A 70,574-nucleotide genomic window follows, 5' to 3' on the forward strand; every position below is an offset into this window, starting at 1 on the left:
GGCCTTAACTCTTACACACTTCTCGGTGGTGTGACCCAGCCTTGTTGGGCAGCAACTGGGCAAGCAGATCCCACACCCATCATCTGAGTGGAAGTAGTGGGATGAGCTGGAGTTTCAGTGACCCTCCCAGGGGCCAGGGAGAGGCCAAGAGTGCTTATGGTGCTGGGAGAAGAAGTGGTAGGGTTGTAGGCAGAGCTGGTTCACAGCCAATGTTCATCCAAATAACAGACTGCTCAGCTGCTGTACAAAAGAATGGGCAGCTCCATACGAGGTCATTGGGAGCATCTCTAAGACACATTGCCAAGGGGAAGAAAGCAGGCAGAGCAGCTACCCTTGTAAAGCGTAGGTATGCGTATTCACTTGTGCGCAGAAAATACCTCTGAGACCAGGAAACTGGCCTCAGGGGGAAGAGGAGGGGTGGCCGGGGGTCAAGGGTAGGAGAGAGACTTCCCTTTCACTCCATCCCCTTCTGTACCTTTTTATTTTGTACACTGCATGTGATCCTTATGGGAGAATAAATACAGTAATTAAAAAATGGAAACTAAATGTAGTCATGTTAAATATAACACATACAGAGCTGTTCGGTGATTTGAATCTGTTGTTGATCACCAGTTGACATTATGCTACTTTGTAGATACTTCGTTAAACCTTATTGCTTTGAATTTTGGAAAGTTTTAAAAAATATTTTTCCAGTCTTTTCCAAACGTTTTTCGGTTTCGGGACCCTGTGGCTCCTTGCATTGCGCCTGCCAGGTCAAAGGCATAGAGCAGAGCTCTTTATCACCCGTACCCAGAAGCGCACTGATTCCCCAAGGGCTACACTAGGCATATTCTTTTGATTGAAATCATCTGTTGGGTTCCACCCCAGAGTTGCTCTTTATTTCCATGGGGAATTGGCACGACCCTCCCCTTACTCAGGAGCAAAAATACACAAGGGCAGTTTCTGGACCTCAGTCTCCCATTGTGCTGTATAGTATACTTATGTCTCTCTGCCTGAGATACTCTGCTCTCTCCTACCCCTCACCCCCTTGCTCACTCTGGTACAGCCCCACTGGCTTCCTTGTTCCCCAACCCCCACTGTGGTAGGAAGGATTCTAAGATGGCACTCAATCTTCCCAGGCCCCCAAGGTGTGCATATCCAGGATGACGCCCTGGACTGTGACTATGATGGAGTTCACTCCCGAGATTGAGTTAGGTTACATGGCATAGTTGACTGTGCCAGGCTTGTGACTCACAGAACTGTTTTAAGCCTCTAAGTTTGTGGTTATTTGTTACATGGTAACAGAAACCAATACACATGCCAAACTGGCTCCACTCTGTGCCTTTTCTCTGATGGGTTCCTCAGCTTGGAAGGCTGTCCCCCATATCCACAGGGCTCTCTCCCTCCCTTCACTCAAGTCTCTGCTCAGAAGTCCCTTCCTAGAGAGGCCTGACTGACCACGGATCTAGAATAGCACCACCTCTCCATTTGCTATTCCCCTGCCCACTTAATTTTTCTATAGATCACTTATGACTACCTGATATATGGTTTCCACTTCATCTGAATGACTTTTTTTTTTTTTTTTTTTTTTGCGGTACGCGGGCTTCTCACCGTTGTGGCCTCTCCTGTTGCGGAGCACAGGCTCCAGACACGCAGGCTCAGTGGCCATGGCTCACGGGCCCAGCTGCTCCGCGGCATGTGGGATCCTCCCGGACCAGGGCACGAACCCGTGTCCCCTGCATCGGCAGGCGGACTCTCAACCACTGTGCCACCAGGGAAACCCCTGAATGACTTTAAAAAAAAAAAAAAAACCTTTTTATTTTGAAATAATTTTAAACTTACGGAAGAGTTGGAAACATTGTACAAAGAATGTCCATACATCCTTCACCCAGAATCCCCAAATGTTGGCATTTAAACACGTTTGCTTTTGTCATTCTCTCTTTATATAGAGAGATTTTTTTTCTGAACCATTTGACAGTCGGTTGCTGACCCGATTCCCCTTTACCCCCAAATATTTTAGTCTGTATTTCCTACAAACAAGGAAATTCTCCTACATCATCACACTAAAATCATCAAAACCAGGATACTGATACTGATACACTACTACCATCCATCTTCAGACCCAGGTCAAATATTGTCAATTGTCCCAATAATAATCTTTTACAATAAATAAAAAGATCCATCCAGAAATACTTACTGTACTTAGTTGTCTTATCTCTTTCATCTCCTTTCATCTGGAACAGTCCCTCAGTTTTTTCTTGTCTTTCATTATCTTGACATTTACCAAGATTACAGGTCAGTTATTTTGTAGAATGTTCCTCAGTTGGAGTTTATTCAGTGGCTCCTCATGATTAGATTTAGGTTTTGCATCTTTGGCAAGAACATCCCGGAAGTGAGTCTGTGCTCTGTGCATCCTACCAGTGTGTCCCATGACAGGTGATGTTGTAACAGGGCAGGACACTATGGGGCCTTCCCAGGACAGCACCTCCCACCAGTATCCTCTTGTCTGTAGAAAAACTTTAGCCAAAGAATAAATTTAGTCAGAGAAATGAGAAAATGCAGAAGCAAAGGAAATAGTCAAACAAGATAAAATAATGATAGTTTAGCCATTAAACGAAGTCAAGGGCCTTTAGTTCCTCCTCAAGGGCTATAGATAATATTCTGGGCCATATCTATTGAGCTATTTTGCAGATACTGAAACCCCCACCAGGCAGAAGAAGTTAACTACATGATGACCAGACTGCAGCCATAACGTAAGCTGCTCCACCTTGCACAACTCCAAGAACTGGCTTCAAGGAAATGGGAACAACCAACCCTGGAGCTGAAGATTAACTGTACTTAAAACAATCAAGATGACCCTAATCAGACCACTGCGTGACCAATTTCAAGATGACTGTGGCAGCTGACTGTGCTGTTCTGCATGTAGCCACCCCCCCACTTCCTGTGCACCCCTGAAACTCCCCTTTAAAAGCTCTTGATCAGCAACCTGAAGTTGGTTCTTTGGGACATGAGTCCACATTCTCCCCAGAGTTTGCCAGCTTCCTCAGTAAAGCTGTCTTTCCACTTACCCAACACTTGTCTCAGTATTGGATTCTTGAGTGAGGAACAGCAGAACCTGAGTTTGATAAAAAGGTTACCTCTCAATTATTACCGTAATATTTCCATCCTTCCTTCTATATTTACTATTGGATGTTCTACTGTAAGAAAGAGCTTTCTCTTCCTCCATGCATGTGATGTATATGTGTATGTGTGTATATATATATGTATGTATGTATATCAGTGTAGGCTCATAGAGTCGTATTTTTATTCACTGTGTTGTATTCTGTTACTGTCATCATTTATTCTGATGCTCAAATTGTCCCAGATTTGGCCAGTAGCTCCTAGACTCTTTTGACATGTCCCCAGCATTACTTAAACACTTCTACTTATTTTATAGCACAAGTAGATGTTCCAGGCTCACTGTGTACCTTCCCTGGCCCAGCCCTCTAGTCAGTCATTTTCCCAAGGACTCCTGATTCCTTTCGGTGGAGGATGCTACATTTAGAAATCAAGATTTTGTGTTAGGAGTACTCGTTGCTACATGAGTATTAGGGCTCCTAGCCTCTGTCTGTGGACAGAGCTGAGAAACACCTGTATGACGTGCATGTGTGCGCGCGCACACACACACACACACACACACACACACACACACTTACATCTATGCTTATCTGTCTATCCATGTCAAAAGCCATGAGTTCACACTGATCCCTCCAACTCCATCACAGTACCACAGGGTTCACACTAGTCTTTCCCATTTTCATATTTGTAATTCCCTACTCTAACCCATCCTCACTCAGCTGCCCTCCCTGCTTGGTCCCACGCCCTGCCCACCACCTCCAACAAATACTGGAAAAGGAAAGGAGGAAGGAGGAAAGAGAAAGCTGACTGTTTAAAAAATTCTTGAACCAGTACAGAAATTAAAACTATAGAAAAGTACGTAATGAAACATCTCCCTCCCACCCCTCTCATTCCAAACCTGCTCCTGTCCACAGGTAACAAGTATTATTAGTTTGTTATCACAAGCCAGTATTAAAATATTTTTATTTCCCCCTCTTTTACTCAAAGTATTCCTCACATTCCTTTTCTTATTTGTCAATACGTCTTGGAGATCTTTCTGTACATCGGTACATAAACAGCGACCTCACCTTTTTCGTGGCTGTAGAGTCTTCCTCTGGCTATACTATACTTTATTTAATCAGTTCACGTATAATAGACATTTAGATTGCATCTGAGGTTTGGTTAGGCTGAACAAGACTGCAGTAAATAACCTTGAATGTGTTCATTTCACGTGTGTCCAAACACATCCATAGAATAAGTTTTCAGAAGTGGGATCATTGGTATGACCTTATATGTTTATGTGTTTAATGATTAGTGGCATATCTCCCCTCTTAGAATGGCAGCTCCAAGAGGAAACGGACTCTGTTCTATTCACTGCTATTTTCCCAACACTAGGAACCATCAGACTATGTTAGGCACTCAATACATATGTGTTCAATAAATGAATGAATGACCAGTGCCCTCTGGTTGTGGACTTGACTGTCTCAAGCATGTACGGACCACTCACTGCGTGCTAGGTGCTGTGCGTCATCTTGCCAATCCTCCAAACTCCCCTGTGAGGTAGGGACTGTTTGGACGCCCCCACTTTACAGATGAGAGTCTTGAGGCCCAGAGAGGGAACACAACTAGGCTGGTCACACAGCTAGCCAATGACAAAGCCACAGTTCCTACCCAGTGAGTTAGTCAGACTCTGGAGCTACCAACAACCTCACCTGCTGCTCTCAATACATCTCTTCTCTCCCCACACACAACTCAGTCTTCCAGCGCCACATGGCCCCTTCATCTCGACTCATCTACCTTCCTGGTCCTAGCCTCTTCTTCTCAGCCTTGCCCCCAGCCAAAGGCGCTGGCTCTCCACCCTCAGCCAACACAGGACAGGACCAAGGAGAGGCACTGTCATTTCCATACAGCTGTCCCCGGGAGCCAGGCCCTGCCCAAGCCCCCCCATTTTTCCTGAAAAAACTGAATTATCTTGGCCATTTGGGGGGCACCTCTCGGCACAGGCCGGGCTGCCTGGGCAGGGCCTGGCTGAGCTATTATCCTACATTATCTCACTCCCCTGCTCCTGAAAAGAACCAGTGACTGCTCGGCCCCCTCAGCCCTCCCCTGCCCGCTCCTGTCTTTTACACTTAATTACCTCACTCATTACCCCGCAGCCTGCAGAGGCCGGACCACAACTGGGGCATGAGTAATCCCCACATCACACACCCAGCCAGCCGGCCAGCAAGGAGCAAATTGCTCACACAGCCCATAAATAAAGGAACAGGGCCCGCTCAGGCCTTTGCAGCAAAAGGACCTTCGTGGAGGCTGCCGTGAGGGGAAGGCATCGGCCCCAGCTTCCCAGTTGGCCTTTGCCAGCCCTGGTGAGATGGTCCCTACCTCCTCCACCTCCCCCACCCCAGACGGTGACCTTGAACTTCTCCAGGCCACTGAAGTCACAGCTCAGTGCCACTGACAGATGGGGCAGCAGGGGTCCTCACCCCTTCCTCACCACAGCCGGGGAACTGTCCAAGCACGGCTTCCAGGCTTCCTGCATGAACCTTCCAACCATCTCTCACCACTTCCACCTCCACACTGAATGCCTGGCAAGTCCCCTGTGTCCTCTTTCTTCCCCAGCTCCTTTGCATATGCTGCCACCCCCCTTCCTGAGCACCCACAGACCTTGTTAATTCCTACGCATCTGAGAGATCACTTCCTCCGGAGAGACTTCCCTGATCCCTCCGGGCTGGGTGAGGGACATCATGGACTTTCTCCCATCAAAGCATCAAGTCTTTACGTTGTCATTGTCTTTGCTTGTGTCTTGTGAAGGGAGGACTGAGCCTCACACACATCCCTTTGCCTACTGCCCAGCCCAGGTCCTGGCACATTACCAGGCCACTTATTAGGCACTAAGTAAATGTGAGTGAGTGAATGAATGAATAAGTGAATGAATGAGGTGACGACTGGTAAGCTGCCTGTGCTGGATGAAGGGGTTTGGGCCCCCTTTCCCCTGTGCCACAGGCCTCCTACCTCCCAGGCTGTTGGCTCCTGCAGTCCAGGGCCTCTGAGCTCACAAGGGAGGATGATCTGGGACCTCTCTGTGGCTAAAACTTCCCTCCAACCTCTAGGAGGTCAGGCTCAGACCCCTTCCCTCGCATCACCGTGGGAAACACCAACTTCTCCGCTCTGTCACGAGGTAGCCCAGCCGTGGCCCGGAAGTCAGCAGCATCACCTTTTCTCCTTCACTTCCTACATCACCTCCCACCACCTCTACTGGTCCTTCACCTCCTGCAGCACCTGACGGTGGACGACCCAGGAGCTGGCTGTGTGGTCAGCTTCTCCTGGCCTGAAGGACTTCATCTCACCCTCTGCTCCCCTCACAGACCCAGGATAAGGGAGGGAACTTGGAAAGGTGGCAGACAGGCAGCTCATAAAACCTGATGGGCCGGAGTTCCCAGAACTCTTTGATATCTGATGAAGCCTATGGACCCTTTCTCAGAATAATGTTTTTAAATTCATAAAATAAAATATATAGTATTACAAAGGAAACCAATTATATTGAAACAATTATCAAAATATTAAAAACAAATCTGCATTACAGTAATACATGTGCTTCTTTATTATATATTATAACACAAGATTTAGCAAATAACTTGTAATTTTCGAGTCATTATGAGCATATACGGTATTTCAAGATATCTGGAACATCTGTAATGTGACAAGAAAATATCTGTGATTTCTATTAGTGACAATTTACAGGTCCTGCTAATGCCACTATGGTCTGTGGCCTGCATTCATCATTGAAGGAGTGATAAATTTCAGAAAGAGGCTAGTGAAATTAAAGGTGCAATCCTTTTCCTATCCAAGTTAATGGTGGGCCTCCTGAATTCTTTCTATGGTTAGAAGCACCTGTGATGGGGAATGACAAGTACATCTCAAATAAATTAGCACTTCCCTTCCCATATCCTGGCAGACAGCATTAATCAATTACAGCAGTCTTTCACACTGAGCCCAAGCTCAGTTCTAGAATCTATCTCAACACTATGCTTTGGGCTATGGCTACCAACCAAAGTGGGCTCTTGAGCTGTAATCAACTTGCCATTCCTGGGGGCGGGGAAGGGGACAATGCCATCGTCAGCATAAGATTAAAGGAGAAGGGGTAGTAAAATGAGGTTTAGCAACAGTACAGGGAAGGGGCATAAAAACAGAACACTCGATCATAGCTTAATGTATGTCACCAGGGCAAACAGTCACCAAAAAGCTTATGAAATATCTGGACAAGTTATTAGAAGTCCAATATCTAGAGTGAAGAGATGACAGTCCCTTTCTGCTCAGCTCTGCTCATATATTTCTGGAGCTCTGTGTTCCGTTCTGGGCGCTACACTTTCAGAAAAACATCAGAAAACTGGAACAGGGTTCGGGGAAGTAACCACGGATGCGCAGATGTGTGGAAACCATATCCTGTACCACTTATCTGTTCAGACCATGAACATGTAACTGAGACTTTCCTCTGAGTCACGTTGTGCTAGGAGCTGGGAACACCAGTGTGAGCAGCCCCAGGCCCCTGTCCTTGGAGTGAGGACAGTGGAAAGAACTGGGTGTCTGCATACCCGCGAGGGGCCATCCTGCACCAGAAGGTTGGAATCTGTGGTATTCCACTCAGTCTGAGAAAAATATTACTGCTGGAGTTTCCAGACAATGGCATGGGCTGCTGAGTCATCAAGGATCCACGGCAGCAAACGTGCTTGAAGAATCTCCGAGAGGCACAGACATCGGGATGGAGGCTTCATACGCAAAAACAAAACAAAACAAAATTAGGTCAAAGGCCTGGCCAGAGCGAGACATCCCTGCTAATGGGGCCTCAAGGCCAGAGCTCATGCTGCCGACACCAGCCCCGGATGCTGACACCTGGACCTTTGTCCCTGCTGCTTCTGGACACTCAGTGTAGAGGCTGCCACACTCGAGCCAGCACGGCATGGGGTTAGGCTGGGCCACATGACTGCCCCAGCTGCAGAGGAAGCGGGAGATCAGTATGGACTCTCTAGTGGGAGGAGGGGACTCATCAGGCAAGGGTGTTGGAAGGTTCTGGGCAGTTGAAAGGAAGGTCACCTGTCCACTCCAGCCACCAAGGACCGGGTGCTTCTTCTGCGTCTGGCTCTATGCTTGGCACTTTCCTTGGATTGTCTCTGTTAAGCATCTCCTCTCTCCTGAGTGTGTGCTGTGCTTGTCAGTGCCCATTTTACAGATAAGAAAAGCGAGCCTCAGAGAATCCAAGTCATTTGCCCTGTTCTTTTAACTGCTTCACAGAGGTGGGCCAACTGGGGCAGGGGTAATCATTATCACTTCGAAGCCGACCTGGGCAAGTGGGCTCTAAGTTCCACCAGTCCTGGGATCTCTAGGATTCCAGACTGCACCTGCCACAGCAACGCTAGCGTGGATTACCTGTGTCCCAACCAAGCATCTGCTGCATCCTGGACTCTATACAAACGTCATCTCCTCAGAGAGGTCTTCCTTAACCACCCCAACTAAAACAGCCCCACCCCATTCTATCTCTGCCCCATGTCACTTGTCTCCCTGGCATTTTGTAGACAGGAAGCTGGCCTACCTATGTATTTATTATCTGTCGGCACAGTAGGATGGACGTGAGCTGCATGACGGCAGGTCTTTGTCCTGTTCACTGCTGCGTCCCCAGCTCTGAGCACAGTACCTGGCACAGAGTAGGTGCTCAGTAAGTATCTGCAGACTCACTGGTTGTGAGCCTTGGGGCAATTTCTTAACTTCTCTGTACCCATGTGGTCCTTTATAAAATGGGTATCGTCATACTGTCTACCTCCACAAGTGGTCATGAAGATTCCATGAGTTCATGCCGTATCACAGCCAAGCAGACCTTTTAATGAGCCCCTACTGTACGCCAGGCCAGTGGGATTTCCCTGCAGAGCCTTGACTGTTAGAGCAATAGGAATCAGAGAGGAGACGCTCCTTTGGGCTGAAAGGTCCAAGAGGTCAATGGGAAGAGAGTGGACTCCAAGCTCAAAATGGCTGACGTTACTGAGCACCAACTGTGTGTGAACTGGCGTCCTAAACACCTCTCTCAATTCCCACCTGCTCTGTGAGGGACGTACCATTAGTATCGGCATCCCCGTTTGACAACTGAAGAAACTGAGGTACAAAGAAGATAGGTAAGTTGCCCAGGGTAGGTAACTCATCAGTAAGTAGCAGAGGAGGGATCTGAAGCCAGGCCATCCATGCTTTTAACCCCTCTGCTCCCCTACCTCTCTACAGCTGGGGTGAGAAAGAGGGGAGGCTGGGAAGGTGTGCACTGGGGGCATGTGGGGGTTCTGACTCCTCAGGAGTTTGTCCACTCATCTGGGGTCAGGCACAGGTGAATACTGACAACCTCCTGCTTCCATGCACCTGGGCCACCTCTTGGCTTTTTCCTGAATCTGATGGGTCCCAGCTGGTATATGAGCAGAGGCAGGAGCAGGGGGCAGAGCTGGGGGTGCAGAGGGGGGTTGATTCCTCTGCGCCAGGAGCCCTGGGAGCCAGGAAATGCCAACTCTGCAGCTTCCTCAGCCACCTCAGCATCTGTCAGGGATGGTTCTCAGCTTGGCTGGTGGGTAGGAGAGGGAGGCAGGAGAGGCCACGGTGGGGTGAGGGAGCCAGCCTCGATCTGGCAGGCAGGAGCCTGAAAGTTCCAAAGAAGGCACTTGCCTGTTCTGTGCCTCAGTTCCCCCAACTGACAAACAGGGATGGGCAGGGAATGATGCTGATATCCTGAAGGCTGTTCAAGTACAGCGTCTATGTATCGAGGGCTAATTATGCTCCAGGCCTCATAGAGCCCTATTTAGTAGGTGCTATCATTGCCTCAGTTTATAGAGGTGACACAGGCACAGAGAGGTGAAGTGACTTGCCTGAGTTTATACAGCTTGAAGAGGCACAGCTGGGATTAAAACTTGGCTCAGCGTGACCCAGGCCCAAACTCTGAACTACCTCACTTGCTTGAACGTGAAAGGCTGTTTAGCCACTCCATCCCTGAGCCATGCTGGGGGCTTGGCCCAAGTCCCCCTGACTCAGCAGGGAGCCCAGCGATCAGATTCCTGCAACCAGTCCTTTCTAGAGGTTTCAGGGAGCTGCTTAACGGGTGACCTTGTCAGGGTTCAGGAACTTGGAAGGAAAGACACTTTTACGCGGGAAGGTCAAGGACTGTGGTAGTCAGGGAAGGGACTCAGTTATCCCCCGAAGCAGAGGAAAACCTTGAGGGTTGACAAATTAACTTAAGCTCAGGCCAAAGAGAACCAAGGTGAGTGGGGGGGGGGTCACAAGGAGGTTTTACACTCATTAGTTTATTCATTTATTCAAGATATACATTTATTGAGCACTTATTATTTGCCCAGCACTGTGTAGGTGCTAACGTGTGGCAGTGAATGGAGCAGATATGGGCCCCCACCCCCCACATAAGGGGCATTCAGCCCTGGGGGAGCGGGGGAGGGAGACCCCCTTTGGCACCTTTTCCCCTCTTAGAAAGAGGGATTATATGGTTTAAGGTCGTGGTTTGAATCCTGACACCTAGCTGGGTCTCCTTGAGCAAGTCACCTTACCTCTCTGAGCTTTGGTTTCCTCATCTGTAAAATGCGGAGAGCAGCAGGCCCCACCTCGAAGGTTGTTGTGATGGTTAAATGAGGTAATCCACATAAAGGGTTGGATTCGGCTCCTGGCACATAGTAAGTGCTCAATAAATGTCAGCTAGTATTATTATCATCTGGGACTTTAGTTAATTAATTAATTTATTTTTTTTATTTTTGGCTGTGTCGGGTCTTAGTCGCAGCACACGGGATCTTTTCTTTGCGGCGCCTGGGCCTCTCTCTAGTTGTGGCACGGGCTACAGAGCACGTGGGCTCTGTAGTTTGCGGCACACAGGCTCTCTCGTTGAGGCGCGCGAATTCAATAGTTGTGGCGCACAGGCTTAGTTGTCCCGCGGCCTGTGGGATCTTAGTTCCCTGACCAGATATGGAACCCGCATCCCCTGCATTGGAAGGTGGATTCTTTACCATGGGACCACCAGGGAAGTCCCTCATCTGAGACTTCAGAACATGCTCTTTCCCACCACATATCATCTCTGTCCTGGGCTAGATCTTGGAGTCAAGCAGGGGACCGATGGGAGGAGGGGTTAACTAGGCAAAGAGGGAAGGAAAGCGTGCTCTTGGCAGCAGAAACAGTATATGCAAAGGCCTTGAGGTGGGAGGCTTTGAGGGAACAGAGCAGAAGCTCCGGCAGGGTCTGGAACTCTGACACACCCCCAACCGGCCCCTTCCTGAAGTCTGTCGAGGCTCTAAGTTCCTGAGCCAATGAGGAGGGATCATGGAACGGTTGCCAGAAATCGTGGCCAGGACCCTTGCAGCTGGAGAGGAGGCAGGGTGGCAGAGTGGTGAGAGCACAGCCTCTGGCGCAGACTGTCTGGGTTGGACCCATGGCTCAACACCTACTGGCTGTAGAACCTTGAACAGGTTTCTTAACCTCTCTGGGATCGGTTTCCTCTCCTGAAAATGGGGCTGACAGTACTGTCGAGTCAGAAGGCGAGTGTGAGGACTAACTAAGGCGATATTTGTAAGGTGTGTAGATGAGTACCTGGCGTGCAGCCCAGAGCTGTAAGTGTTTATTAAATGAAGAAAGAAAAACATGTGGTGGCTGTGGGGAGGTGCCTGCCACTCTGACTGCAGTCCCCGACAGCCTCCCACTGCAGCACCCTCTCAATGGGCCACAGTGTCTGAGCTGAGGCCACCCCCTTCCAGGACGCCCCGCTGATGACTGGGCACGGTGGGGGACCAGGGCCTGGACGTTCTGCCCAGCATGAGACTCCTTTGCAGGAAATCTTGGGGCTGGAGCTCCCTGTGGGCTTGGCCAATCCTCCTTCAAGCTGCACCACGGCCTGGGGCTCCTCTTCCCCAATCTCCCTGTCTCCCACCTCTCCTTTCACAGGTGTCAGACCTGCACCCTGGTCTGAAGGCACACCTCTTTTTCTTGCCGGTGTTGTCCCCAGTAAATCTCCCGCACTTCCGTCTCTGTTTTCAAATCTGCTTCCGAGGACCAAAATGACCAGAGAGAGAACACAGCAGCTGTCAGGTTCCAGAGGCCCCCCACAGGGCCTCGGGCAAGTGGTCTCTGAGTTGTGGCGTACAGAGCCGTGAAGAGTCAGTTTCAGGCTTTTCCTACCCTCTTTCCTTTGGCTCAGAAGAGGAGGGCCTGGGGAAATACACTGGAGAAACAGGCAGAGTAAGTGAAGCTTACCAGAGAAAGAGCCCCATCAGCGCGGAGTGGATGCATTTGCGGCCACTCTCCTCCTTGGAATTCATACAGAATCCATTATCGGCTCTGGACAGCAGCTCAGGGACCGTCTTGTCCCATGCCCATTCAACAGACCAGAAAGCTGGAGCCCAGAAGAGGGAGCAGAGATAGCAGAGGCGAGCCTAGAATCAGTCTCCTGACTCCCAGAGCAGTGCTTCCTCCTAACACTATGGAGCAAAGCCTGCACATGTGATGTCTGGTCCCCTCTTTACAGATATGCAGAGTGAGGTTCAGGGCGGCTCCGCCAACGACCTGGGGTTACACGGCACTGAGATTCACACCCAGACACTAGTAGCTGCCCTCCTTAGTGATGGGCAGGGCAGGGTTGAAATCTGAGGGATATCAGAGCAGACTAGGGAGGGCCGAGCCTGCAGCTCTCACCAGCTAAACGCATTATGCCAAGACCGGGACTCCCGGGGAAGCAGGCAGCGGGCCACATAGATGTCAGACCCTCCCCAACTCCTCCGCACAGTAACCATATGGCCTTGAGCCAGTCATCACCCCAGTCTGTCGATCGGGCTGATAACAGAGCTTTCTCCCATGAGGTCATGGTGAGGCTTAGGTGAATGACGAAATGTAAACAAAAAATAGTCAACAATGATCAAGTCAGGTTACTCTGTGTCAGGCACTGCTCTAAACACTTTGCAGATACATTATCATTTAATCATCACTGCAACATTGGAGACAGTTCCTATTAAAATCTCCATGTTACGGACGAGGAAAGGGAGGCACAGAGAATCACAGAGCTGGGAAACGGCAGAGCATGGATTTGAACTGAAAACAGGCTGATTCCAAATCCCTCTATCGAAAGCCCCTGGCAAGGCCAGCTTCTGTGAAGGGTAGACGTTTAGAACAGTGCCAGGCATGCGGAGCCACTGTTGATATAATAATAATTATTGTTGTCGTTGGGGAAATTTGCCATCGGCAATGCTATAAAGTCAGAAGAATGAATATCCTGACATGTTTTACGAAACTTTATCATTTCTCCTCTTCAGAAGTAAGGGAGTCATTTAGTAAGTACTCAAGATAAATGTTTCTTGAACTGAAACATTTTATGGTCTTTAGGAAAACACAAAAAGAAGGTGGGGAAACACCCATAGTTCCACCACCGTTCTTTCACTTTTCTGTGCATGTTCATTTTTACTTTGGTCCATAGTTGTAAACAGGCTGTGAGAGATTTCAAGATTCTGCATCTTTCACCGAATATAATTCCATGAGCTCTTCCCCCAGATGATAATTTTTAATGGCTGCAGAATATTCCATCCAGGGGATGTCTTCTTCACACCCCTCCTCACTGTCTCCAACTTGGGGGTTTTATTCCAGTCTATGATGGTACAGCAAGCATCCCTGGGGAAAAAATTCTTTCCTTATTTGATGTGACTTGGAAAAATGAATTCCTAACAGTGGACTTTCTGAAACCAGTGAGCCGGTGTTGGGGGAGGTTTGGGAGATAGAAGGCCCTCCATGGCGTCCTAGTGCTGAAGCCATGTCAGAAGTTGTGTATTTCATCCATGCTTAAGGACATCCGACCCCGTAGGTATTTTTGAACTTCACCTTCTGGGCTGAGGGTTTCTTCTTATCTGCTAAAGGTGCTGATACCGCCTACCAGCTGGAGGTCAGAGACTTGGCATCTGACCTTCAACCTGACACTAGTGAGCTATGGGACCTTGGATACATCACCTCCATCTGTCAGTTCAAGGGGGGATTACCTCTCCACCCTGCCCACCTGGCGAGGGAGAGTCCAGCCCCAGTTCTGTCCCTAGGTCACTGTGGACCCTCAGTGTCCTGTGCAGCTCTCTGGGCTCAGTTTTATCATCTTATGGAAGAGGTAGGAAGGATAGAATCATCGAGCAGGTAGAGGAGTGGAGCTCATGGGCACTGACTTGTCTTATTTACCCCACTGGACTAGGCACCCCTAGGGGACAGAGATCCCAGTACCCAGAACAAACTCAAAAATATGACTACACCACGAATAACTATCAACAACTTCCTCTATGTGAGCAGTGAAAAGTTAATTCTCCAACCAATATGTCCACCTTTTAAGGCTGACTCTCACCCCACAGTCATTCACTCATGATTTATTGAGCACCTTCTGGGTTCTGGCCCTGCCAACTTCCTGACCTCATCTCCTTCCACTCCTTGCTGTTCCCGAACTGGCCCAAGCTCATTTTGCCTCAGAGCCTTTGAACTTGTGAAGCCTCTGCCTGAAGCACTCTTTCCCTGGCTCCTCCCATGGCTGGCTCCATCTCATTACTCACGTCTCTGCTTAGATGTCACCTCTTCCAGGTGACCCTTGCTGGCCACCCTGTCTAGGTACCAGCACTCTCCATCCCCACCCAGTTTTATGTCCCTTGAATGTCACCTCCAAGGAGATGAGGGACTAGGACTGTCTAGGTCACTACTTACTCCACACAACCCCACAAACGTGTTAGATGAACCCTGGGTGCTCCAGGTGCAACTGTACATATAGAATCCACATGGAATGAGCATGTACTGTATGTCAGGCACCATTCCAAGCCCTTTTGCAAACAGCAACTCTTGTAATGCTCTCAGCAACCCCTGAACTAACAACAATTATCATTCCCATTTTATAACATGGGAAACTGAGGCACAGAGAAGTTGAATAACTTGCCCAAGATCTCATGGCTAGTAAGTAGGGGAGCTGGGATACGCTACTGCAGCTGTTAGAGTACGCCGAGCCAAACGCAGGGCAGAGTCACAAAGCTCAGAGGTCAATGGGCAAGCTGGCCCTGCCATGTAGGAAGTCAGGGGCACTTCACAGAGGAAGTGATGCCTCAGCTATGCCCTGAGGACAAGTAGGGGTGCACTAGGGTGAAAGGGAGGGTTCCTCTGAACAGAGGAACCAGTGTGGGGGCCAAGAGAGAGCAGGAAGCCTGCAAGGCTAGAAGTCAGCTTGTGCGGCTGGAGTGGGGAATACTGGGTGTGCCGTGAATCAGAGGGTGTGGGCACCTCAGCCCTCTGTGACTGAGGTTAAAAAAAGTCCCAGAGGGCAAAATATGGGGCAATATGGCTGAGAAGATGGGCAGGGCCCCCCAGATCATTCAGGCCCTTGGCAAGATCAGGGGCCCATATTTCATTCCGAGGTTTCTAAGTGACAACTGAAAGATTGTGTGAGGGCCCAAAAGCCGGGGCGGGGGGTGTCTCTGGGAATTTTTGCTGACTCACTATGGGATCCTGGGCACCTCCATGGCCTCTCTCAGCCTCCATGGGTCTTAGTCTCCCAACTGGTATTGGATGACCCAGTCCCAAAAGCACATACACACTGCATCAGCCTGGCATCCCATAAGCAGAATGCCGTTAACCAATGAGATCTTGGCATTCCTAGAGTCTGATTCCGGGACTGTTGTGCTCTGGACATCCCATACTTGCTGAGGCCGGCCCACCACCATGGCACTTTGCCAAGCAGCCTCTCTGGTCAGGGGGTTGCATTCTACTGCTCCTTGGTCCTGCCCAGATATGGGAGCTCCCCTAGGTTTTGGCTGGATTTGGGTTGGGGGGGGGGTCTGCTCAGATCCTCCTGGAGACAAAGGAGCTGACCTGCGGAGAGTTCCAGCGGGAGCCCCACTCCCCCTCCCTTCCCCCCTCTCCCTTCCCGGTCCACGTGTCTCTATTGTCTGCTCCCCGCTTCAGGGAAAGACACAGCCTCGGATGTGTCAAAACCACCACCACCACCCCCCCCCCCCCCCCCCCCCGGCAGCAGGGAAATTAATTACTGGACGATTTTCACTTCCTCTTGCAGCGCGCGCCTGAGCTAGGCACCGGAACAGGACTGGCTGAGCGGGGCTGGGCGTCGGCGTCGGGCACTTGCTCCCCCCATCAGTTCTGGAAGAAGAAAGTTAAACCCCAAACCCAACAGGGGGCTTCAGTGGGAGGTCAAGCTGGGGTGGGGGGATGACTTCCCCTAGTTAAAGCTGAGTGTCCAAACTAGCCCCTTCAAAATTGGGGGACAGGGAGAGGGCTGGAGGCAGGAGGATCGCCGCTGGCGAGCTCGCACTCTTTTCTTTGCATTCCCTTCCCTGTCCCCATGTGCCTGAACCCCGCCTGCTCAGACCACTCTACCTCCTCTCCCCTCTCTTTCTCTCTCTGTCTTGCACTTTTCTTTCCCTTTCTTTGCATCCCTGGGGTGCTTTGTTTTTGTGTATCTGGAGCTCTCTTTTTCTCCCGTGGGTGTGTGTGTTGCTACTTCTCTCCATCTCTGCCTTTCTTCTCTCTGTTTCTCTCTTGTGTCTTTTTGTCCTTATCTTGGTCTCTCTGCTCCTATTTCTACCTCTTTCAGTGTGTGTGTCTCCGTTTCTCTGTACGTCTCTGTCTTTCTCTATGTATCTCTTCTCTCTCTCTCCCCCTTGTCTCCCTCCCCCCCTTTCTCCGTCTCTCTGTATCTCTGCGCCTTTCTCACCCTCACTTTCTCCCCTCCTGCCTGCCCGCTGCTCCCTGAGCCTGGCCTGCCCCCACCGCCGCCGGTTCAGGGGAACGTGTGCGGAGCGATTGTCCTGGGGGACATTTGATGGATTAGAGCGCTGAACAGTTCCATTGCTAGGGGACCACCTGATCTCCTCCAGCCTGCGTCCCATATAAAGCCGGCAGCCGGAGTGCTGAGCACAGCTCCAGCGATCGCCTGTCTGCGCGCCGCCGCCGCCAAGCCCGAGCGGGAGCCAGAGCCAGAGCCGGGGCCGCCGCCACCGGTGCCGGCTCCGCTCGGCCGCCCGCCCGCCCGCCCGCTGGGAGCTGTCCAGTGCTGAAACCCCGCACAGCCAGCCAATCGCGCCCGGCTGGCCGCCTGCCCCCACCGGGGCCCCTCGCTAGTGCCCCCGCCGAGCCCCCCGCCAGTCGCACCATGCCCCGCTCCTTCCTGGTAAAGAAGATCAAAGGGGACGGCTTCCAGTGCAGCGGGGTGCCGGCCCCCACCTATCACCCCTTGGAGACCGCCTACGTGCTGCCTGGCGCCCGGGGGCCGCCCGAGGACAACGGTGAGTGGGACCCGGCGGGGGGGTGGGGGAGAAGAGGGGAGGGGAGTTCGGGCCCTCCCCAACTCGGGCCACGAGGAGGGGTGCGCGCGGTAGGGAACCCCGGGAGGAGATGACCCTGGCTGTGTGCGCCCCCCGGGCTTCCCAAGGGCTGGGCGGGCGGGGCACGGGCCAGGTCCGTACAAAGGGAAAGTCGCAGGGTCGGCCCATCCCGCCATCAAGCGCCTGCCCGGACTTTGAAAGTTGTGGCCCTAGATTGGTGCCAGAGTGAGGGGTGGTGAGAGAATGGAGAGAGAGAGGTGCCCATGAAGGGCTAGTGCTGGGGGGCTAATGCATAAGGCAATCTGAGGGTCCCCTCTCCGTGGTTGAGGGAAGGAGGCTGGTTGCCCGAGAGTGCTCCCTTGATGGGGAAGGTAAACCGGCCTGGACTACCAATCCCTGGGGAAATAGGGCTGGTTCCCTGGGGGTGGCTGGGGGCACCCTCTCTCCCTTCAAGCCTACTCCCCCTGGCGATGCCAGACAAGTGTTCTCGGGCCCCTCTCTCGGCAACTCTTTTGTTACCCTCAGCCGCATGCCTGCCAAAGGCTGGGCCTGTCCTGGGGACTGAGAGGAAGAGGGAATTTCTAGGAGGGGTTCCCCCAAAGTGGCTCCTGGTCTCCTGAGCTGCACTCCCTCCCCCTCCAGTTTCTCACTCCCCTCCAGAGCCAGCCCTGCTGTTTTTTGTCAGTCCCCTACCCCCAACACACTCTATTTCTTTTCAGAGCAAGTGCCTTGTAGGGACAAGGGTTTGGGGGACGAGAGGTCATTCAGGCCCAGAAGGGGGTGATCTCTGGAGGGTGTGGAGAAAAATCAGAGATTGCTTCTGTGGACCCCATCCCCCATGAATGGGATCACAAAGGGGTTCTCCTCTGATGGTCCCCACCAGGACAGGTGTCTGGAGTGGGGGCATCCCTTTGGCAGTAAGAAATCTGACATCACATGTGGCATCAGCTTTGGGGTGTGTGTGTGAGAGAGAGAGAGAGAAAAGGGGAGAGGAGGGGAGAGAAAAAGGAGAGAAGAAAGGACTGAAGAAGAGGGGGGAAGCTGAGATGGCAAAGGCAGGAGGGTGGGAGCTTCTGCCTCAGGGATTTCCAAGCACTTCACCCACATTCCATCACTCTGCCAAGCCAGGTAGCAAGAGGGCGCTGGGTAAAAGGCTCTGTGACCTCATCAAGGTCAAAGAAATTAGGGAGTGATCAGGGATACAGCTACAGCCCCTCATCTCCTGGCCTCCCCCAGATCCCCAAGAGAATCAACCTCCCTTTTTCTTTGCCAACATGTCTCACATTCTACTGTCCTCTTTTCTTGACCCCAGGACCTCTTGGGGTTGAGGACTGAAGCCCAGGGATATGGCTGGGCTTATCTGAGTGCTGGCAGGACAGAGGGTAGACCTGGGCCATGCCAGGGCTGGGGACCTGGGTAGAAATGGAAATGGCTGCATGCCTGGGATGTGGATCCCTTGGGGAACTGACACAAAGCCCTGGGCTTCTGCCCGCCGAGTCCCCCTTGGTCCTGTCCCAGGCCAGCTGAGAAAACCTAGAGAAGCCCAGAGAATGTCTCATGCACAGCCAAAACTGCAGACTGTTCCTCAGGAGGGAGGCAGGAACGCCTTGCCTTGAATTCAGTCCAAAAAAGCTTTGAAAGGAGCCCCTGAGTGAATGGTGGGAAGCAGGGTAAGGGCAAAGCCATCAGCAGGGATGTTCTACCAGCTTTGATACCCTAGAACCATCCCTGTCCTTGGCCCTTTCCCCAAAGGGCTCCAGACCAGCTCCCTCTGGGGAATCCTGAGGCTGTCCTGATAGTCTGATATGTGGTCTGGAACTCTGGGAGGCCTGGGCTTTAGATCTCTGACTTGCTCTGTGACCTTGGGCAAGTGCCTTCCCTTCTCTGGTCCTCTGCCTCCTCAGCAGTGAAAGAGTTTGGATGGCATGATCTAAGTATCCTTCCAACTTTGACAAGCTCAGCTTCTGTGAAGGTCAAGTTTGGGTTGGGAGGCAGAGGAGATGACTGGATGTGGGTCTAAGAGAATGCAGGGGGCCATTGTCAGGGTTTCTGTAGGGCTCCATTTACCATCTGATGTCTGGCTGAGGGTGGCAGAGTTTCTGAGGCCAGGTGTTTTTCTTGGCTTCAGTCTCTGCAAGCTGCCCCATGCTGAGGACAGGCACCCTGACCTGGGTGCCCTGGCAGCGTCTGCAGTAAATGGTTAGTGTCGGAGACCAGGGGGTGACCCTTCAAGCTCTGGTATGGCCAGGGAACACAGGGTCTGCCTTGTTCTGTTATCGGGGGCCTCTTCCACCCCTGGGGTGTGGCCAGATTGGGAAGTGAAGGCTCCCTCACTGCACGGGTGGGTAGGGGTGCTGGGGGTCCTCAGAGAGCCTGCCGGCTCCTAGCGGTCCGTTGTCTCCGTTCTGCCGGAAATAACCTTGCTGAGCATTTGAGGGAAGTGTGAAAAATTGCTGAGCTGACGTTTTTCTCTCTCAGCGTGTGTAAGTGTGCTGGGTAAACAAGGAGAAAGGGGGGGGAGGTGAGGAGAGTGAGGGAGAGAAGGGGGGAGAGGAGAAAGGAGGGAGGGAAGGGGGAGGGCCTGGGGCTGGAGATAGTTCCAGTTATTAGAAAGATCCTCTTACAAGCCATCCCTGCAGGGTCAGGATGAGACTGGTGGGAGGGGAATCTGGGGAAGGGAGCCTATGAATGTGGAGGTCAGGGGAACCACAGGCTCCTAACTGATGAAGATGCAGGACCCCAAATTAAAGCGTGTACCCCCAGCTCAGGGAAAGGCTGGGAGTGCTGGAGAATTCCTGGAGGACTCCTCCTCCTACACACACTCACACACCCACCCACACACACACACAAACACACACACACACACACACACACACACACACACACACCAGCAACGCTCTTCTTTGCTTCCTTACTCCCTTCCTTCTCAGCCTCCATGGGCTGGCCAGAGGGTGTGGCAGGTGCATCTGGTCTCCAGCCTCCCCCTGAATGCACAGAACCCCTAAATAGGGAAGGAGAAGCCCCACAAATGGGGAAGCTTCCAGGTCTCTCTGCGGAGCTCCCCGAAGAAGGGAGAGCAGATCTAATTCCGCCGTCCTCTCCAGTGCGAGGCCTCCTCCTCTCCTCCTGCGTCCTCCACTGCTTTCTGCCTCCACGGAGCCTTCCCTTCCCCTCCTCTCCCTTGGGTGATTCCGAGAACAGATTCCATCTCTCGGTGAGATGCCAACTCACATCCTCCTAACCCTCTCAGAACCTCACCCTCCACCTCTACGAAGCCCGCCCCTTCCCAGGCCTAGGCCCCCATCCCGGGGAATGCTAGGGATTCGGCCACCTCAGTGTAGGCTGCTGCCCATCCCTCTGCATAGCAGTGGTCTCCATGGACCGGTGGACGTCTACCTCTCCTCACACCCTAACTCTGAAGTCCAGCTGGATGCCAGGTCCTCCTTCCTCTGCACCCCCACCCCATCCTGCCCCCATAACTCCTTCAGAGTGCATCTGACCCAGGCAGATGAGGGATCAATGCCAATCCAATAACGCACTTGTCTGCCCTCTGCAGCTACATTAAGCCTCCCCAGCAGCTGAGGAAGCGCTCCTACTTCTGCCCATAGGCTTATCTAGTGACCACATTATACCAGCACCCGCTTCTGCTTACCCCCTCTGATGGCTCCGGGGAGTCGCTCCAGGCCAGGCCTGGGAACCTGGCTGAAAGTCCCCAACTGCCACACATCTACCCCACACTTCAGAAAGCCCATTTGGGGAGCAGGGATGCAAAAGGGTAGCCCCAATCCCTTGGCAGATGGAGCCCAGAGATGGCTGAGGAGGTACCCAAGGACACACAGCAGGCCCATATGCGTGTTCTACCCCGGGCATCTTGGTCTTGGTCCAGGTCCAATGTCAAGATCAGAGACATGTCAGAGGTCCAGGTTCAAAGTCCATGTCCAACGTCCAGTCCAATGTCCAGGTCCAATGTCCATGTCCAATCTTAGGTCTAGGACAAGGTCTAAAGTCTAGGTCCAAGGTCAATGTCCCAGGTTACAGGTCCACTCCAAAATTCAGAACAAATCCATGTCCAAGTTCAAGTTTCAATCCATGTCCTGGTCAACGTTCAGTCTCCAGGATCAGGATCCAGATCCAATTTCTAGTCCAAGGTCATGTCCAGGTCTATTCTCAAGGCTGGCTGGTTCACGTCTTAGAGCCACCATCAGCTTTCTCTGTGGCTCTGAACTAATCTTCCCTTACCCGAGCCCCAGTTTCTCTCTTATGAAAAGAAGCAGTCAAACTTGATCTCTTTCAGCTCTGACCTTCTAGGGACCCAAAAAATCTGATTTTCCTAAGAATTAGTCACTGGGAATGCGGAACAACAGGGTCCACGTGGGATACTGAATCTGGGGCCCCTGGTCCCCCCTAAAGCCTGGGGTCACAAGGGGGACATGAGGGGCCCAGACGGAGTGTCCACTCTTCAGACAGTCTCAGTTTGTGGCTTCTGAGAGAGGACAGGAGAGTACATCAAGTCCCTGTGGCAGCACAGCAATTTATACATCCCCATCTCTCACTCACACACACACACACACACGCGCACACACACACACACAGTGGGCAAATGGCAGTGAGAGCAGAGTGCTGAGGAAGGTTAGCTTCAACTGCCAGAGGCAAACCTGAGGCCAGAGAGATTACTTGCCCGAGATGACAAGGGCATAAATGGCAGACCGCATCACCCCTCCCTGGGGTCCTTCATCTACATGTTCCAGGGATCCCCACAGCCTGGAGGCCCTCTGGGGGGCATGCAAGACGCTGCTGAGAGAGACGAGCCCCCCAGAACTCTTGGCCTCCTTCCAGCTGTGGGCTCCCCTGGGATGAAGTGTCCACTGCCAGCCTTTGGCTAGGAAGGGAAGTTGGCATGGGCACCTTCTGGGGCACAGAGAGGGTAGGGCAGAAAAGCAGGGGGTCTGGAGAGACAATGTGCATTATGCATGACAGCCAGCCCCGAGGAGGCCCAGAAAGGGCCCCAGAGACACCCTGCAGGGAGCAGGAGGCTGCTCCACCAACCAGTGCTGGGCAACTCCAGACCCGTAGCCACCATGCCTATCTCCACAACCCCTTGAAAAATCTTTCCTATTGATTCCCGCAGAGCTGTGGACCTCCCTGTGGGCCACGGGAATTGGGTCACAGTCAGGAAAAAGCAGAATATGGGGGATTTCAGGAGGGAGGGATGGTGGGGAGGGGCCCTGGAATCCTCTCAACACTCCCTGGGTCTGAGTCAGTGGGCACGAGCCCCGCACCCTACAGCCCTGGTTATGTTGGGCCAGACCTCACTCTGCCCACCACTCATCTGGACTCAGGGACCCCCCCCCTCCCCAGTGGGCAGGTGTACCAGCTGCCAGGCCCTTGGAGGAGGTGGGTGTCATTTCTGGTCCAGTGCCCAGGGAACCGCTAACAAAGATGCTATAATAAGGGGAGGGGGAGGTACCAGCCCCTTTGCCCAGCTCTGTGAGCAGACAGGAGAAACTATTTTTATCCTGCTTTGCTGCTGACAGACCTGGCTTTCTGCTCAGCTGGCTGGAGCTGATTCTCGAGGCCCGAGGCCCTGGCACAGCAAGACACAGCTCTAAATAAACTCGTGCAGCAGCCCCTCCAGCCCCCCACCTAGCAGGGCCTGGCCCTCCTCAGGAAAGTGGGCCACCTGGGAAGCTGGCCCGTTACTAGGCCCCTCTCTTCTTCTGCTCATCTTGAGACAGGGAAGTGGGATTTGGGCTGGAAATTCCCTGGAGGAAGTTTGCAACACTGGGAATCTGAGAGAGACTGGGAGAAAGAACACTGGCCTGGGAGTCAGGAGGCCAGCCTAGCTCTGGTGTGAACTTGCTTTGTGATCTGGTAAAGTCTCCTCTCTGGGCTTCAGCTTCCGTAGAACTAGGGCACCGGGGCAAGTGACCACCACATTCCCTTAGACACAACTAATGTGCATAAAACACCAAGCAGGGTGCCTTGTACACAGTAAGTGCTCAATAAGTGTTTGTTAGTCATTACTTTTATTGATCATTTACAAAGACTTACAAAGGGCTGGTGCATTTTCTAGAAGAATAGCTTCTCCCCACCCCCAATTCCCCATCATCCCATCAGACACAGGCCAGCTGGGTGGTAGTATTTGAAGAAACCCACCACCCTTTCCTCCCACCAATTGAAAATCTTCCCTCCCCTAGCAGGTCTCCATGCCTGCTCAGGGGTTTTGGAAAAAAACACAGACTCTGGAGGGTTTTGAGTCTTACTCCTCCTCCAGTGACCTTGGCAACTCCTCTCCCCTCTCTGGGCCTCTGGGCTTGGCGCACTGCCTGGCACACGGAGAGGGCGCAGGGGTAGCTGGAAGCAGTAGGAGCAGAAGTACTTCTCAGAGATGCCCCCACCCTCATCCCAAGGGGTCAGACAATTGGAAGAGACAATGTCTGCAAAGCACCCAGCACCTGATTTCTCATAAAATTCCCTTGCAGAATTTTTTTTCCCTTGCAGAATTTTTAAAAAATGTATTCTGGACCTTCAGTCTAAAATATCAAGACTTTTGAGTAGGGAAAACCAAAAGTCATTCTCAGGTGACATGTACATGACATCTCTACATCTCCAAAGTGTTTCTAAGCCTTCCCTATAGCCCCACGTCACAGGAGTAGCTCTGTTCCCTATCCCTCAAATGGGCCACTGGAGCCCAGAGAGGCCTTGTGACTTGCCCATGGTCACACAGCTGGAGTATGAGTAAAAGAGCCAGGATGAGAGCCAAGTCTCTTCTCTCTGAGTCCCGGGGCCTCCCTGCCTCTATCTGGACCCAAACAAGAGAGGCCTCTCTCACCCTGTTGGCTGGGGGACCAGCAGCTCAGCCTTCTACAGTCACCTGTAAGGCAGAGGAAGGCACCCAAAACTTGTCTGAGTTCCACGCACAGAGTCAGAAGAGCATTGCCTATAGTGTCCTAAAGGATTCTCCAGGGTTGAGGCCCAGAGAGGTGAGGTTGTTTGCCCAAGGTCACACAGCAGCCTAAGATACCCATGTGTGTCCCCTTCACTCTCTAGCAGATTAGAAGGATATCACTAGGAGATGTAGTGACAATAATAATGACAATAAAATTGAGAGGCTACTGTGTGCTAGGCATTGTACTAAGTATTTTACACCATTAATTCATTCAATCCTATTATGAGTTCCTTTATACAGATGTGGCACAAAAAGGTTAAATAACCTGCCCGAGGTCACATAGGTAGGGAAAGGTCTGTGGATCTGAGAATGAGGTGGAGTTGACGGGGGTTGGGGGATGGGGGACAGGACAATGGGCATCATTGAGGGGTCTATTCAGCCACGACGCAAAGAGTGTTTTTAGAGCATCCCAGTCAACCTTCTTCTGGTAGAGGCAGAGTCCAGAAAGGTTAAGCAACCTGACCAAGGTCACAAAGTAAGTTAGAACCACCTCTGCCAACATGACCACATAAATTCTCATACAACCCTCCACTCCCACCCCACAACCCATGCCAAACTCCGCAGCTGCTGGCCATCATGTCTGGCTCCACAGTTCCCGTCTGGAAGGCAATTTCACATCCGTCCCTAAGCTGAGGAGGAGCCTTTGTTTGAGGCGCCCCTATTTCTACAATATATAGAAATTCCAAGCGACAAGAGAAAGGTGCTGCAGTACTACAGGCCACCACCAGAGGGAACCACGGAAAGAGGGCCCTGCTGCAGCGAGGACTGCCCGGTCCACTGAGCTCCTACCAACGTGGGTCACCAGAATTTTTCTCACCAGACCGTGAACCAGAAATTACACATCTTGGGTGAGGAAACAGTGGCCCAGGTTGGAGCTGCAAAATGTGTCTGTGCAGTTGCCAAGAAAACTGCAGCACAGAAACCCATCCGGGGAGATTTGTTATTATTATTCATAATAACAGCCAACATGTGCCAGGCACTGGGTTGGAATCCTGTCTCTCAGTTACTAGCTGTGCAACCTCGGGCACGTTACCTAACTACCTTATGCCTCAGTTTCCTCATCTGTAAGATGGTACCAACCTCAGAGTCATGAGGGTGGGATGCATTCGTGTGTAGAGCTTTTAAATAGTATCTGATATCTAAGTGCTCCAGGAGTGTTGGTTATTATTTGTTCACTTTTCACTTATTGTTTGCTTATTCACGGACTCTGCACTGCAAACTGTATGAGTTAGGTGCTTTTATTTTCCCCCATTTCACAGCTGGGGAAACAGAGGCACAGAGAGGTCAGTTTGTCCAAGATCACACAACTGGGAATAGTAAAACTGGAACCCAATCCAGGTAGTCTGGTGCCAAAATTGTGCTCTTAACCAATATGCCATCCTTCCTTAATAACAGCACATGCAAGGCACTGGCCACATGATCAGTGACCCCCTCCAAATGCATTCTATACTATCCCCATACCCAGAGAAAGGAGCAGAGATGCAGAGAGATGCACAACTTGCTCCAGGTCACCCAGCTACAATCAGTGTCGGGAATCAAGTTGTCCCAAGACCAAGGAGACAGAATGGTCTATGGCAGACCCTGCTGGGCCGGGGATTGAGGCTGGCCTGGCAAATCTTTATCTCCCATTCACCACCCGTTTCACGAATACTTATCAAGTGTCCACTAGCTGGGGCACTGGGGATAGGAGGTGAACAACCCAGCCATGGCCCCTTCCTCAGGGACCTCCCAGCATGTGGAAAACAAAAGGAGCAGTGCAGTGGGTTCCAACTCTTGTTCCACCACTACCACTTGAGCAAGTACCACCTGAGCAAGCAAGTACCACTACCACTCTGAACCTCAGTTTTCCTTATCTGTAACACAGGTATTTTTGCGATGATTCAGCGAGGTGATGGGAGTGAAGTACTTTGCACAGAGCCTGGCACTTAGGAAGTGCTCTGTAAATATCAGCTAGTATTACCATTATCATCAGTAATTACAACAGGAAGAAATACAGAAGGAGAAAGAGGGAGTCTGGGTATGCCCAACAGGTATTCAACTCAGTCTGAAACAATACTCCCTGAACATTTTGGGGCTTTAGTACCAGGCCTGATTCCTGGAGTGGGAGGTAGGGGTACCTCCAGACCAAAGGAGGGGAAGATGGGGTGCTGAGAGGCTGAGCACCCCCCATTATAAAGCTGCCACCACCAGTGCCCTCTCTGCATCTGACTACAGTGCCCCTCCCTACTGAGTCCTCCACCCCCGCAATCCCCAATCATCTCTGTGTTCAGAGGACCCTGTGTGGGCAGCTGAAGGGACAGAGGGAAAGAAAGGGTACACCATTGCCTTCCAGGTTGGGGGACAGTCTGCACACAGACTTCACCCTGTGACCATCCCAAAGTGCCCTATGAGAGGCAAAAGCGCGAAGGCTGAATCAGGCAGGCTGTTTAAGGGGACGAAAGCTCTGAATCCACTTCCCTGCTTACAACAGAAACTCTCCTGGGAGCCCAGGCCCCAGGGGCTTCAAGGAGGGTGCTGGGACCACACAAGGCCCAGGGAAGCAGAGACAAATCAGGGTGGCCCCTGCCCTTGGAAAGCCCCTGTTGAATGCCCTGGCCCACCCACCACCAGTCACTGGATCCCAAAATGGAAAGGATTTCTGGTCCAACTCTAGAGAGGAGCGAGGGGTGGGGGGTGGGGGGGCGGGAACGAATCTTACGGGGGGACTCCAGAAGGCTTCTAGTGGAGCAGGGAGCAAAGCAGGCTTGGGAGCAAGTACGAGGAAGTTCCCTTCTTGGAGCATCTACATGCCACATACGTGACCTCTTTTAAATCCCCCAGCAACCCTGGGAGGTGGGTCTAACAGGATTGTGATCCTTTCATACAACATATATTCTTTGCACACCTCCTTTGAGCCAGGCACACAGATCCCATCCGGGAAGCTCACAGCCTGGTGGGGGAGGCAGACAATTAAATAATCCTCAGTGAAGTCGCTTTTTCAAGCAAGTAAAAAGCATAATTATAATAGCTAACATTTATATAGCAATTCCTGTGTGTTCTCTCTCTCTCCTTCTCAGTTTCCTTATATGTAAAATGGGGATTATAACAGGATCTACTTCATAGGGTCTGTGATGATTGAATGAGTTAACATGTGTAAAGCATGGCGGCAGAGCTTGGCGCACGGGAAGTGCTTAATTCATCATTCTCATCACTTTACTCAGTCCTTCCAAAGACCCTGGGAAGGAGTGTCCGATCATAAGCTCCATTTTGCAGATGAGGAAACTGAGATTCAGGTAAGTCCTAGGACTGGAACCGGCAGAATGTTGCTGGAATAAAGAAAGCCTGGACTTTAGCGTCAGGCTGCCAAGGTTTGGATCCTGGCTCCATCAATTACTAGTTGTGGGCTTAGACTATACGCCTCAGTTTCTCTATCTGTAAAGTGGGTGCAATAATAATACCTTCCTTGCGTGGCTGTGAGCATTTGACAGTCAACACAAAGCCAGTAGAACTTGACCTCACCGCACTCCACGAGGGTGGGGTGGGGTGATTTTTATTGCGGCCCACGGAGGAAGGATCCGAACTCGGCAGCCTGACCCCCAGAGCACAGGCGCAGGACAGCGACTGCTATCGTACAAGCAGCCGTCACTTCCCTACAGCGGCCACGTGGACGCCTCCCAGGCGCCTCACCTTCCCCGCTTCCGTCTCGCCCCCTCCAGGTTACGCCCCGCACTGCCTGCCCCCCAGCAGCTACGATGCGGACCAGAAGCCGGGCCTGGACCTGGGGCCGGCGGAGCCCGCGTACCCGCCGGCGGCGCCGGAGGAGTACAGCGACCCCGAGAGCCCGCAGTCCAGCCTGTCGGCGCGCTACTTCCGCGGGGAGGCGGCCGTGACCGACAGCTACTCCATGGACGCCTTCTTCATCTCGGACGGGCGCTCGCGCCGGCGGCGCGGCGGGGGCGGCGGGGATGCCGGGGGCGCGGGGGACGCCGGAAGCGCTGGGGGACGCGCGGGACGCGCGGGGACGCCGGCGGGCGGCGGGCACCGGCACGCGTGCGCCGAGTGCGGCAAGACGTACGCTACGTCGTCGAACCTGAGCCGCCACAAGCAGACGCACCGCAGCCTGGACAGCCAGCTGGCGCGCAAGTGCCCGACGTGCGGCAAGGCTTACGTGTCCATGCCTGCGCTGGCCATGCACGTGCTCACGCACAACCTGCGCCACAAGTGCGGCGTGTGCGGCAAGGCCTTCTCGCGGCCCTGGCTTCTGCAGGGCCACATGCGCTCTCACACGGGCGAGAAGCCATTCGGCTGCGCGCACTGCGGCAAGGCCTTCGCCGACCGCTCCAACCTGCGCGCGCACATGCAGACGCACTCGGCCTTCAAGCACTACCGCTGCCGCCAGTGTGACAAGACCTTCGCGCTCAAGTCCTACCTCCACAAGCACTGCGAGGCCGCCTGCGTCAAGGGGGCCGAGCCGCCCCCGCCACCCCCCGCCGGCCTCGCCAGCTGAGCCTCCCGACATTCCCGGGCCCCCCCCCCACCTGCGCCCTCAGCGTCCCCCAGCTGCGTTCCCCTGCCCACGCCCCTCGTGGGGACCCTGCTCCCAGACCGGAACTTTTCTCTCCACCCCTAACCCAGAACTTGCTTCCGGCACTGACTTCCCCAGTACATCCCGACCCACATCGTCCTTACCGGCTACCAAGATTCGGACCTTGACCCCTTGTCCACGCCCTCAAGGCTCCCAACTCAGGCACCAGGTCCGCACCTTTCCCGGGCCCTAGAGCCGGAATTTTCTCCCCCCTTCCCCCCCCCCCCCAGACTCTGCACCTCTCCCCTTCTAACTTGCAGATCTTTCCTCTCATTTCTGAGCTGAGTCTCAGACCGGTTCTGTACTGGAGCCCCCAATGTAAGGCCTAAACCCCCTTTGACTCACGCCTGCAGTGGATGCCCCATCCACACCAGGACACAGGCCTGAGGGATCTAATCTTCACTCCTCTTGGAGTCCCCACTCTGTCCCTGATCCCCTCCTCACCTCAGCTTTAGGTCCAGCCATTCACACACCACCACCCCACCTTCTTCATCCTCGGGGGGCCTTCTCACCCATCCCCACCCCTACTCTCTCCAGATCCCTCATTCCACTAGCAGCTCTCACCCCTCTGAGTTCACCTGACCTGGGGCAGACTTGAGGGGCAGTTCAGGGCCCTGCCCCCTAATGTAGCCCCTCTCTCACCCCAGGACAGCCTCTCCCCAGATTCTCTGAGCACTTTCCCCACCCACAGGACTACAGGTACCCCTCCTTACTCGTTGGGGTGAGGTCTGGGGCACCTCACAAATGCCCTTCTCCCCATCCAGCTGGGCCTCTCCAGTTTATTTGTGTATTTATTGATTTATCTATTTATTATTCTATTTAATCTCTTGGCCTCACCAGGGATGGTCTGGCTTTCCCAGCTGGACTGGGAGGTCAGGGAGCCAAGCAAGGAGAGGGGCAGCAAAGGCCATAGAGGGCTGCCCGCCACCCCAACACACCCCATTTCAGGGAGTGAGGGAGAAGCCCCACCCTCATCAGAGCCTGAACTTGCTGGGGAAGGGGGCGCGAGAATGGGAGGGATAGCCTGATGACCCTCAACTGGGGGATGGGGGACATCAGGAGGCCCAGTCATGGGGCAGGTCCTCATCCTCCTGAGCCTTCTATTCCCACTCCAGGGAGACCGGAGGGAGGAGCCTCCTCGATATGTTTCCTATTTATTCCTCTTCTCGAGGGACCCCAGGTTCCAGGGACCGACTGAGCCCCGGACCCGCTGGGGCCTCCGGCCCGGTCCGCTCCACGGGAGGAGCTCTCCCTCCCGGCCACGTCTATGCAACTCTCCCGGGCAGAGGGGCCGGGGCTGCCAGCTGCCCCCATTGGCCGCCACTACCTCCCCCGCCGCGCTTCTGCATGCCCGGGCGAGGACCGAAGCACACACCTCCACGCTCGCGGACCCTGGCCCCCTCTGCTTTAAGCACACGCCTCTGCCCCATCTCTAGGCGCTCAGCTCGGGGCAGGAGTCCCGGACTCTCGGACCCTCCCCCTCTCCCCTGAGCCGCGAAGGAGGGTAGAGGCTGGAGGGGCCCCTGGAGCAGGGGCACTTCTCTAGGGCTTCTCCGCTCCAGGCCCACCCGGGGAAGCGAGGCGGCAGGGATGCGGAAAGGGAGAGGGGTTTCAGAATCAATTACGAAGGGTGTTGATCCTGTAAATAGGAACTTCCGACAGCAATAATTTTCCATGCATGCTAAGCCTTTTGGCCATATTTTGTATGAGCGCTTGGCGCTCTCCCTCCCTCCTCCTCCCCCGTCTCCTACCCCAGACCCCCATCCCTTCCTCACCTCCAGCAGTATTACCTGTAAGGCAATTCAGGGATATTAAAGGGACTTTGGCCACTCACCAGTGCCTCTAGACCTTGTGATGGGGACGGGTTTGGGCGGGGGGCATCTGAGAGGCAGCCAGATTTTTTTCCACTCAATTTCCCTCCCTGTAGTCTGACCAGCCTGTAGCTGCCACCAGCAGTCACACAGTTCCAGGGGTCCCTTGACATCCACGAGGTCCCAGGCATCCTCAGTCCTAAACAGTCCTCAAATACTGGAGTTGCAAACTGAAAGGGTTCAAGACCCAGGTTAATAACATAAGGGAATGAAGCACGTCGCCCTAAGACATTAGGGGACGGTTGTGCCTGTGACTGACAGGAAACAGCGGGTCTCACCTTAAAGAACTGCAATTCAAATTAACTGCACCTGCCAAACAAATATAACCGTGGGTCAGATTGGTCCCGACAGCCAGTTTACAACCCCTATATCCTTCCCCACTTCACCCTCTGCTGCTCTGGGTGTGGGGGTTCTGGCCAGCCCTAGTGGTCATACAAGCAGCAAGTACATGCATGCAAAAAGGTTGACTGTGGCTCAGCAGGCAACACTGTCCCAAAACAATGAGCTGCCCCTAGAGCCTGTGAGCTACCTGTCACCAAGACTGTTCAGGAAGACAGTGGACAATCAGTCCATCCTCCTTGCCAGTGGGCTTGGTGATCTTTCAAAATACAAATCCTGCCTTTGCCTTACTAAAAACTTCCCTGGGGACTACTAGCACCATGCCACTTAACTCCAACCCCCAGCACAGACCCACGGGGTGGGGGGAGGGGGCTGTGTGCTTTGAGGGCCCGATGCCAGGCTGGGGGCTTGGGAATGGAACTCCATCTCCCTTCGGTTTTCTTCCTTTTGTAGGCAGTGCACTCAGCATTTTTTTTTTTTTTTTTTTTTTTTGGCCACGCAGCACGGCTTGTGGGATCTTAGTTCCAGACCAGGGATCGAACCCAGATCGAACCTCGACAGCGAGAGCACAGAGTCCTAACCACTGGACTGCCAGGGAATTCCTTGCACTTTTAGAACCTGTCCATCTTTCCTTTCACACACCTCTGGACAGGCTGGCTGCATCCTGAGCTATGTGCCAGGTGTCTCCAGCAATGACAGCAGTGTGGAAATCCCCTACAAAGTTTCCAAAGCAGGTTTGAGGGGCCCAGACACCTGATGCCTTCCATAGCCATCCACCCGCAGTTCTCCGTAGCTACACACTGCCCCTGATTGGCTGTTGTATCAATTACATTTGTTTCAGGTCCAGGGAACAGAACCCACTCTAGATCAACATTTTATAAACATCTAATATGTCATCTTGTGACCTTAAAGGGAACCAGCCCTAGCACGAAGCCCACACAGCCTAGACAGCAGAGCAGAGATGCAAAAGCCTGTGTCCCTGTTACCTGCAGCCCAGAGCACCTCAATTAGCATATCGTCCAATCTGCTTTTCACAGCTCTCTCAAAGGAAGCCCTCCAGGATGCAACTCCGGCTCTCCTCTGCCCTGTCTGGCTGCTCTGTCCAGCATCTTTGCAGCCTCACCTTCCTATGCCCAAGGAAGGAACCCACTTCCTGTTCCTTCTTCTGTCGTGGTTTGTGCTCCTCAGGGTTCTCTCCCAGACTCCTCTTCTCACTGTGTATTCTCATGAGGAAATCTCATCACACCCATGGCTTCAGTTTTCACCCACATGCAGATGACTCGCAAATTTACATTTGTGATAAATGTAATGTAATTTACATTTACATTTTCATTTCTGACCTCCTCTCTGAGCCGCAAATCTGCCTGCAAACCACTGCCACATGGATATCCCAAAAGTACCATAGGCCAGCCCAAGTCTGAAGCCATGATTTGGTTCTCTCCTGCATCTGTCTTCCCTACACTTCCATCCAATCCATCAGGTTCTGTTTATTTTTCCTCTTCGTCTTCTCAGTCTCCACCCTAGTCCATAGCTACCATCAATCATCTCTTACCTGAACAACTGGACCAGCCTTCTCACTGGTCTCTCTGGATCCATTCTACCTCCACCACTTCCCTCCCTCTCTCCACAGTGACCACAGGGATCTTTTAAAAAATGCAGATCTGATCATGTAACTCCCATTCCCCTTCCCTGTTTGAATGCTTCAATGACTTCCTACTGTGGGGGGGGGGGGCGCGGGCGGAGAGGAACCAGCTTTCAAAGACCTACCTGATCTCTTTCCATCACTCCAGCTGAACCTTCAGCCATGAGCCCCTTTGCTCTTTGAGTTCCAGCCACCTCTGTTTAGCAATTTTGCTCCCTCCTACCACAGGGGCTTTGCATAAGCTGTTCTCACCACCAGTAACATACTCCATTTGCACTGCCATTACCACCACTGTTGACTAGTTATTGCCTTTTCATCCTTCATCTCTCAGCTGGATGATCACTTCCCCAAGGACCACATGATCTTGGTTCACAGCACTTACCGTCAATGCACACTTTCCCTTTAATCAGTGTGATTATTTGGTTATTCTCTGCCTCCCCCATTAGATTAAAGCTTCATGAGAAAGAGACTGACAGTGTCTTTTGCTTATCATTAAATTTCCTGGGTCTAGTGCAGTACCTAGCCAATAGCTGATAACCAGTAATTATTTTTTTAATGAACTACACACATTTAAGTCATAATAACGGTGGCTTATTCCTAAAAAAAAAGTCTTTGTCCCTCATAGCCATAGATGATTGGTTCAGATGTGAGCATCTGACTAGAACTTGGAAATTTCCTCTCTCCCTCTCTGAGTCATAAGACCTGTAACTTGAGAGCTGTGGCTCAGATTGCTAGCTACTTATCAGCATACATTCTCTCCCTCCTTATAAGAGAACTCCATTGTTAGCTGAGCACATTGCCACATTGAATGAAGACTACATATCCCAGCTGCCCTTGCAGCCAGTGGTGGCCATGTGACCAAATTCTGGTCAATGACATGCAAGGGAAAGTGTTATGTGGAACTTCTGAGACAGCGCCCTAAAAAGGAGGGGGTTATATCTTTGCCTTTCCATTTCTCCACCTTCTTCCAGGCTGGCACTTCAGCAGCAGTCCTGAACCAGGAGGTGATGCTGAGAATAAACACCTTACTCTAAAATGATGGAGTTGACAGAAAGGGCCTGTGCCCCTAGTGACGGTGGAGCAGTCACCCCAGCCCTGGACTTCCTACTTCCAGCTTCTCTTTCATGAGAGGAAACACATTAGGGTGTTTTAAGCCTCTCTTGTCAGGCTTCTCTTACTAAAAGCCAAATATAATCCCTGTTGACAGCCACGTTCCTGTTATGGGGAGGTAGTCCCTTCGCCAAGCAACAGAAAGAAGTCTCTGAACCCACTTTCCCCTGAGGCCCAGCTTCACCCCACAGTCAAGGGCATAACCAAGTGTTCCATTTTCATTAAGCTAATTCACGTTGGCTTTCTTCACCTGCAAGCAAGGGTCTGGGCAAATACACTGAGACTAGTCTAGAAGTGCAAACACAGAGAGACCTTCGAGATCTATTATTAATTTAAAATGTAATCAAACAGCTCATATTTACTGAGCACTTACTGTGTGCTGGGCACTGTTCTAAGGACTTTACCTACATCACCTCTTTTCATTCTCTCAACAACTCTACAAATTAGGTGCCATTATGATGGCCATTTTGAAGGTTAAGAAACCAAGGCACAGACAGGTGCCCGGCCCAAGGTCACATGTCTAATAAGATGTGTGTAATTTTATTTTATTTTATTTTATTTTTTGCGGTACGCAGGCCTCTCACTGTTGTGGCCTCTCCCGTTGCGGAGCACAGCCTCCAGACGCACAGGCTCAGCAGCCATGGCTCACGGGCCTAGCCGCTCGGCGGCATGTAGGATCTTCCTGGACCGGGGCACGAACCCGTGTCCCCTGCATCGGCAGGCGGACTCTCAACCACTGCGCCACCAGGGAAGCCCGTAATTTTAACCCAGGCAAGGTGCAGAACTATTGGGGATGACCCATGAAATTCCCCCTTTGCCTTAGTTTTGGCTCCCCGGTAGCAAAGGCTTGAGTGCAAGTGGTTTATTTCGGAGGTGATTCCAGGAAGCAAGCTTGAGGGGGCAAGAAGAATGAGACAGAGGGTGTGCCAGGGGGGTTGTTGCTGGAGCAATGGGGCTGCATACTGCTATTCTCTGAGGAGGGTCCAGAAAGGTCCAAACGGTCTGGCACGCTTCTCACAATTTTCCACCTATGACAATGGAAGACTGGCTTTTATTCACCAGCTCCTGTCCCCATCAGCCAACACCCCTGGGAGACTCCCACAGGGATGGAAAATATGGAAGACACTGCAAGCTTGAGCTGGGAAGCCAGCGGTGCTAGGTGAGTCTGGGTTTGCATGGACCTTCCCACCACAACTTCAGTTGAAATCAAAGGTGGGCCAAGGGGCTGTGCCACTGACACCCAGGTCTTTGCTCTGCCCTTTCCTCATCGACAAAGCTCACATTTGTTCAGACATCCACCCATCACTTAACCCATTCGGGGCCTCAAAGGAGGCTGACCCCAGGGGTGTGGCTGACCAGTCTCCTCCAAGCCAATCACAGTCATCCCAGGGGAAGACAGGTTCCAGCACCCATACTTAAGCATCTCGGAACATGGTGTGTTCCTGGAGAATATTATTAATCCTGGGTAGTCATGTGATTCGAGCTAGCTCAGTCAGACCAAAGAGAAAAGCTTTAATTCCATCTCGCTATGGGAAAGGTTCTCTCTCTCTTCTCCTGGATGTGAACTGCTATAGACTGAATGTTTATGTCCCCCTAAAATTCATAGGTTGAAGACTAATATCCAACGTGATGGCATTTGGAGGTAGGACTTTGGGGAGGTGATTAGGTCCTAAGGATGGAGCTCTCATGAATAGGATCAGTGCCCTTATAAGAAGAGACCCCAGAGAGCTCTCTCACCCCTTCCACTGTGTGAGAACACAGCAAGAGGATGGCCATCTATGAACCATGAAGTGGGCTCTCTCCAGATACCAAATCCGCCAGCACCTTGATCTCAGACTTCCAGCCTGTAGAACTGTGATAAATAAATGTTTGTTGTTTAAGCCAGCCAGTCTAAGGTATTTTGTTATAGCAGCCTGAGCTGACTGACAGGAACAAAGAAGGAGGCTGCCCCAGTTGGGACTGGCAGTCATCTTGTGATTATGACGAGAAGCAGTTAAAGTGTGAAGCCACCTCAAGACCCCAAGGAGAAACTCAGCAGGTACCAAAGCTGCAGAAGAAAAAGGCAAACTTTCTGCATAAAATAAGAACAGGAACTTAGTGATTGGTAGAGGGGAAAAAGAGGAGATGGAGGAGAAAACAGAAAGTGAGAATGGGACCAAGCAACATGGCAGAATTCTGTAAGCCAAGCTGTAGAAACGGACAAGAGCATTTTAGGGGTAGAGAAATATAAGATTTAATGCTCCTTTTGTGGCACAGAAATCCTTTCCTCTTTCCAAACACTCAGGGAAGTCCTCTGCATACCTGATTACCTGATGTATAAGATTCTTTGTCTAAAATGAAAGGGAAGGGGAAGAGTAGGGAGCCCAGGAGCAGAACGGGGAGAGCAGGTAACTAGGGCCTTTGGTTGCAAACCACAAACATGGACTCTGGCTGGTTTGGACAGAAAAGGCATTTATCGATGTCCTGCCCCTTATTCCCTCGGGCCACCTCTGAAGCAGGAAGCTTCCTCCGGGTCCTCAGGTGCTTGCTCAGTCCGAGTATAGAGCAGCCCATAAATGGCAAAGGCTTAACATCCTGAGGCCACCCTCAACCAGTGAGGGACAGGAGTCAGTGGATAAGCCCCCCTGTCGGTCAGAGGGATGATTCTGATGCATGATGCTTCCTCTCAGAGTCTCCAGCAAGAGTAAGCCCCACTTAACCACCATGTTAACCTGCTCATCAGAATCCCCTGTATTGGCATTTCTCCCTTCCCCAGTCCTTCCTGGGATCACTTCCTACAGCAGACTGTCTTCCAAAGGTGGTCACAACAATATCTCCCTTGTGGAAACAAGCTTTTAGAACCGTGCTACTCCTCCCATCAAGAGATGGAATCTCTGTACCTTCCCTTGAGCCTGGTGGGGGGGAGTGGTGGTGTTGTGACAGCCCCCACAAACAGAATGCCACAGAAATGATGCCAATATGACTTCCAAGACTAGACTGGAAAAGGCCATGAAGCTTCTGCCAGGTTCTCTTGTGACACTCATTCTTGGAAGCCAGCTGCCATGCTATGAGCAAGCCCAGGGCACATGGAGAGGCCCCGTGGAGGTGTTCTGGCTGATAGGCAGGATGGTCCAATGCATGTGTAAGCGGAGTCACCTCCAGATGATTCCAGCCCCAGCCATCAAGTCACCCCCAGCTATTGAGTCACCTCCCAGCTGATGGCCCAGACGTTTCAGAGAAGAGACAACCAGTTCCCACTGTGCCCTGTCTGAATAACTGACCCACAGAATCTGTGAGGATAATAAAATGGTTGTTTTATGTCACTACGTTTTGGATCAGTTTATGTTACAGTGATAATAACTAGAGCAGCTCCCAAATATAACTACCTGCACACAAGTCCTAGTCTCAGGGCCTACTTTTAGGAGAATTCAAACTAAAACAAAAGGATATTGTGTAGATCCCAGGATTTCTCCAGCTTCCAGTCCCAGGCTTACATTAGCCTCAGGGGAAGGTACCTCATCTTAATCCCAACACGAGGCTTAAATCTCCATCTCATTGGTTTAGGGACAAATGGGCCGATATAATAGAACCGCTGACTGGGCAGGTCTGCTTTCCCCTCAATTCTCCCCCTCCACGGGGTCTGCCCAAGAACCATACAGGAAAACTAGGTTGTAGCACCCGGCCTTGCCAGTTCTGTTCAGGGATCAGAGGCCATGAACTTCAGGGGAGGGTAAAGCCTCTTGAGCACAGAGGTGGATGCCAGTTAAGCTACGCCAATCAGGGTAATTCCACTCCCCTTGCCAGGGACTGGTTTAGGCATGGAAATGTGATATAATCCTGCCAATGAGACATGAGGAAAAACCTCCTGGGCAGGGGGGTGGGGAGGTAGGGGATGGTTACTAAAGCTTTCTTCACTCTTAAAAAGAGGCACAAAGGGATGTCGATGTCCTAACTTCCACCTTTGAAAGCTGTTGTATGTGATGCCTGGAGCTACAGCTACCATCTTGGGACCATGAGAGGCAAGGCTGAGGATAAAAACCAGAATAGGGAGGATGATGGTACAAAAAGCTGGAAAGAACCTGACATTGTTCAACTACCTCTTCACCAACCTTGGATATGTCTACCTCCAGACATCTTAATTATGTGAAAATACAAGTCTTCTTAACGCTTAAGCCATTTTGAGTTGAATCATAGGTCTCTCAATATACAAAATTTGTTGCCAGGAGTGGGGGTCTCACTGGGCATACCATGATGAGAGATTCAGGACAGATCTCCATTTTTCCATCCTAGAAGCTGTTCCCCCTGCCTCTTCTTACTTTCTGAAATTAGGAAGTGGTTCTAAGAGGGACAATTTCCCTCTTGATGAAATTCTCTAATTGTCAATAATTCTGGGACTGAGGTGTGGGTGTTAGCTCTACATCCTGAAACAAAGTATGGTTTAGGTGCTCAGAGGGGTTATACTGTGGAACTGCAGAAAGAGAAAGGTTCAAGTAAAATTCATAACGGCCTCAGCATTCCAAGGTTTGCAAGAGATTAAAAACCCAACATGAATGATCTTCAACAGCAAAATGGGGTATTGCACAATTCACAGAGCACTTATTATGTGCTTCTTCCCAAATCACACTCAACAACTTTACCCCATTTTGCAGAGGCTTCAGAAAGTGTCCGCAACCGACCAGTGCAACAGCCACCCAGCCTGCGCCCAGGGATAACTTCTCTGGTTTTTCTCCAGCTGAGAAGGCGAGTATGCATTCCCCATGCATGTGACAACCAGGGTGAGAAGAACCACCAAACCAGACTTGCCTGTCTTCAGCCAGGTCTGGGGCTGTGCCACCTCCCCGCTTTTGCTCAAGCTGTTTAGCTGGAATATCCCTCCTATCTACCTTTTATTCAGCACGTTTTATATGCCAGGTACCTTTCTAAACACTTTATGTGTTATTCTCATTTACTCTCCCTGGCAATTGAGAGAAGAAACCGAGGCACAAAGAAATTGAGTACCCCACCACACGCGCGCGCACACACACACACACACACACACACACACACGTCACAGAGCTAGTTGGTGATGCAGCCAGGATTTAAATCCATGCCATTCAAGTGACTCCAGATCCTACACCCTAAACCATCACCTGCTTCTTCCCTCTCACTCTCCAGGACCAAGCCATTTTCCAGTGTGAATACCACCCCTCCAGGGAACCTTTCCTGGTGCTCTCAGTCAACACGGCCTCTTCTTCAGCACTCTGGGTGTCTGTAATGAAACCAGTCACCTTACTTTTTTTTTTTTTTGGCCTCACAGCGCAGCATGTAGGATCTTAGTTCCCTGCCCAGGGATCGAACCCACGCCCCTTGCATTGGAACCGCAGAGTCTTAACCACTGGAAGGCCAGGAAAGTACCCCAGTCACCTTCCTTGATTACCACTATGTAAGCACTGATTTACCCCCAACCCTGCCCTCTATCAGCCATTATCTCTGAGTATCCTCACAATCTCCTCACAACCATTTTACAGAAGGCTGATGCTCAGAGAGGTTAAGGAACTTGCCTGAGACCACACAGCTAGTGAGTGGCCAGATGGGATCTGAACCCAGGTCAATCTGTGCCAAAGCCGTAATGTTGCCATAGATGCTGATAAACACCTGAGATTTAAACCAGGAACCTACCTTCCTCTGGCTCCAGAGGACACTGGGTGCTGAACCTGGGCTCAAGGGGATGGAGAGTTTTAAACAGAAGAGTGGGGATGGCAATCAGCATGTTTGACCTAAGTCATCACCACCACCCCTTGCAGCTTTGATGTCCTCATCTGTAAGCAGGTGTTTAGTGGCCTGGGACTCTGAGCTCAGATAATCTGACTTTCATTTTCAGCGGCCCTATCTTGGACAAGTGCTTCAACAATCACACCTACTTCCTAGTGGCACTGTGAGGATACAACGAGACTATTATTGTGGAACTCCAGGGCAGTGCCCACACACTGTCAACATGATTCCAAAAGGCTCCTTGTTACAGTTACTTTTGCTGAACCGAGGCAACCAGCCGTGGGTAGAGAGAGCACTCTGGAGCCTGACTGCCTGGATTTGAACCCTGGTTCAGCCACTTACTAGCTCCATGACCTTGGGTAAATCACTTAAAAACCTCACTGTGCCTCAGTTTCCTCATCTGTAAAATGGGAATAATAATCATACCTAGCTTGTAGGGTTGTTTTGAGGTTGAAATAAGTTAATGTACATGCAAAGTGTTTAGAACAGTGCCTGATGCAGCACCAGATTCAGCAGATTCGTAGTATTTCGAATGTCATTGGTATTATCACCACCTCCACGACTATTACCGCTAGGGATCCAAAGGCTGGGCAGCCAAGAGCCAGGTTTTGCCGACTCACCCTCGCTGGGCAGGTCCAGCCCCCTCCAACCCGTGTCCCCGCCCCCGCCCCCGCCACCCGTGACCCTGAGTTAACCCCGAACTGTGCGCCACCCGCGCCCCTCCCGCCCCACGACCTGCAGACTCACCCTGAGTCAGCCTCCCCCGGCGCTTCCACTCCCGGGACGCCGCGCGGCAAAGGGGAGGCGGCGAGGCGCCCCCCAGCGGAGAGCCAGAGCTCCGCACGCGTCCCGCAACGCCGGGAGAGCCGAGCGAAGGTCCCGCAGGGGCGCTCAGGGGTGGGCCAGACCACTGTGGGGCCAGGGGAGAGAGGCGCTGTGCGGCTGCGCCCCCCGCCGCCCGCGCGGAATGGTACGGCCCGGCCGGGGTTAAAGACCTGAGAGTAGGCGGCGCGTCCCGAGACCGCGCAGGCGGCGGCGGCTGCGTGATGGGTCTCCGCGCGGGAGGAGCCCTAGGCAGAGCCGGAGCTGGCCGAGGGGCGCCCGAGGGAGCTGGGCAGAGCGGCGGCGCGCAGGGCGGCAGCATCCACTCGGGCTGTATCACCGCGGTGCACAACGTGCCTCTCAGCGTGCTCATCCGGCCGCTGCCTTCTGTGCTGGACCCAGCCAAGGTGCAGAGCCTCGTGGACACGATTCGGGTGAGGCCCCGGGGAAGCCGGCCGCTGGGAGGGCTTCGAAGGAGGGAGGTCGCGCTGGACGCGAGACGGGACTGGTTCAGTCTCAGCCGGAGCACGGCATTTGCTGTGTGACCTTGAGCAAGTGGCTGGGCCTCTCTGGGCCTCTATTTAGTCATTGAGCAGGGAGATTGGAGATGATTAAAATAACGATCCTGATTCCTATATAGTACCTGAAGTGGCCAGGAGCTGTTTTAAGTGCCTGAGCTTTTTCATGCCAACCCTATGAGGTAGATACTACTACTGTTCCTCTTACAGACGAGGAAATGAGACACAGAGGATTCAAGCACCTTGTCCAAGGTCAGGCTCTTTAGAAAGTGGCACAGCCTGTCCCCCGTGCCCAGGTGCATGGCCACCACCTTATCCTGAGATAACCTATGTGGTCTCTTCAGGCAGTGGCAGTGGGATTGGGGGTGTCCTGGCTGCTGGGAGGGCCTTGTTTGAACTGGAACTGGGGAGGACGGAGTCAGCTGCATCACAGAGAGGGTGCTCAAGAAGGCTGGGGTGATCCTGGCAGAAAATTTGGGGGAAGGAGGGGACATGTGTGTCAGGTTAGGCCTGCATGGCGTCTTGTCCCCCTCCCCCAGACCCTTGGAAGGTGGCCATGTGTGACCTACCAGATACCTCTACTGCTAGCCCGATTGTCTTTCAGTCCTAGAGTTCACACTGCTGTTCCCACTGCCTGGAACTGCTTCCCAGGTAGCCACAGGGCTTGCTCCCTCGTTTGGGTCAGGTGCCCACCTCCCGTCAGCCCAGGCCTCTATAGCTCTCCCCCTAACCTGAGGTATTTCTCCTTGAAGCACTTAGGTCCACCTGAGTTATATTCTACATTTGTTTGTGTTTTACTGTCTCTCCTCCCCGTCTCATGAGAACTCCACAGGAGCAGGGATTTTGTCCTGTCTTGACTGTTTCCATAACACTAGCACGGTGCCTGGCTGTCTGTGATGGATCTGGCCAGGGGTGCACTCTCCCACTCCTGGGCCTTTGCACAAGCTTTTCCCCTGCCAGTAAAACTCGTTCATCTCTTTACTGTTTCTAACTCCTTCTTGCTCTTCCTGTCAGTGTCAGTGTCTTCCCTGACGGCCCCTGCTGGTTTAGGGGCCTCCTGTGGGCCCCCAGCCACCTGCATGCCCACCAGCATACCTCTGATCCTACTGGCTTGTAATGGCCTCAGACACCTCAGTCTTCCAAGCCAGAACGATATGCTTTGTATTAGTTTTCAATGGCTACTGTAACAAACACCAGAAACGTAGTGGCTTAAAACAAAGACAGATTTTATTATTTTATAGTTCTATAGTTCAGAACCAAAATGGGTCTCGCTAGGCTCAAATCAAGGTATCAGTGGGGCTGCATTCTTTTCCGGAGGCTCTAGGGGAGAATCCATTTCCTTGTCTTTCCCAGCTTCTAGAGGCCGCCCACATTTTCAGCTCATGACCTCTCTCCTCCGTCTTCAAAGCCAGCAACATCAGACTTCCTCTTGTTCCTCTCTCTTCCACCTTTAAGGTCTCTGGTGATTGCATTTGGCCTGTCTGGATAACCCAGGATAATCTCCTCATCTCAAGATCCTTAACTTAATTCCATCTGCAAAGTTCCTATGCCACGTGAGTAACGTATTCACAGGCTCCAGGGATTAGGACATGGACATCTTTGGGGGCCGTTATTCTGCCCACCCATCGTCACACCCCTGGTGCCCACCACAAGGCCTGCCTGGCACAGCTGCCTCTCTTTGCTGCTCCACTGCCGGGCAAGCTGTGCTCCACGCCTCACTTGCATCAGCTCCCTGACTTCATTAGCAGCCTGTAGGGTGTCTGTTCCCATCTTGCAGATGAGGAACAATGCCCAGTGTCGAGGGTGCTTGCTTACCACCCCTGCCCACGCTCCCCCCACCCCCCGCCCCACCGCTCTGGGTAGGAGCTGAGATTCAAATTCAGGTGTACCTGGTTCAAGAGCCCCAGCTTACAATTGCTGGGTCTTACTTCTTGAAAATCATTTCTAGGATAAATGGAATAATGAATCCATCGAAGCAGCCTAATAAGAGACCACCCGAGAGCCCGTGGTGGGAGGTCTCCTAGCAGCTCACGCTTAATCCGGTCTCCCCCTACCCCATCCCTCCCTGCCCCAGCCTTTCCCTATATAGAGGACTACCCATTCTCCATCTAGATGCTCAGGCCCGTAACAGGAAGTCAGCTCATATTCTCCTCCTTCTCTTCTCCTCGCATTCACCCCTCCTCCGGGATCTTCCCCCTAAACATGTCCCAAACCTGGCTACCTCTCCCTGACCCCTCCATGCCTTCACCCAGGACAGCCACTTCTGGTGAATACCTGCTGAGGCCTCGCCTCTGTCTTCCCTGCTTTTGCCTTTGTCCACTTCACCAAGCCTGCTTTCCCAGGACAACTTTCTAGAATGTTCTTCAGATCATGTCACCCTCCCCTGTTTAAAACACTCCAGGGCCTAAGAGGTATAAACTTTCAGTTATAAAGTAAATGAGTCATGGGTATGAAATGTACAGTGTGGGGAAGATAGTCAATAACTATGTAGTATCTTCGTGTAGTGACAGAGGATTAACTAGACTTAATCATGGTGATCGTTTTGAAATGTATAGAAATATCCAATCACTGCGTACCAGGAACTAACATAGTATTGTAGGTCAATTATATTTCAAAAACAAATAAACAAACAAACGCTTAGGAAAAGAGACCAGCTTTGTGATTGACTGGGGGGGGGGAGGGGGGTAAGGAGAGGGAGAAGTGTATGAAGGTGGTCAAAAGGCACTAACTTCTGGGCTTCCCTGGTGGCGCAGTGGTTGAGAGTCCGCCTGCTGATGCAGGGGACACGGGTTCGTGCCCCGGTCCGGGAAGATCCCACATGCCGCGGAGCGGCTGGGCCCGTGAGCCATGGCCGCTGAGCCTGCGCGTCCAGAGCCTGTGCTCCGCAACGGGAGAGGCCACAACAGTGAGAGGCCCGCGTACCGCAAAAAAAAAAAAAAAAAAAAAAGGTACTAACTTCTGTTATAAGATAAATAAGCATTAGGGATGTAATGTACAACATGATAAACATAATGAACACTGCTGTACATTATATATGAAAGTTGTTGCGTTTTCATTGCAAGGAAAACATTTTTTTTCCATTTCTTTAGTTTTGTACCTATATGAGATGACAGGTGTTCACTAAACTTACTGTAGTCATCACTTCATGATGTTTGTAAGTCAAATCATTATGTTGTACACCTGAAGCTTATACAGTGCTGTATGTCGATTATATCTCAATAAAACTAGAAGAAAAAAATAAGATAAATAAAACGCTCCAGGGCCTACCCCCTGCTACCTTTCTGACCTCTTCTACTTCTCAATCCCCCGAGTCCACTCTGATCACACTGGCCTCCTTGCCATTGCCTGCAATACAGTGAGCCTGTTCTGGCCTCAGACCTTTTGCATTTGCTGTTCGCTCTGCGTGGAATGCCCTTCCCACGGCTCATACACAGTGTGTATTATTGATCACGTTCCATGTGCCAGGTGTTGTTTGAAGCAGTTTATGTCTATTAACTCACTAAACCCAACAGTTCTCTGAGGCGGGTGTGTCATCTTCATCCCCATTTGATGGGTCGGGCAACTGAGGCACAAATATGAATTGCCAAAGGTCACAGAGCAAGTAAGTGGCAGATCTGAGATTTGAACCTGGCAGTCAGGCTCTTTCTTTAAATGACTCCACCTCTCTGTCTTCCCCAGGGGACTTCTCTGTGTTCAGGTCTCTGCTCCACTGTCAACTCTGAGAGGCCTTGTGGACCCCCATCCCTGTCATGTCAACCTGCGTTATTGTCTTCATAGCATTTATCACTCCAACATTCACTTCTCCATTCCATCAGCCCCACTAGACCAAAGTCCCATGAAGGCAGGGGCTGTGTCTGTACCTTATTCCCAGAGTCTAGAACAGTGACAGATAATATACATGTGGTCTGATGAATGGTTAACAACCTGGGTGGGGGAGCCCTGATTTGTAGCATCTGCCCACTTCCCTGGTGTAAATACTCTCACTGTGGCTGATTTTCATGCTACCAAGGTTTTGTCAACCAACTCACAGTTGCCTCTGTGTAACAGTTGCCTCTCACAAGCCAGCACGAGCCAGCGTGAGCACCTGGAGGACCTCAGCCCAGGTTAATAAAGTCTGCTTTGCAAACTGTCCGGCACTGTGCCACACTCATTCACCTTGCACCCTCTTCTCTCCAGGAGGATCCAGACAGCGTGCCCCCCATCGACGTCCTCTGGATCAAAGGGGCTCAGGGTGGTGACTACTTCTACTCCTTTGGGGGCTGCCACCGCTATGCAGCCTACCAGCAGCTGCAGCGAGAGACCATCCCTGCCAAGCTTGTCCAGTCCACCCTCTCGGACCTGAGGGTGTACCTGGGTGCTTCCACGCCGGACTTGCAGTAACAGCCTCCTTGGCACCTACCACCACTGCCACGAGCCCAGAAGACGCACCTGGCCTCCAGTGGGCTGAACCATGCGAAGGTGTAGCAGGGGTGCATTCTCTTTGGGCCTGGGGGGCAGGTCTAACTCGAAGCACCCTCTTTCTTAGCTGCAAGACCTTGGACTCATGACTGAACAGTGTGGGAGCCCCACTTCCCACCTCGGGGAAAATGGGTCGTGTGTTTGCTCTTGAGGGATTATTGAAGGGTGAAATGAGAAAGGAGATGGGTTTGGAGAGCCACATGCTGCTGGCTCCAGATTCCCAAGGACAAGGATCCTTTTGCATTTCTGTCTCTATATATCATATCGTGTGAATACATTCATCTGCAAGTAAAGGAAAGCCTAGGTTCCAGTGGCTTAAACACAGAGAAGTTTGTTTTTCCACATAGCATGAATTCTGGAGACAGTTGGCTAATGGTATTGGTTTAACAACTCAGCAAAGTTATGGCACATGTCTCGGTGATCCTTTTGGCTTTTCCCACATTGCACGTCACTTCATGGTCACAGGATGGCTGCTGTACCTCCAGCAATCATGACTGTGTTCAAGGAAGAACAGAGTTGGGGAGGAAGAAGGGCCCAGCCAGCTGGACCTGTCAACTTCTATCATAAAGTCAGGCCTTTTTCAGAGGCCTGTTTCCTGCTCTCTTCCCCTGTGTATTTCTACTTAGGTCTCCTTGGCCCAAACCAGGTACAGTTGCCACCCCTAGCTGCAAAGAAAGCTAAGACGGCAGGAACACAGCTGTCACAGTTTAGTAAATCAATCATATCCCATCTCCTAGAACCGGCACACTGCCTCCTAAATAATATTGGAATCCCATTAGCAAGAGAGAAGTGAGGAATTGTGTATCAATTAGCCGTTGCTGTGCAACAAACCATTCCAGAACTTGGCAGCTAAAAACAAGTTGTTTATTTGCCTAAAATTCTTTGGGTTGGCAATTTGGGCTGGGCTCATCTGGGCAGTTCTGCTGATCTTGCTTGGGGTCACTCATGGGGTTGTATGCAATCAGCTGTCACCCCAGATGGGGCTGGATGGTCTCGGATAGCCTGACTCACTTGTCTGGCAGTAGGTAGGTTATTGGCTGGGTGACTTGGTTCTCCTCCATGTGTCCCCTCCAGCAGGTTAGTTCAGGCTTATTTTCATGATATCATCAGGGCTCAAAGAGAGAGGGAGAGGGAGGGAGGGGTGTGTGTGTGTGGAGGGAGGGTAAGAGGAAGGGGGAGAGAAAGGAGAAGCTCCAAGGCTTTTTTGAGTTTTAGGTCAGAATTGGTACAACGTCACTTCTGCTAAGTCCTTCTGGTCAGAGCAAATCAAAAGTTTGGCTTAGATTCAAGGGCTGGGGAAACAGACTACACCTCTGGGAGAAACTACAAAGGATTCGTGGCATTTTTCTCCACCTATCACAGATGACTTTGGATAAGCAAATAACAGTGTTTCTTTCTCACTGTTCCTTTCTCTCTTGTACAGATCCTTGCTCTGTCCAGGCTGAGGTCACTAAGACACTAGACACTGTCCTGGCCCTGCAGAGGGAAGGAAGTGATGGGGCAGTGGATGGTCTCTCCCAGGGCTGGGCCCACTCTAGGAGGGGCATCTCTCATCATCTGTACTGGTGGGTTAGGGGGAATGGGTAGGCCAGGTGGGACGTTCCAAAGGGACTTCTGAAATCCAGAGTCCTGGGGGGAAGGGAAGAGATAGAGGAAGGGTGCAGAGTGAGGCGGGCCTTGCTCTCACTGCCCTGCTAAGGGAACTAGGTCACTTGCTGTTTTCAAGCTTCAGTTTCTCCTGCTCAGTAATAAAGACAACAGCTTTCCCACCCATTCTCTGTCCCAGGGAAAGATGACTGAGATGACCAATAGAATTTAAAAGGTATGTAGTCATAAATGCAGTGTGATATCCTGGATTGGATCTTGAAAAAACAACAACAAAAGGACCTTAATGGAAAAACTGGAAATCTGAATGAGGTCTGGATTTTAGATAATTTTACGAATGTTGACATTGGGGTAGGCTGGGTGCAGAGTGTATGGGAACTATCTGTACTATATTTGCAACTTTTCTGTAAATTGAAAATCATTCCCAAATAAAAGTTTATTTAATAAAAAGGGAGGCATAATTGCTTTAGACCAATGGTTCAGGTTCTCAAACGGGTTTGCTAAGCACAGATGGCTGGACCATACCCCCAGAGCTGCTGATTCAAAAGTTCTGGGATGGAGCCTGAGAATTTGCTTTCCTGCCAAATTCCCAGGTGGTGCTGATGCTGCTGTTCAGGGACCACAAGGTGAGAACCACTGATCTAGATGGCATCAATTATTTTCAAATACGGTGACAGCCCCCTTCACCTCCAATGGAGAAGAAAGAGCTGGGTCCCAGGAGATCCTCATTCTGGAACCAGCTTGGCAACCAATTCCATATGAAATTGGACAGGCCCTTCCCTGGCGCTTTTTCCAAGCTGTCTAATGGACTTTACCCCTGAGGTTTGTAGTGAGAGTGAGGAAGCTGAGGGCATGCTTTGTAAGCCGCTGTCATGAGGTGCCGCTGTTTCATGTAAGACACCTGCACCCACTGAGGTAGAGTAGCACAGTGGTTACCCCTTCTTGAAAGGACTTTCCCTTCATACAGATAAGGCCCAAGGAGGCAGCGCTAGGCATACTGCTAGGCACTGGGAGGAGGCTGCACAACACACTTGGAGCGGGAGGGATTGTCGTTCTTGAGGAAGAGGAACTGGGTTTTGAAGGGTGAAACCTGCTGGTTGCTCTCCGTGGAGGCTGAGAGCTGCATTTCCCACTTAGGCCAGCAGGTGGTGCTGCTTTCTGGCCTGCCCGAGCTAGGCTGGGCCTCCAGCCCGCTGAGCAACTGCTGTGGGAAGGGGATGGATGGAAGGTGTCTGGCTGTGAGGGATGCCCATCAGCGGCCCAGAGAAGCCAGGGGTTCAGGTAGGAGAAGGAGACCTGGCTGGGAGTTTGGAGTTTCAGGTTTACTTACCTGTCCAATCTTGCTCTGTGGCCTTGTACACATCATGACCTCTCCAGGCCTGTCTTAGGAGACTAGGGTCTCTACACTGGGTGTGCTGTGTCAAATTGTCTCAAGCTCAGCAAAGGCGGCACCTCCTCCGAGAAGCTTCCAGATCCTCCAGGCTGAGCTACATGCCTCTTCTGGGGTCCCCCTGATCCAAAAGTGTGTCCCCTCCCCAAACAAACTACTGCCCCGGGGAACTTGCGTCCAGTGAAAGGCAGTGTGTGGGGACCCCTCATTTCCCTTACTGCCCTGGGACCAACCCTTCCACCATGGTAGACTTTTTTAATGTTTCATTTTCACAAGTTATATGTGCATATATTCACCTTTTAAACGTTAAGATAGCAAAATGCTAAATAATTAAATACTAACAAACTAAGATACGAGAAGCAAGCAGAAGCCCACCACGTGTCCTAGTGCCTCCCTACTCCTGGCAATTATGTTCATGAATTTGGCGTATACCCTTCCAGACCTTTTTCTAACTTAGTAGTTGTGTGTGTGTGTGTATAAGTAAGGAATGTTTTCTTTTTTTACTTTCTTTTGCAGATCACATTTCTTCCCTGGTGATGCAACTTAGCCATCCACCCCATTAGTGCCTTTGCTCTTCTCCCAGAGTATCCCTCATTCTGGTCGCTTCCTCAGAGGGGCCTTCCTGACCACACTGTCTAAAACAGCCCCCTCCCCCATCATTTTATCACTGCACTGTTTTATTTTTTTCATGGCATTTATCTCACTCCCTGCAATTATCTTCTGTTTCTGTTTATGACTCTCTCGTCCACTAGAACGTAAGTTCTTGAGGCAGGACCTGATCTGTCTTATGACAGTAGGCCCAGTGCCAAGAACCACCTGACACATAGCAGTTATTCAACAACTATGTTAAATGAATAAATTCCACATAGGTCTAGCTCGTTCTTTGAATTGCTGCATGGCATGCCAGGGTCTGTATATAACCATGTATTAGTCATTCTCCTGTTAATGGCCATTTGGGGGTTACTGTTATTTGCTGCTGTGAACACTTTCTGCCATCAACTCTGTGCTCACTCAACTGTGTACGTAGGGGTGGGACCGCCTAGCCGGTGCATAGGTGCTGGCAAATCGCTCTCCAGATTGGCTGTTCCAAGTGCCTTTCCCAGAGTTTGGGGGGCAGCTTTCCGTCCCTGCGCTCCAGCCGGTGCTTCTTAACCTGTTCTGGGTCATGAACACAGTTGAGAATCTGAAAGAAATCCGTGAGCCCTTTCTCCAGAAAGACACACACACACAAATCTTTCGGGCAATTTCTGGGGATTCGATGGCCTCATCCCCCAGGGGGCCCTGTATCAAATGGTTAGAATCCTAATTGTCTCATGGTGTGGACAGGAATGCTGAGGCACACGCAGATGGGGGTGTGAATGAATTAATAAATGGGAGCTAGTTTTATGAGGGTAAAGTGGTCAGACCCTGATCTGTCTCCAGTCAGAAAAAACACCTGTCTTGGAGAGGGTAGGGGCGTGCAGCCCTACTCTACCCTCGACCAGGGGGCCCCCAAGGATGAGCTCCAGAGGCTCCCTGGGCTAGGTCTGGGCGGCTCCACCTGTCAGCCCTGGCAAAAGGTAGGCCAAGTCTGGCATCCAGGGTCAAAGCTGGGAACCAGGGAGAGGCCTTGACTGCCTTGGTCCGGATAGGGGCTGCAAGGCGTCCCTCCCTGCCTCCCAGACAAGCCACATTTGCTTCCATGTTCCCAGGCAACCTCTGGGGTTCGCATCCCGACTCCAGATCTTCCGTCGAGCAGGAACATAGGGAGTGCTCATTACAGAAAGGCCACCACCACCACCACCATCATCATCATACCGTCATCATCACTTCCATACCGGATGCAGTCGTCCCGACAGGTGGACAGAGAGGAAATTATCTTCCCTGTTGGACAGATGGGTAAACTGAGGCCCGAAGCGTAGCAGCGACCTGCCGCAGAGGCCTGGCGAGTGCAGCCGGGTTAATCGGCCGCACACACGGACCCCCCGCCGGCCCATCCGCCCCGCCCTCCCCGGCGGCCCCTTCCCCGGGCCTGACCCCCCGGCGCTGCCTGACAGATGACCTCAGCTGCCGCCAATCCATTGGTTCCAGCTCCCAGGGGGAGCGCAGAACAAAGCGCGCTTTGTGGTGGGGCCGTCCCCTCCCCCGGCGCGCTGCCGCCGGGACCCCCTCCGGAACTCCGCGCGACGCCCCCCGGCCGACAGCCGTGTAATGTCTTCCAGGCCGCGCGGCTCCTTCCAGAGCCCCGGAGCCAGGCTCTCCTCCCCCGCGGGGGCTCCCCGGACGGCGGGATCTGGGGGCGCCCCCAGCGGGAGGTTGTGCGGGCCGCTGACCTGTCCCTCGGGAGGGAGCAGGGCGGGGTGCAGGAGGCACCGGCGCCAGTGGTCCGGGGTGTGGGCGCGGGGCAGGTGCTGCCACCTGACAATCTTAGAGCTACAGCATGGGGTGGAAAATGCTGGTGATGGCGTTACTATTATTGTTGTTGTTGCCATTACTATTATTGTTATTATTTTGTGGTTGTGAGGGGGAATCACTTTCGACAGACCTCCGTTTAAATCTTGGCTTTAACACCTGCTGGCCATGGGACCTTGGTGAGCACGTTCACCTCACAGAACGACAGCAATAGTAGCCAACATTTCTTGAGCACCTACTGTGTGCCAGACCCTACTAAAGGCTTAAAGCCTTTATTGAACTCGTTTAATCCTCACAGCAAACTTAGGAGGGAGGAGTTATCACACCCCTTTTACAGAGAAGGGAACCCTGGCTCCAGTTGTCCTAGAGACAAATTCACCTCTTGAGCCTCAGTTTCCTTGTCTGTAAAATAGGCTCCCCAAGAGCTGTTCATTGCTCATTGGTCTTACCTCCTTCCAGTTGAGGACACAGGGCTGGGAGCAGGTCCCTGGCTTGCCCAGGAGCACCCAGCATGTGTCCGCCCCTAGTCCCCCCGTCTTTTGAGGACTCTCCGTGGAGGGCACCGCAACTGCTGGTTCCTGTTGGGCTTGTAGGAGGAGGAGGAATTGAAGGAGGGTCTGCCTGCATCTGAAAACCTTTCCCCTGAGAGAGAAGCTTCGCTGTCCTGTGCTGCCCTTGCAGGTTGAGGGGGTGAGGGCAGGGAGAGAGGGACGCCATGCCCAGAGAGGGGACCAAGGGGCCACGGAGGGGGCTGGGAGTGGCTGCCCCCCACCCTTCACACACTCCCTGGACGTTCATTCTCCCATGCACCTACTGGGCACCAGGCACTGCTCCAGGTGCTGGGAACATCAGAGTACCAAACAGATGGAAACTCTCATTCTCTTGAAGTCCACTCAGGGGAGAAGAGCAAGAAAAACACACGAAATATATGTAAAATGTAAACTGCAATATCCGATAGTGATAAGGGCTGTGAGGGAAAAGCAGGGGAAGAAGAAAGAATGAGATGGGAAATATCAACTTCATTAAGGTATTGGACCTCTCTGAGGAGGGGGCATCGACCTGAACAGAGAGGAAAGAAACCCTGTGGATGTCAGAGGGAAGCGTGTTTCAAGCAGGAGGAATAGCACGTGCAAAAGCCCTGAGGTGGGAGCCTGCTTGGAGGACCCAAGAAACAGCAAGGCAGCCAGTGTGGTGGGGGCAGCCTGGATGGGACAAGGCTGGGCTGGGCAGCTGACGAGGTGGGAGAGGTGGGCACCGTCAGCCTGGGACTTTGGCTGGGAGCCACGTGAGGCTTAGAGCAGAGGAGGGACCGGGTGGCTCTGGCTGCTGAGTGGAGCAGGGATGGGAAGGGGGTGAAGCGGAGGCTGCTCTGTCACCAGAGCCCCAGGTGATGGTTGGTGGATTGGATCAGGGTGGAGAGAAGTGATCAGAATCTGGATGTTATTTGAAGATGGAGCCCCAGAATTTTCCAACGGATGGAACTGGATCTGAGGGATGAGAGTGAGAGGGAAGACTCTGGAGACCCCCAGATTTGAGAGTCCACCGGCCCTTTCCAGAAACTTCACTGCAGGCCAGAATGTAGACACAGTCCCCGGGGTGAATCCCACTCTGCTGCTGGTGTCCTGGGGGACTCGGCCAAGCACAGGACACACAGTAGGGCCTCCAGTTCCTCAAGGGCACAAAGGAGATGAAGTTAGAAAAATGTTTCTTAAAATTCTGTCAAGAGCCTCCTTCACAATTTGGGCCACTTGGGACAGGAGTGCTTAGTACCACCTTCAGGGACCACTGTTTTTGAACTGTTAAATCTATTTGCTTTTGTTCTACTTAAACAAACAAATATTTTTTAAGGAAACGAGATAGCTGGACTAAATGGAAATCAGTAGCATGTGACATAAATAAATGTGACTGTCAATGTAAACAGTGTAAATATAACACTGTTACTAACTTTGTCCATATCTGACTGAGGCTGTGCAATGTCTCTCTCTCTCTCTCCCTCCCTCTTTCTCTTCCTCTAGCTCTCAGTAGCAACTGTTTGAGAGACCCACCCCGCCTCCACCAATCCAGGACCCTCTCCAGGACTGGAAGAGATTGAAAAAGGATTAATCATCTTGCTCTCCGTGTCCTCACCTTTTTTTGTTTTATTTAACAAATGAAAGCACTTACCATGTTATTTAAATGCTTCCCAAACGTAAAGGCATTTAATCCTCACAACCACCACATGAGGTGGCTACACCTATTATCCCCACTTTGCAGATGAGGAAGCTGAGGCTCAGAGGGATGAGGCCCCTGCCCACAGTCACACAGCAAGGATGAAGCAGAACCAAGATTCAAACCTAGTCAGACCCATTCTGGAGGCCACTCATTGTCCTTTGAAGGCATATCATTATCACTATGGAAGTACCAAACTGCTGGAACTGGAAGGGTCTTCAGTTACTTTTGATTCAGTATGTATTTATTGTCTACTAAAATGTAAGTCATATTATAACACCATTTGCTTAAAAGTATTTGAGGATCGAATTTAGAAAACAATTCCAGGCTCCTCACCATCAATGCCCTGAATGACCTGCCCTTCCCACCCCCCCACAACCCCCATCCCACTCCAGCCAGGCTGGCTGCCTCACAGTTTCCAATTGCTTTCTGATCTCAGGGCATTTGCACTTGCTCCTGCCTCTACCTGGAATGCCCTTCCTCTGGTTCTTCTGGCTTCTTCACATCCTTTAAGACTCAGCTCAAATATCAAATCCTTAGAGGGCCTTCCCTTGCTCCCTCATCTCCCCCATAGTTTCCCCAATATTCTCACCCTGCTTTTTTCCTTTATAGTTTGTAATTATTTTGTTTATGTGCCTGTGTACATGTTCTTTGTCCTACTGCCCTTCTATGATGTAAGCTCTGTGCAAGCGGAACCTAGTATGCAGAGCAGCTAAGCATCTGGGGTGAAGAGCTGAGAGAAGAGCAGACTGGGGTAGGGGGCATTTGGGTTGTCCCCAGATAGGAGAGCAGATGTGTCTGTGGGGCCACAGAGAGCAGGGGGTTACCAGGAAGACCAACTTAATATGAGGAAAGGTCTTTCACATAGTCCTAATGTTCGGACATTGGAAAGGGCTATGTCATCAGGTAGTGAGCTCTCCGTCACAGGGGCTAGGCAAGCTGAGAAAGGACAACCCCTGATCAAGACCACCTGATATGTTGGGGCTGTGGAGAATGGACTCATTACCATAAATGGGGTAGATATCCATTCACTTGCTCATTTACCCATTCGTTCACTATTCTGTCTTCTATCTATCCATTTATTCACTGACTCCATGTTTCCTAAACTGTGCTGTGTGATGGACAACTTTCATGAGTTGGCCACGCCCACAGGGCTTCTGTGCTTAATGTCTTAAATATATATATTATGTACATAATATCTTCAGTCAGCCTTGGGAGGCCGACTGAAATTTACATATATTCAATATATGTGTTTTTAAGTCAACTTTATTGAGGTATAATTTACACACAGTAAAATGCATCCATTTAAAGTGTACAGTGCAACACATTTTAACAAATATACACACCCATGTAACCACCACCTCGATCAAAACAGAGAGCGTTTCCATCACTGTCACAAGTTCCCTCGTGACACCAGGCGCCCAGCACCAGCCTGGTCCCAGACAATCACTTTATCAGAAAATGCCAACACTTCTCCAAAGTTTCTCCAGGGCCAGTTTGCATTCCCACCAGCGTTATCCAAACATAAATGAAAAATCAGAATCCCTTACCACAAATAAAAAGTGACAAAAATGAGTAAAATGGAAACAAAACAGTGTTCTCAAATTCTAGCTGAATACCATTGCCCGTAGAAGTTCTGGGTCCAGCTATCTCCAGGTGAGAGAGAGAGAGAAAGAGAGAGTGAGCGCACACCAGCGATCCACAGGTGTTAGAAAGGTGTTACCAGCATCCTTGGAGAATTTCTCCTCGGCCTATTAGAAAATCTGGGAGACAGTAAATGACTTTCTTATGGTGAATTTGTTATTTAATACCTTGTTGCTGTTCACCCACATCATCTTTGGTCCACTCCCACCATCACCCCACTGATGCAGTTTCCATATTTGGGAAACATCACAGCTTTTCATCTCCACTTTCATCCACCCACTCATTCATTCATTTACAAAACAGGTGTTTATTAGTAGCTATCGTGGGCCAGCTGCTGGAGCTATGGAGAAAAACTCTCAGCCTTGAGGGTAGCATAGTGTCCAGCACAGAGTAGACTGTGAGCAAATATCTGTTGAATAGATTGTTGTGGGATGAAAGACACAAATACCCATATTCTCCTTGATACTCTAAGCTGTTTCTCTAACAGAGTCTTCCCAGGGTAATCAAGGAAGGCTTCCCTGAGGAGGTGGCCCTTGAGCAGAAACTTGACCACCTCCTTCCACTCATTCTCCTTCCACTCATTTGACAGATCGGGAATGGAGGCAGAGAGGTAAAATGACTTTCTCAAGGTCACACAGGAAGAAGAGAGGAAATGAGAGATGGGCAGAACCTAGGATTCGGGGCCCCAGCCCACCATTTCTCCCAAGGGCTGGGCCAGGTCCCAGACCAGCAGACAAGAGAGCAGGGCTGAGGAGGGGGCTCTTAGGCCCTAAGTCTGGAATCCATTTGCTCTGGCCCAGTAATGTTTTCCCAGGGAGAAGTAGGAGGCCCTGGCCCTGCCCCTGCCTGTCCCCCATCCCCCCCCACCATCTGCTCCCTGTTTATTTATTTATACTTAAGTCTCACCTCCCAACCCTGCCAGGGGCACAAAACATACTGGCATCCCTGTAGAGAGGGGAATGAGGGGGAGAGAGGCACTGTCAGCCCCCACAGTCAGGGGAAGCCCAGGTCTGAGAGCCCTACTACCCTTGCAGGGACCAGCCAGGATAACTGGGTTCAAATCCCAGCTGTGAGGCCTCCAGGCTATGTGACTGCTCAGTCCTCATCTGTAAAATGGGGTTAATAATAGGACTACTATTTTTACCAACGCATGGGGCTGCTAGTGAGGATCCAGGAACGGGCTTAGGACAGTGGCTGCCACAGACAGGCTCACAAGCGTTTCTGTTGTACTGTGTGACCTTGAGCAACACACTGCCCCTCTCTGGCCCATTCCCTCATTTCTGCAACGGTGGCTAGCTGCACTATCTAAGGGGCTCCAAGCCTAATATCCTAGGATTTGTGAGTGCTACAACCCCGGTACCCTCCCCAGGACCCGCACCCCTGGCCATGGCTGAGATGGATAATTGATGCCAGCCCCTGCCTCCAGTGGACGTTGACTTCCAAAATCCCCTAATCTGCAGGGGAGGCAAAATGACACCTTCCCCAGCCCTGCGCGAGGCCAGGGAAGCCCCTCCTGCGACTTTACCTCGGCTCCTGGAATCGTCCCCCCCGGAAGGCTAGTCCCGGCTGCCATCCACAGAGGTGCTGCTGTGCTGATTACCACTGCAAATGCAAATCCCAGGAAAGGGGGCCCAGCTGCTCATTAAAGATAATTAGCTCAGGGTCTGTCAGCTGGGAAGGCGCGCTTCTGGACGGGCTGCTCCCCGGGGCTTTGTTCTGGTGCCGCCGTCCACAGGCCCGGCCTCCTCCTCCCTGAGCTGCAGTGGATGGCGGGCACCCACCCCTCCCCAGATCGATTCTCCCCTTTGTCCCTTGTTCCCCTACCTGAGCCTTCATGCCCCCAGGCCCCATTCCCCTCTCAGTGTACAGCTCCCCTTCTGAGCCCCACCTCCTTCTGTTCTGCCAGCTTCCTCTCTGTGCCCCCAGCCTCTCTCTGAGACCCTCTCACCCTCACCAAGTCCCTGTGTATTTCACTGAATCCTCATTCCTCTCTCTGCACTCACGTCTCCTTTGAAGCCCCTCTTCTCTCACTGAGCCCCACTCCTCTCCCTGCATCCCTCTCTCTCAGTCCACTTCCACCTCCAGCCTGTCCCCCACCCCGATCCCCCCACCCCCTTGCACACCACACACTGCTCAGGTACTCACTTGGGATGCATGTGCCAACTAAAGGGCTTTTGGGGGTCACAGGGCATCTAGATAGACCCTCCACTCTGGGGTCCACACTGCCTTCTGGTAGCCACAGGGGGGCAGATTTCTGCAAAGGAGAAAGGAGAAAAGGCAGGGCTGAGGGCCCGCCTCATCAGGGAGTGAGCACCCATCACCTGAACCTCAGGGGCAGAGACCGGCCCAGGGCTGCGAACACAAAGACTCAGCGGCCCCAGGGGACTTGTGCCAGGAGGCCTCTTGGGTCAGCAGGCCTGGCCCAGTTCCACGTTCCTTTGGGGAGGGAAGGTGAGTCTCCATAACCAGAGAGGGACGAGCAGCGGGCGTTTTAAGAGGCCGATGGGGCAGTTGTGGAGACAGTACCCAGCCTGCTGCACTTTCTGCTGGACCGTGCAAAACGTGTTCCCTCTTCCTTGCCTGGAGAAAACTGAGGCTGTCTTTTCACAGGAGAGCCTGAGCTGCGATCAGACCAAGCCGAGCTCACTCCATATCCTAACTTCTTTCCACGACATCCAGGCCAGAGGGAGAGGAGAGGACGTGGGTGAGCCCTGCCCCGTCCCCCTGGACGGCACTGCCTGGTGAGAGGGGGCTGGGGGAGCAGCAACCCCAAGGAGGGCAGGATAAAGGGGGAGGGAGAGAGGAGGCAGGTGTCTGTGGGATCCTCTCTCCTTGCCTCCTCAGGCCTCTCCCCCACCCAAGTGGGCCCCGACCCCCCCCACCCCATTCTCATCTGGCCTCCATGTGCTCAGCCTGCACCTGAATACACACTCCCCGACGATCTGTCTTGGGCTGTCAGAGGATCAATGGGGCTCCCAAGGCCCGGCCCAGCAGGAAGCTGCAGGGTAGTCCCTAACGAGAGCTAAGAAGGAGAACAGGGCTGTGAGCCTGGGTCTGGCATCTCGTTGGGGCAGCCTCTGGAAGGCCTGGCTCCCCAGTGGGGAGACCCGGCCACTCTTCTGTGGAGGGGTCCCAGGCTGCTTTCCAGGTTTGCTTCGCCTTCTAATTTTGGGGACCTGTTCCTTCCCCACTCTGGGTCTCGGTTTCCTTATTTGTGAACATGAAGGGATTGCATCTCAGGTGGAAATAAGGTTCTAAAATTAGCAAGAGATCTTTCTTTATGTGCAAATATAAAACGGTCTCCAAAATGTTAAGTGAAATAAAGCAAGATGCAGAGCAATGTGTGTATTCAGCCACATTCTGTGTGCATCTAGCTCTCAAAGAGGTACATGTGTGTATTAGCCTGCCTAGTGCATAGTGTGCATAGAACACTTCTGGAAGGACACAAAAAACAGCAGAAATAGGGACGGCTAAGGGAGAGGAACTGGTGGCTGGGATGGGGTAGGAGAGAGACTCATACTCTTTTGTACTGTTGAATTATTGGTCCATGTTCCTGTCTTCTTTGGTCAAATAGGAACTATATTTAATGCAAAATATATCATCCTGCTAGGATGTACGTGGGTAGAAGTATGAAGAGAAGCAGAATATCTTCAGAGTCTCAGTGTGTCTCCCCACAGATATTTATTAATGATGAAGGGAAAAAGAGTAACTCTGCAGTGGGCAAAATCGGCAGAGCCCACCTTAACCAAGTGATCAAAGTGGACATTGATAGTAGTGGGGCAAATTGACATCATATGCCCCCATAGGAGCTCTGTGAAGTACACAGCATCACTTCTGTGGTCTTATTGCCTGAAGCACTTAACATGAATCCAATCATAAGGAAAGATTTTTAAAAAATCCAAATAGAGGGACAATTTACAAGACAAGTAGCCTATACACATTCAAAAGATGTCAAGGTCATAAAAGTCAAAGAAAAACTGAGGAGCTGTTCCACATAAAGAGACTGAAGAGTCATAAAAACTAAACGGAATATGTATTCTTGATTGGAGGCTGGATCAGAACAAAAAGTTTTTTGTTTGTTTGCTTTAAAGGACATTAGTGGAATAATTGGCAACATTTCAATAGGTCTAAATGTAGACAATAGTATTGTATCAATGTTAATGTCCTGTTTTTTGGATCTGTACTGTGGTTTTGTAAGAGAATGTCCTTATTTTTAGAAAATACACATAAAGTCATTTAGAGGTAAAGAGGCATCACGTCTGCAGTTTACTCCCAGCAGTTCAGACAAAAATGTATGCAGAGACAGAACGGTAAAGCAAGGGTAATAAAATGTTAACATTTGAGGAACCTGCATGAAGGGCATACAGGAAGTCTTTGTACTATTTTTGCAACCTTTCTGCAAGCCTGAAATTGTTTCAAAATAAAAAGTCAAGTAGAGACTTGGCAGAACTAACATTTAGTGGGCATACTTGGTGTCCAGATGCTGTGCTAAGTGCCTGGTACACACGGTCAGATTTCATCCACATAACAGCCCCATGAGAAAGGTGTGACTATTTCCCCTCTGGGCAGATGAGGCACAGAATGAAGCAATTTGTCCAAGGTCGCCCAGCTGGAAGGAGTGATGCAAGGGACTCTTCTTCCACAACATTCTATAGCTCTAGGAACGAAGGGCCTAGGAATCAGAATTCTAGGCTATGAATTGAGGGCTGTGAATTGTTTTCTCAGCACTGAGATTTTGCTGCTATTGGAAAAGTAGCCTGATGTCAATATTCACCCTTCCATCAAGCATTCATTCATTAATTTATCTGTCCAACAACATGTATCAAGCACCTCCTCTCAACCAGCCACTGAAGCTATAAAGGTGAAATGGGATGATCTCTGCCCTTATGGAGTACCCACCACGTGCCAGGCTCTGGGTTCGGCAGGGGGACTAACAGAGATGAGCCAGACCCAGTTTCTGCCCTCCAGAGGCTCATTGGCCATCAGGGGAGACCCACAGGTAAGCCAACCAAACCAGAAAAGAGAAGTGCAAAGGGCTGTGGGAGCCCAAAGGAGTGGAAGGCAGGAAAAAGTTTCACCTAGGAGAGAGCCTTTAGTGGGATTTGATGGATGTGTAGGAGTTCCTGAAATGAAGAAAGAGGGAAAGGGCATCCTTTTTTTTTTTTTTCCTGCTTTGTAGTTCCCTTTTTCTTTTTCATTTAAAAAATTGAGGTGGAACTTCCCTGGTAGTCCAGTGGTTAAGACTCCGTGCTCCCAAAGCAGGGGCCCCGGGTTCGAACCCTGGTCAGGGAACTAGATCCCGCGTGCCGCAACTAAAAGAAGATCCCACGTACCGCAGTGAAGCCCTGGCACAGCCAAATAAATGAATAAATATATTTTTTAAAAAGGTGATCGATATCATCCTTTTTTTTTTAATTGAGGTATATTTGACATATAACTTTATATTAGTTTCAGGTGTACAGCATAATGATTTGATATGCGTATACATTGCAAAATGATCACAGTAAGTCTAGTTAATGTCCGTCACCTTAACATAGTTATAAAATCTTTTTTCTTGTGATGAGAACTCTTAAGGTCTACTCTCTTAGCAACTTTCAAATATGCAATACAGTATTATTAACTATAGTCATCACGCTGTACATTACATCCCCAGGACTTATTCATTTCATAACTGGAAGTTTGTGCCCTTTGACCTCCTTCACCCATTTCTCCCACACCCATCCCCTTAGCCTCTTCCCTCTGGCAACCACCAATCTGTTCCCTGTGTCTATGAGCTTTTTTAGGTTTTTGTTTTTTTTAGATTACACCTATGAGTGAGATCACATGGTATGTGTCTCTGTCTGACTTATTTCACTTAGCATAATGCCCTCGAAGTCCATCCATGTTATTGCAAGTGGCAAGATTTCATTCTTTTTTAATGGCTGAATAATATTCCATCATATGTATACCACATTTTCTTTATTTATTCATCCATCAGTGGACACTTAGGTTGTTTCCACATCTTGGCTACTATAAATAATGCTGCAATGAGGAAAGGGCACTCTTGACTGAGGAATCAGCACAAGCAAAGGCTCAAAGGTAGGGACAAGTGGGTCCTGGGGACAGGGTATGACCTGGGGTGACTGGAACACTGTTGGAAGGGTCAGGAAACAAGACTGAAGAAGCAGCCAAGCCCAGCTGGGAAGGGCCTTAGGTGCCCAGAGTCATTATGATTATGCCCCAGGAGACCAGCTAAAGACATTTTCCTGGGGTTGGGGGGGGAGGTGCTAAAAATAGGGGTGGGAGAGTGGGAGGTACGAGCTATTGGGTGTAAGATAAACAACCAGGATGTATCGTACAACGTGGGCAATATAGCTAATATTTTGTAATAACTGTAAATGGAGTGTAACCTTGAAAAATTGTATTAAAATTTTTAAAAGTTTTAATAAAATAAAAAGTAAAAAAATTTTAAACAATAAAAATAAAATAAAATACTTTTCCCTTCTTCTCTATCCTTCTTCCTCTTCCTCCTCTGCCACCACCTCCTCCTCCTCATTCCCCCTTCTTCTCCTTTCTCTCCTTTTTCTTTTCTTTTCCCCTTCTCCTCCTCCCCCTTTCCTTCCCCTCTCCCCCACCGCCTCCTCTTCTCCCTCCCCCCTTCTACTTCTCCTCTCCTTCCTTTTTGTATCGGTGCGGAGAACAGAGTTAATCCCATTTCTCAAATCATAGCTCATTGTCATCACAGGCTTCATTGTATTTTTTTCCCCCATTTTTCTCCTCAATCCCCACTCTTCTTCCCCCTACCTGAAACCATAATGGGCACCCACTTGTATGGAACTGCTACATCGTGGTGCAAGCAGCATGCAGTGGTGGCAAAGCACAAGGACTCTGGACTTTGATTGTTGGATTCAAAGCCTGGGTCCACCTCCTAGCAGCTCTGTGACCTTAGGCAAGTCACTTAACCTCTCTGTGCCTCCATTTCTTAATCTCTGTAAGATGGTGGTAATATTACTAGTACCTACCTCACAGGACAGTTATGAAGATTAAATAAGTTATTACTTGAGAAACACTTAGAATTGTGTAAGTACCAATTTACTAACTAAATCTCAATCAAATAAACAGCTGATGTACTTGCATATACTTTCATCCTTGTAGAAAGTGCTTACATTGTAGCCTCTTCTTTTCTATCTACTCCCTCCCTCTAAGTGCTCTCATCCAGTCTTTCGATGCCCAAGGTGTATCCCCAGACCAGGTCTCACCCCTGAAGTGCTGTCTCCATGTTTCCCAAGGATGTCTATCAGCGACTCAGACCAAATCTGTCCCAGACCTGCTGCAGCCAGCCTCCCCCAACCCAGCCTTCCTTCCCTTCCATCAGACCTAAAAGCTCAAAGTCATTCTGGACTTGTCTCCTGCTCTCACATTTAGCAGTGGATGTCAGCAAATCATGCTGGATCTACCTACAGAATAGATCCAGGGTGCAGCCACTTCCTCCCACCATCACTCGCCAAGCCTCCCTCATCTCCCACAGGGACTGCAGCATCGGTTCTGCTGGTCTCTGCCTCTACTCCCTTCTCTCCTCCACTCAGTAGCCAGAAGGATTGTCTCAAAGTCTAAATCCGATTGTGTCTCTGCTCAAAACCCCCAGTATGTAAGTGCCACTGGGGGAAAATGTTAGAATAAATGCCCGCTCCTTTCAGGGACCACCAGGCCCTCAGGGATCTGTTCCTCCACTTCCTTCTCCTTGTTCCCTCCTCCCCTTCCCCTCATTCACTCCACGGCAGCAACACCTGCCTCTTTGCTGTGCCTCCCAGGCACTCTGCCACCTCAGGGCCTTTGCACTGGCCACTCCTTTTGCCTGGATTCCTCTTCCTTCAAGTCTGTTCTCAATTGTCAACTTCTCACCGAGGCTTCTCCTGGCCACCCTATCCAAAAGTTTGTACCTTCTTCTCTTCTTAATTTTTCTCCTGACTTACTTACTTTTCTTATTTGTCTGTTACAAAGACAGGGCACATTTCCTAGGTGTCAGGATATTTGTCACTTTTGCTCATGGCTGTTTCCCCAGTGCCTGAACCGTGCCTGGCACACAGTAGGCCCTCAATAAAGATTTGTTGAATGAATAAAAGGAAGGTTCAGTGCCTGGAACCACGTACAGTTTGGAAATAAATGAAAAAAGGGAGGAAGAGAAGGAAGACAGCTAGGCGGACAGGCTCAGAAGTCATGCAGAAGAACACCAGAATCTCAAGATGCCAGGGACTCTTCAGGACTCACGTTCAGGAACCTCCCTCCTAGTCCCTGGGGATGCTGTCCTCCAGGGAGCAGGTACCATCCGGATCCAGGGGCCCACCCATTCTGGACCAGAACCCCCTGAGGCTGAGGCAGCTATGAACACATACCCCAGCTCTAAAACCCCTCCCAGGGCCCAGGAGTCCAGAGAGACAGACGCCCTTTTGAATTCACCATATTTCCATCCTCTGATGTTCCTGGGAAAGTACAAGGTGCTGGTTTGGAAAGACCCTCCTGTCCCTCGCTGGAGCTGGGCTGTGACTCCAGACCTCAGCTTCCAGGCACCTGGAAGGAGATGCAGGGCGAGAGCTGTGAGCTGCTGAAACACAGCAGGACCCCACTGGGGCCTGGAGCCGGGCTAGGGAGCCACATGGGGGGAGGCAGGACGTCTTAAAGGCAACAGGGCTGAGGGACAGGGGGCTGGGGAAGTAACTGAGGACACCAGGATGCTCTCGCTGGCAAGGGCCTTCAGAAGAGTAAAGTGGCTGTCAGTCTTCCCTTTACCTTCCTTTCTCCATGTCCTTCTCCTTCCTCCTCCTCCGCCCCCCACCCCATCTCTAAAGCTGGGGTACCACCGAGGCAGCGTGGGTCAGTGGTTAGACAGTCGGGCTCTAGAGCCAGTCTCTTCTGGCTCAAATCTCACTCCCTCATTTGCTAGTCCCACGACAAGTTGCTTACCCTCTCTGTAACAAGAGGAGCATAATAGTGTCTACTTCCGAGGGTTAATGAGTGGCTGAAATGAGAAAATGCACGTGCCAGCTTAGAACACGCCTATCACGTAGTAAGGGCTCAGTAAATGGTAGCTATTCCCCTCCAAACAAAATCTCCCGTGGAGACCAAGCTAGGACATAGGGAAAGAACAGGGGCTCTGCTGAAAGCTGAAGATCTCTCCTCTCTACCTTGCTGTGGCCACTGAGGCCCCTCTCAAAAGCTGAATAAAAGTCACCCCAAAATTCATCTAATGTTTTTACCATGCAGATGGGGAAACTCAGGCCCGAAGCGAGGAAGCTATTCTCAGCCATTCCTAATACACCACTTTTTGCGGAGGACCCACTGTGTTTCAGGCCCTATGCTAGGTTTGTTGGGGGGGGTGGGCGGTGCGGGTACGGGGAGGAAATCTCATCTCATGGAGCTGCCTCCAGCTCAGGGAAAGGATCATAGAACTGAACGCTGACCAAGCACACTAGGTACTAGAAGGAAAAATCGAGGGAGCACCAATAGAGACCAGCTTTGGGGAGCTCTGGGGGGACAGAGAGCCCGAGAGCTAGGAGGGGTGACCAGCGAGGTGACATTACAGTTGAGATTTCAAAGAACAAAAAGTTGCCACGTGGGCTTCCCTGGTGGCGCAGTGGTTGAGAGTCCGCCTGCTGATGCAGGGGACACGGGTTCGTGCCCCGCTCCGGGAAGATCCCACATGCCGCGGAGCGGCTGGGCCCGTGAGCCATGGCCGCTGAGCCTGCGCATCCGGAGCCTGTGCTCTGCAACGGGAGAGGCCGCAACAGTGAGAGGCCCGCGTACCGCAAAAAAAAAAAGTTGCCACGTGAAGAGGAGTAGAGGGTGACTAGATGTTACGAACACTGTTGTTTGTAACAGCAAAACCCAGAAACAACCCAAATGTCTACCGACGTGGAGCTCTGGATAATACACTGTGGTTTATTAATATAATAGAACACTGTACGGCAGCCACAAGGACTTGCAGCCGCCTGCCTCAACACAGATGCATCTCCAAAGCGTGCCGTGGAAGAAAAAAAGGCAAGTGAGATAGGATACATATTATAAATACAAATGTACGTATTATGTAATGGACACTTTCTATACACTTTTGAGAATGAAATACAGTCGTCCTACACATTTTATAAGGATTTATACCAATGCAATAGTAAAAGTTAAAACATCCCTGGGAATAATAGATATCAATAGAGGCGTTTCCTTGGAGTGGAGAGGGAGCCTCTTTATTGGGAAGGGATACCAGGGGCCTTCTGTATTAGCTATCTATTCTGCGTAACAAATAAACTCATAACATGGCGTTTTAAAACAGCAGTAGTCATTTATTATATCTCACAGCTTTCATGGGTCAGGAATTGGGGAGTGATTTAGCTGGTGGTTCTGGTCCTCAGGAGTTTTCCTTCGGATGTCAACTGGGGCTGCAGTCATCTGAAGGCCTGACTGGGGCTGGGGGGTCTGCTGCCAAAGGGGCTCATTTGCATGGCTGGCAAGTTGGTGCTGGTTGTTGGCCAGGGGTGGGAGGGAGAGGAGAAGAGAGGGACTCGGTTCCTCTCTATGTGACCTGGATGCCATCACAGCATGGAGACTGGACTCCAAAAGAGAGCACTGACAGACAGACATCTGGGCTGAAGCTGTATCCTTTTTAGGACCTAGCCTCAACTTCCACCCCATTCTCTTCATCAGAAGGGAGTCACTAAGCCCCTCCCACACTCAAAGGTATGGGGAATCAGGTGCCCCCTTCTAAAGGAAAGAGTTTCAAAGAATTCGTGGACATATTTTAAAACCACTACTCTCTCTTGGGACTTCCCTGGCAGTCCAGTGGTTAAGACTCCACGCTTCCACTGCTAGGGGCACGGGTTCCACCCCCCGTTGTGGAACTATAGATCCTGCAAGCCACAGGGTGCAGTCGGAAAAAGAAAAAAAAGCTCTCAATTGTGTTTCACATTTTCTTCCTTAAACTGGGTGATAAGAATGTAGGGTTTTGTTATATTATTCTCTGTAGTTCTTTGAGTGTTTCAAAACACAGCTGGAGAGCTTCCCTGGTGGCGCAGTGGTTAAGAACCCGCCTGCCAATGCAGCGGACACACGTTCGAGTCCTGGTCCGGGAAGATCCCACATGCCACGGAGCAACTAAGCCCGTGCACCACAACTACTGAGCCTGTGCTCTAGAGCCCACAAGCCACAACTACTGAAGTCCGCACATCTAGAGCCGTGCTCCTCAATGAGAGAAGCCACTGCAATGAGAAGCCCGTGCACCGTGACAAAGAGTAACCCCCGCTCGCCGCAACTAGAGAAAGCCCGCACACAGCAACGAAGACCCAACACAGCCAAATATAAATAAATTTTAAAAAATAATAATGAAAAAATAAATAAATAAAAACAGAGCTGGAGATGGTGAGTGGAGAAGGGGAGCAGTGACGGGTGAGTGGTGGAGAAGGCGAGGGAGGCAGCCAGTGAGGGCACAGAGGTGGGCAGTGCCCAACCACACAGGGTCTTGTTGGCCAAGGTCCTGTCATGGGTGGGGCAGAGTCAGAGCCCTGAGCAGGTCAGGGTGGGCTCTGCTTTCCCTCCAAGCCCCCACACCTGCCGCAGGCCTGCCTGGAGAAGATGGTTCCAGTGTGGGTGGTGACTCTTTCTCTGAATACACCTCCTGGGTGCCGGCTCTTCTGAAGTCTCCCATCCACTCCTGTCCCCTGATACCTGGCCCTTTTCCCCAGAAGCATCCACTTGTATTAGTTTCTGCAATATACTTCCATGGAGAGACCATTCATTTATAAACATATATGAAAATACATACACTTTTACTTCTCCCCACAAATGGAGGCATATTATACACACGCTTCTATGTCACTTTTTCCCCTATTCAATACACTTTGGGGATTCTTCTTTCTTTTTTAAAATTTTTATTTATTTAATTTTTTTAAAAAATTTATTTATTTATGTATTTTGGCTGCATTGGGTCTTTGTTGCTGCGCATGGGCTTTCTCTGGTTGTGGCGAGCGGGGGCTACTCTTTGTTGCAGTGTGCCGGCTTCTCATTGTGGTGGCTTCTCTTGTTGCGGAGCACAGGCTCTAGGCACATGGGCTTCAGTAGTTGCAGCACGTGGGCTCAGTAGTTGTGGCTCGTGGGCTCTACAGCGCAGGCTCAATAGTTGTGGCGCACGGGCTTAGTTGCTCCACAGCATGTGGGATCTTCCCGGACCAGAGCTTGAACCCGTGTCCCCTGCGTTGGCAGGCGGATTCTTAACCACTGCGCCACCAGGGAAGTCCCACCTTGGTGATTTTTAAATATTAGTACATAGCAAGCTTCTCCAACTTTTCTGTGGCTTCGTCATCCTGTGAATGTGCTGCAATTTATTCAACCAATCCCTATTTATAGACATTTATTTTGTTTACTTTTATTACTATATTTTAAGCTTCAAATGTAGAGAGTTGAGTTAAACAAAAAAACACTCCTCAGTTCATGGCCGATTGTCAATCTTGACCCACGTGCCCCTTCTTTGTTTTATTTCTCTCCCTCTATTCCCTTTTATCTCATTTCCCCTTCCCATTTTCTGCACCTCTGTAGACCCATTCTGATGGGTTCCATGTGTGTTCTTTGGGGTGTAAGTCTTCTTATAGAACATAATGAACACAGTGTGCCTGCATGTGTACTGTTGCTTTCTGTGTATGCATTTTTAATTTATTTGTGCTCTAGTGTTCATTCTCTGTTTAATATCGATCCAGCTTGTGGCTTGACCTGTGACTTCTAATTGCTGACTAGGACTCCTTGGTTTGCATCCACATTTTCCTCTCTACTTTTCCAGTGATGAGCACCTGGGTGGTTTCTAACTCTCTACCACCGCAACAGCACTGCCATGTCCTTGGATGGGCTGGTATGAGAATTTTGTCTGGACAAATAGGAGTCGTTCATAGGGTATATGTATTCTGGTTATCTTTTGTACCACAAAAAAAATTACCCTCAACTTAGAGGCTTAAAACAACACTTTGTCTTGTTTGTGATTTTGTGGGTCAGGAATTCACAAAGGGCTTGGCTAGGCAGCTCATCTCTGAACCATATGGTGTCGGCTGAGACAGCTGGGGCTGGAGGTTCCCTTCCAAGATGGCATCTTGTCTCATGTCTGCAGCCTTCATATGCCTGGCTGCTCTCTCTCTCTTTCCCTCTCTCTCAATCTCTCTCTCTTTCTCTGCTTCCCCACCCTTGGCATCTCACACTAAAGGACACCTCTCCAGAGCTACCTGGACTTCCTCGCAGCATGGCAGTCTCACAGTGGTTGGACTTCTTTCACAGCAGCTGGCTTCTCCCCAAGTAATCATTCCAAGAAAGAGGAAATGGAAGCCGCTAGTCTTTTAAGATCTGGTCCTAAAAACTGACACAACATCTCTTCTGGTGAAGACAGTCATGGGCCAGCACAGATTCAGAGAGCAGGTGCATAGACATCACCTCTCAATGGGAGCAATGTCAAAGAATTGGTGGCCATCTTTTACACACTCTGATATATATATATCAGATATATATTTACCATGACAGATTGCTCTCCAGATGGCAGCTCCAGGACCCACTCCCCCAGCACTATCTCCACATCCCCACCCACACTTGGCTGAATCCAGCCTGGTCGGTTCTCCTGTTACACACAGCTAACGTTCACTTCCCCCATATGCAAGTGTGAATGTAGGAAAAAGTCCCAGAAGAAGACACGCTAGTCAAAGGATATGTGCACTTGCAATTTTGACAGATATTGCCAACCCTTCAATCAACCCTGAGCTCCATCTCTTCATAACAGACCCAGAATCTTAGCACGTCTCACCACCTCTACCATCACCATTCTGGTACCAGTCACCCTCCTCCCTGGGCTCCCAGCTTCTGCCCCGGCCCCCACAGTCCATTCTCCACATGCAGTCAGAAGCATCCCCTTAAAACCTGAGTGAGATCCTGTTCCTCGTTTGCTCAGAAGCCTCTGACGGTCTCCCACATTACTCAGAATAAAACATTCTTGCAATGACTCTGAAGCCCTATGTGTCTGATCCCATGACCTCTCTCACCTGGTTCCTTCTCCCCTCTCCTTCTCTGTCCCACAGAGTTTTGAAAACACTAGGCATGTTCCCATCCGGACTTCTGGCAGGAATTTGAACCACCCAAGCACGCTCCCATCCCAGGGCCTTTGCACTTAACTTTTCCTCTACCCGAAATGCTCTCTCCCTGCACGTCTCCATGTCTCCTCCTTACTCCATCTGTGCCTCAAATCAAACACCACCCCTCCCACTCAGGCTCTTCTCTTTATCCTGCTTTGGTTTCTTCATAACATTTCTTCCTCCACAACGTGCGGTATATCAAGTTGTGTGTTCGTTTATTGTCTGTCTCCTCTCCAGATCACGTGTGGGGCAGAGGCAAGTCATCAGCCCTGCTCAGCACCTGTCGTTGAGGAAGAGCTCTACAAATATATCTGGGATATTTGTGGAATCCAACCACGCTCCATAGATATTTGTGCCAGTTTGCACCCCACCAGCAATGTACGGACCTCAGTAACTTAAATTAATCCAAATGCACTCCCAGATACATATCCTTTAAGTTCATTCTTCCCATGCTCAAGAATCTTCAAGGACTCCCTATTACCTTGCTTAGTACATCTCAAACTGGAGCCCAAGACCTTTTTAATACCAGGACTAAGTGTTTTCCCAGCTCTCTAGAAAGAAGTTCATGGATGAGATTTTCTCAGTGTTGAGTTTTTCCTTTATCTATTTTTCTAATGTTATTGGCATGGACTCCCATTTAACTGAAAAATCCCTAAGAGATTAAAGGGGATAGCTCACAAACAGTGAGTTCACTGGTTTGGGCTTCTAATGCTGTAATGAAGCGAATCCCAATTCAGCCCCAATAAACATCACAACTGATAACTTGGACCAAGTGCGCTCTCCTGGCTGAGCCTCAGTTTACCCGTTGGTGGAATGAACAGAATAACACTGTCCCATACGGTCCTCTTGCTGCTTGCTAAGTGCCGGGCACCGGGCCAGGTACTGGGCACATTTTAACTCACTCAATCCTTGTGGCAATTTTAAGAGGCACGTACAATTATTCTCCATTCTCAGATGGGAAACTGAGGCCTAGGACAATTAAATAATATGTCTACATGTCCATAGCTGGGGAGTGGTGAGGCTTGGATTTGAACTCCCCACACCCCACTCCTAGGCTAGACAAAGTCATGTGGCTGAAGTTGTGCTGTGTCCTCTCTGGGGTGTGAATCAAGGTTTCTGGGCTCTCAAATGGCTTTTCAATAACATTCTAATCTCTATCATTATTGGAATAATTACCATTAACAACAGCTAACAACTATTGTATGTCTACTGAACACTTAGAATTTCCTCCACATTTTGAATCTCTCAAAAACCCTAGAAGTTAATGACTCACTTAACCCTGTTTCACAGGTGAAGAGACAGAGCTCAGTGGTGGAGCTGGGATTTGGTCCCTGTGCCTCTTACACACCATGGGTCCATGCAGCACCTCTGTTTACCAGGGACTTTTTTTTTTTTTTTTTTTTGGCCACACCTCACAGCTTGTGGGATCTTAGTTCCCTGACCAGGGATTGAACCCCGGGCCCTCCGCAGTAAAAGCGAGGAGTCCTAACCACTGGACCGCCAGGAATTCCCTACCAGGGCCTTTCATGCCGTCATCTCATTGGACTTCACGGTCACTCCCTGAAGTCCATACTCCTATCATTTCCATTTTGCTGACAAGAAAATTGAGGTGCAGTGCCCTGCTCGAGGCCACGCACAGCTCTTTGCAGCCAATCTATCCTGCCTCACTTCCCCAGCAGCATCCAGGATGTCACAGCTGGAAGGCACCCGATTTATAGCGCAGGAAGGAGCAAATCAAGGCCTCTGGGGCGCTGGGCAGTGTTCTCAGGCAGTTGCCCAGAGATCCTGTT

The 70,574-nt window shown here is 51.0% G+C and overlaps 2 protein-coding genes, 1 long non-coding RNA gene and 1 other non-coding gene across 4 annotated transcripts; 3 read left to right on the plus strand and 1 right to left on the minus strand.

Moving 5' to 3' along the window:
* Nucleotides 1-6,671: 6,671 nt before the first annotated feature.
* Nucleotides 6,672-40,609, minus strand: LOC132593497 (uncharacterized). The gene is made up of 3 exons (XR_009559103.1): nt 40,376-40,609; nt 12,064-12,307; nt 6,672-7,838 (listed from the first exon to the last, which is right to left on the minus strand). It is a non-coding gene; the product is annotated as an uncharacterized lncRNA (long non-coding RNA).
* SCRT2 (scratch family transcriptional repressor 2) lies at nt 16,295-30,755 on the plus strand. The gene is made up of 2 exons (XM_030830597.3): nt 16,295-17,384; nt 28,068-30,755. Exons 1-2 carry the CDS (start codon nt 17,252-17,254, stop codon nt 28,856-28,858), a joined length of 924 nt encoding a protein of 307 aa, XP_030686457.1. The 5' UTR covers nt 16,295-17,251; the 3' UTR covers nt 28,859-30,755.
* Nucleotides 40,507-47,475, plus strand: SRXN1 (sulfiredoxin 1). The gene is made up of 2 exons (XM_030830991.3): nt 40,507-40,884; nt 45,145-47,475. The coding sequence occupies exons 1-2, from the start codon at nt 40,675-40,677 to the stop codon at nt 45,346-45,348; spliced, it is 414 nt and encodes a 137-aa protein (XP_030686851.1). The 5' UTR covers nt 40,507-40,674; the 3' UTR covers nt 45,349-47,475.
* Nucleotides 47,476-59,883: 12,408 nt separating this feature from the next.
* Nucleotides 59,884-59,956, plus strand: TRNAW-CCA (transfer RNA tryptophan (anticodon CCA)). Its single transcript has one exon. It is a non-coding gene; the product is annotated as a tRNA-Trp (tRNA).
* The last annotated feature ends 10,618 nt before the right edge of the window (nt 59,957-70,574 follow it).

The sequence above is a fragment of the Globicephala melas genome, chromosome 15 (assembly GCF_963455315.2).
Source record: "Globicephala melas chromosome 15, mGloMel1.2, whole genome shotgun sequence".
NCBI classification, from domain to species: domain Eukaryota; kingdom Metazoa; phylum Chordata; class Mammalia; order Artiodactyla; family Delphinidae; genus Globicephala; species Globicephala melas.

What these genes read in the sequence shown, in the direction of transcription:
- SCRT2 (XM_030830597.3), top strand. Translation starts at nt 17,252, where the DNA reads ATGCCCCGCTCCTTCCTGGTAAAGAAGATCAAAGGGGACGGCTTCCAG. An exon ending in GGGGCCGCCCGAGGACAACG is followed by an intron (nt 17,385 to 28,067) that starts GTGAGTGGGACC and finishes CGCCCCCTCCAG; the next exon opens with GTTACGCCCCGCACTGCCTG.
- SRXN1 (XM_030830991.3), top strand. Translation starts at nt 40,675, where the DNA reads ATGGGTCTCCGCGCGGGAGGAGCCCTAGGCAGAGCCGGAGCTGGCCGA. An exon ending in GCCTCGTGGACACGATTCGG is followed by an intron (nt 40,885 to 45,144) that starts GTGAGGCCCCGG and finishes TCTTCTCTCCAG; the next exon opens with GAGGATCCAGACAGCGTGCC.